Source organism: Amaranthus tricolor, chromosome 15, assembly GCF_026212465.1.
Source record: "Amaranthus tricolor cultivar Red isolate AtriRed21 chromosome 15, ASM2621246v1, whole genome shotgun sequence".
Taxonomy (NCBI): Eukaryota; Viridiplantae; Streptophyta; class Magnoliopsida; order Caryophyllales; family Amaranthaceae; genus Amaranthus; species Amaranthus tricolor.
The window spans coordinates 22,733,538-22,805,626 of NC_080061.1; positions in this window are offsets into that span (position 1 = coordinate 22,733,538).

Sequence of the window (72,089 nt, forward strand, 5' to 3'; positions counted from 1 at the left end):
CCGGATGATTTTTCTTGCACCTCCTACAGAAATACTTCCTCTCATTGCCGTCTCGGTCCAATAATGGCTTAGCAGGCTTCGCGTCGTTCCTAATCCCTAAATTCGAATTAGGCCTGCCTCCCTGAAAATTTCCAAAATTGCTTGCTTTCTTCTGATAAAAGCCCGACATATTCTCCAATGCCTGGCCAGAAACTTCTTTCCTCTTCTCAGGGACATTGCCCTTCTCTTTTTCCTTTTCTTTCCTTAAAATATTCCCTATTTGTGACGCTCGCTTATACATCTGCTCCAGTGTGTTATATCGGTCACTCTCAATATGTTTTTGAATATCGAAAGATAAACCTAGCTCAAAACGTTGCATCTTTTTCTCCTCAGTGGGTACGTCATCAGGACAATACTTGAGGTACTCCATAAATTTGTGATAATATTCGTCAACAGTCATACTACCCATTTCTAAACGTGCAAACTCGTTCGATTTATCTTTCCTTACATGCAGCGGATAAAATTTCTCTCGCATGGCCCTTTTGAACAACTCCCAACCAAAATCCCCTCAACTTGCTCTAATAACCCCGGTCTACTGTTTGCCCACCAGTACTCGGCTTCTCCAACCAAATAAAAGGCAGCTTGATTGACTTTTAATTCTTCTGGGCACTCTACTACATCGAAAAGGTTGTCAAATTCTCTTAACCAAAGTTCCAGTTCTGACGGTTCCCCCTTACCATCGAAGGTCGAGGGTTTGCTCTGGCTAATCCTTTTTCTCATTTCCGAGGCTAACTCCGACAAAGAATTCTCTCGGGGTGCACTTACATTTGTTAACGCTTTCACCAGATTTCTTATCGTACGGTTAGCATCACTTCTAGACAGTCTCTTCCTAAAAATTGGAGGCATCTTCTGCAAGCGAAAGAAAGGTACAAATCAAAAGAATGTCCTAAGATTCGTAACCTTTGGAGAAAGAACAAGGTTTTGCTGGTTAAACCTAACAGTCGTTTACTTGTTTGTTTATATCCCTAAATATATATATAAGTATTATTATTATCATTATTAACGTTATTTTTACTATTATTATTATTATTATTATTATTATTATTATTATTATATATATATATATATATATATATATATATATATATATATATATATATATATATATGTATATATTTTCGAGTTGAAATGCTTACGAAAGGAAATTACGTATACAAGGCATAAACTTACAACACCAAAAGAAACAGCAAGCACACTTCAATATTTTATAGATATCTTTTGATACATCAAAAATTGCCTCATGCAAGAGTTTACATTATTACTTTATTATTTATTTGATTAAAAAGATACAACTTAAAAATAACTCAAGGAAAGATGCGAAAACAAAAAGAACATCTAGCGCCAAGCATCCCAAGCGTCAGCACCCTCATCGTAACTTGCTATATCGACGTCCTCATCATCCCCGTCTTCTCTAGAATCAGAGCTGGAATTCGAATACGACTCTTCTGATTCACTACCACTATCTCTGGAGCTGCTTAATTGTAAATCCTCTACCTCCTCTTCAGGATCTTCCTCATCAGACCACCTCCTATCAAACCCAACCTCAAAGCCATACAAGTCGTATTGCGATCCCCAATTCTCTCTCTCATCATCGCTGGAAATTTCTATATAAGTAGGCGGTTCACGACTAGGCTCCCACATCTCAATATCACTCTCTGCCTGAGCCTCGGTTTCCACCAGTGAGGAATCAGGAAGGACCCGCTCCGTTAAAGGTTCCAAGGTCACATCGGTGCCGCCCGATATTGGAGGCTCGCCCTTCCTCTCCGGTTCTACACTCTTTCTAGATTCAGACAAACGGTGTAACCTATTTAGGTCCAAATCTAAATCGTAACATACTCTATCGGCTTTTTCCTTAACCATAAGCATCCTCTCCCTATAATCTAGGATACTTTCACCACTCCTTATTTTCCATATGTCAGCATTGGAGATTTCCCTCCAGACAGTTTCTGGGTCAAACATCGGTACCTCTCTCGATTCACTAGGGGTGTGTGAGTTCATAGGTGTCTTTCCCGTATTCATATTCCTGAACATATACACATAACGAAAAGGAATCAAGTAAGAAAATTGATAACTGAGGACACCTAGAACACTATATAACCCTAATGGTCCAAAGCCAGCTACATCACAACAAACACATTCAACGTTTTTTTTTTTTTTTTTTTTTTTTTTTTTTTTTTTTTTTATCAAATTCGACCATTCCCCATCTCTCATTCCTAAGGTCTGATATTCCTTTAGCTCCTAGGGAACGTTGGCGCTGATACCAATTGTAACGGCCCGGTTTAAGTGACCCGGAAAATCATATGAAAACATGATTCCGGTTCACAAACGGACACAAAAGAAAATTGTACGAGATAAAAAGAAAACGTCAAAAACTTTGGTTACATAAACTGAGTTATTTCGACTCATTACAAAGTATGTCTAGATTTGATGGTTACGGGTTCTAAGCTAAATCCTCACTCCAACCCCCCTTCTGCAGTCAACCTGCTGCACGTCGTATGATAACACGTAGCAGGTTCCAAAGAACAACCAATACACGTCAGAGACTTCATACATATATTAAACAGGTTGAATACAAGCATTGTGTTTACCCTAGCATGCAAAGGCTCTAATACATATTCTTTATTCAATATTTCCAATCTTGTAACGTTGCCCGTCCTGTTCGGGTCGTACAAGTATAATTTCAAATTTGTTTTGGTGGAATACACTTGGGAGAGCTAATCCCAAAGCAACCACCTACCTAGGACGTTGCCCGTCCTGTTCGGGTCGCCAAAGGCTAAAGTATGCATACCCCCATGGTGACCGTAATGATCCACAACTGCCATGGGAAAATTAATTTATAATATTCCAAACCATTTGTTAACCCTTTTGGGTAACATAACCAAATGTCAACCCTTCTGGGTGACAAACACATAAATTCTCAATTTACACTTAATTATTTCATATTATTTGAGGTGTCTAATCTTTATATGATTACAAATGCCTCGATTAGGAATAAAACAACATTACTTGCACAACCATATAAACAGTATGGTCTAAGCGTGTACCTTTGAACGCTGCAAACACACGTTGTTCAAGCACAATTAGAATTTCGCCCTCTTATGAAACGAGGTCCTAAATAACACACACACACAAAACGATCACGTATTAGACCGTGTTTAAACATTTAATCCACTCAATACCATTAAAATATCACTAAGACTTAATAATTTCAAATGTTTTCATCAAACTCCCAATAGTTCCAAATTTTTACATTCTGACCAGAAACTTTTATGGCCATTTCGGACAGTTTAGAAAATTCAAATTACAAATCCGACTTCACCGCTGCGTCCGGAACGCATCAATTACCTTGGGTACCAAATTTCATAATTTCTAGCATCCAATTACTATTTTTAATTATTTTAAGTGTTTTAACGAGTTTTAAAACGCATCGGTTAAATAAAACAACAACGAAACACACCCAACACTCGGATCGGGGCGCCACTATCGAGGCAGCAGCTGCTGTCCAAAATTCCTTTTACTTTAAATATTTTTATTTTATATTTTTTTTTTCTATTTAAATTATTTAATCCTTTTTAAATCTCATTACCAAGATACACATAACCCAAACCGTATTTACATTCTACTAAAATAAAACAAACAAAACCAATTCTCCTATCATACAACCACTTGATATTTCCACACATCTAACAATACACAAAATCCCATCAACAATCTAAACCATCATCAAAAACATAAAGCTAGCAACTTAAGACATACTCATCCACAAGATCCTTCAAGAGCACTTAAAATTTCATAAACCATGATAATAAAATTAAATACTTGATTCTCTTATCAAATTAAAATTTTGTAGAGAATCATATATCATCATTTTTGAATCAAAACATATATATAAGGACAATCCTTTAAACAAATCAAATTTTGTTAAAGGATTTATAAACTCTTGGATACCTACATTACTTAATTCATACACTTAAAATTTCTTCTAACAAACTAAAATCTTGCTAGAGAAATATAAATCGTAAAATAAATCCATTTTAACCTTTGAATAGACTTTATTCTTATAACAAATTTAAACTTTGTTAAAGAATGCAAATCAAGGAAAATTTTATATAATAGAAATAGGATTTAATCCTTTTAACAAACCAATTTTATCAAATGATTATTAAAGAAAACTTATATAAAATACTCAATCCTCCTATTAAGTCATAGGATATCATCATAAAAAGAAAGAAGATAAGTAATCCCATACTAAAATTTCTTATAAATAAAAATAGTAATTAACAACTTAACTTACCCTTTGATTAGAAGATTGGATTGAGCAAAGAAAATGTTTTTTTTTTCTTCTTGAGTGCCGAAACCAAGAACACAAAGGAAAAAAATTTCTGAATGTTTTTCTCACTAAGAAGATTAAAAAAATGTGATTAGGAATGTGAGGAATTCAAATTGAAGCTTAAGGATTAATAGGGAAATTAAGGACCAACTTAATTATTCCTAATTACACCATTATGAGAGGAGTTACAAGACTCTTCCCATACTCACCCAAATCGGCAGCCCTTCACCTCCCTTCCATAATTTTTTTTTTTTAATTGAGTAATTATTATACTTTTGTTAAAACAGCAAGAAATGTCACACGATAACATCGTACGCGATAAAACTTGTTACCGTTAAAATTAAACGTACTTTATTTCTTGTAATTAACTGTGTAAAATAATATAATTTAATATTACTTATTTATTTTATTTTATTATATTTTATTTATTTTTAAACCCGACAAATTACGGGGTGTTACAGTGGTGGTGTAGACTGTATAGGTGATGGTGGTGGTGATGGAATTTGATGTGATGGTGGTGTGGCTGGCTTGGGAGAGGGAGGTGCATATTTTGTAGGTTCAAGGATGTTGTGAGAGGTGATATCATCATCCATAACAACCGTACGTTTAGAAGCCAACCTCCTACTTTTTCTCTGTATTAAACCTAGCAGCTTCTTCATAGTCATCTAAACCTCCTCATCACTAGAGTCACTACTTAGAGTGTAATCATCATTATCCTCTATAGCATCTCCTTTCACTTTTGATTCCCCCTTACTAGCTGCTTCTCCCTGTTCCCTTGTTTCTGCTGTTTCAGTGGTTGTAGTGGGAACAGACTCCTGCTCCTTTTCTTCCTCAACTAGTTGATCCTTTACTTCCTCAACCTTCTCCTCTTCTTATTCAACATCATTAACCTCTTCCATAGCATGTACCAATATTCCTTCATCATTCAATTTTAGGTGCAGATTGTGTAAGCATTTGGCACCTATTTTCATATTAGGACCCATAGGGAACTGCAAACCATCTAGAGGTACACCAAATCTTCTGAAAATCCATGTCATTAGCCCTCCATATCCAACAAAACTCCCCTTTTCAATGTAGTCCGACAGATGAGAAATCATTAATGAAGGAAAGTTTATTTTAATATGATTGGCCATGCAATAAATCAAAGTGGCATCACGTAGACTAACTTCACTTCGTTTGGATTTTCGTGGTAAGATGAATCTACGAGCAATATTATACAACAATTTATGCAAAGGAGACAGGATGTTGTGGCTTATTTTCCCTTTCTTTTGATCAATTCGTAAGAATTTCAGAACAGTTCTTTCATTAATCCCAGAAAATACTATCTTCGAGGCAACATGATAGGTGTCAAATCCAACAACAGGAACATTGAACCATTCCCCCAACATAACACTATTAAATTCTATTTTTATATCCTTAATAGTGCTAGAACACACCCCACAATCAAGAGATAAATTTAAAATAAATTCACGCATTAGGTTAGGAAATATTGGGTTGCAACTGAAATCGGACATCACTACTTCCCAGTTTTGATTTTGTAAAATGGCATGAAGTTGTGGAAAAGGTGTAGTATCATACCAGTACTTGTCTAAATCGAACCCTACAGACATTTCCTTTGAAACTTCTTCAGCAGTATCGGGATCAGTAATCTTCGAACGTTTGGTTGGTCTAGATGATGAACCACCTTTTGGTGTGGAGATCTGGCGTTTTGTTCCTGCATGTGTTGTGGATGGTATTGGGGTTTCATTTTTGGTTTCAGTAGATGAGGATGGTGGAGCATCAATCTGTGGTGAAGGATGAACCACCCTAAGAGGTTGCGGTTGAGAAAATTTATAGGATTTCGGTGTTTTCCTGTTCATTTTCTTGCTGGAGTTTGAGGTTTTTGGTGTTTTCATTGTGATTTTGAAGGTGTATTGAGAGAGGGAAGATGATGAGTGATGTTTGCTGAGGGAAACAAGTAATGCGTGAAAGGTGTGAGGTGAGGAAGGGGGTTAATATATGGGTGAAGGGACGGTTAACTAAAGGTTCAACTCTTTAATTCATTAATCATTTCAATTGAAATCAAATGGTTATTGAAGAGTTGGGGGACAAATTCATGGAATGAGATAAATCCAATTCCCATTATTTAATTTTGAGTTGACCATACATTAGAAAAATATGAAAAATATAAAACTTGAAAAATGATATTATTATATTATCTAAAAAAAATAATGAACACATGCTACTTTGGTTTGATCAATTCAAAACATGCAATCAAGAAGACATTTATAGTACGAACTTTATCAACTGTATACCTGATTCCTTCAATAATTGATTCACAATCAAGATGTTGTGGTTGATTTCACCCTTTTCAATTTCATGATGCTTCATGGGGAATTCTTGTTATCAACTTTAGTGGAGCTTGATCATACTGAGTTCCAATCTCATCTTTTCATATTGTTCCCTTGGAAGCATTTTAGTCATGATATCTGCAAGTTGCTCATTAGTGTTAACAAGCTTGACTATTATATTTTTGTTTTCTACATTGTCCTTAAGAAAATGATGTCTTATATGTATGTGTTTAACCCTAGAATGATGCACTAGATCTTTGGATATGTATATGGCATTGGTATTATCACAAAAAATAGGAACACATTCAAATTTAATACCAAAATCTCTTAGCTGTTGTTTTATCTAAAGCATTTGGGAACAGCAAGCTGTTGCTGCTACATATTCAGCTTCAGCAGTGGATAATGCAACGGTGTTTTGTTTCTTGGAGCACCATGACACTAAACAAGAGCCAAGAAATTGTATCATACTTGAAGTACTTTTTTTGTTCACAAGATCTCCAGCATAATCTGCATCACTAAAACCTTTCAAGTCATAGACATCACTTTTAGGGTAAAATAGGGACAAGTCATCTGTTCCCTTTAAATATCTCAAGATTCTTTTTACTGCAGTAAAATGTGACTCTTTGGGGTTAGACTGAAATCTAGCGCATAAACCAACACTAAATGAAATATCAGGTCTGCTTGCTGTTAGATATAATAATGAACCGATCATGCCTCGATATATTGTTTGATCTCCATTAATCCCATTTAAGTCTTCATCTAATCTAACATTTGTAACCATGGGTGTATGGTTGGTCTTACCGTTGTTTAGTCCATACTTCTTAAGAAGTTCTTTTATGTATTTTTGTTGATGAATAAAAATACCATTTTTAGTTTGTTTAATTTGTAAACCGAGGAAGAAATTTAATTCTCCCATCATGCTCATTTCAAATTCTGTTCCCATAAGGTTGGCATATTTTTTACATAACAAATCAATGGTAGCACCAAAAATAATATCATCAACATAAATTTGAACAACCAAAATATCGAAACCGTTGTTCTTAAAGAATAAGGTTTTGTCGATTTTTCCTCTAACAAAGTTATTATGAATCAAAAACTTTGACAGTCTTTCATACCATTGCCTAGGAGCTTGCTTCAAGCCATATAGAGCTTTATCAAGCTTGTAGACATGATCAGGACAAAAGGTATTTTCAAAACCTGGGGGTTGTTCAACAAAAACTTCTTCATCAAGAAAGCCATTTAAAAAAAGCACATTTCACATCCATTTGATATAATTTAAAGTTCATGAATGCAGCAAAAGAAATTAAAATTCTAATAGTCTTTAACCTTGCTACTGGAGCAAAAATCTCGGTGTAATCAATACCTTCTTGTTGGTTGTACCCTTTGACCACGAGCCTTGCTTTGTTTCTTACAATTATTCCGTGCTCATCTAGTTTGTTCCGAAATGCCCATTCGTGCTCTAAGTGCCATACTTTGTTTCTTTCAAATTCATTCAATTCATCTTGCATGGCTACTATCCATTCGGGATCCTTTAGAGCTTCCTCGTGGTTTTTGGGTTCAAGTGATGATAGGAACGCAAAGTGTGCACAAAAGTTTCTAATTTGGGATCTGGTTTGTGTTCCCTTATTCATATCACTTACAATCAAATCAAGAGGATGGTAACTTTGATATTTCCAAGACTTAGGCACAAATTCTCTTGTGTGAATAGTAGCATGTTCTGGTTCAACAACTTGATTGCCATTCTGTTCAGCTTCTGGATCATCTTGCTCGTCTGTGGGTACGGCTGGATTGGGAACAGTCTGTTGGTCCTGATGTTCTGGCAGTTCCTGAACTTGATCAGTTCTTTTTGTATCTTCTTGTATTGGCTGTTCACCTGTTGTTCCTTGATCTAGCATTTTCATTTCTTCATCATCGTCTTCTAGATGAGCAAGACCTATTTTGACATTGTTGATATCCTATCCACTTGTTGAAAAGTTAGTTTCATCAAAAATGATGTGAACTGACTCTTCTACACACATTGTTCTTTTATTATAAACTCTGTAAGCTTTACTATGTGATGAGTAGCCAAGAAATACTGCTTCATCACTTCTTTCATCAAACTTGCCTATATTTCGTTTTCCATTAACATGAACAAAGCATTTGCATCCAAATATACGAAAATAGGAAATGTTTGGTTTAACACCTTTAAGCAATTCATAGGGTGTCTTTGAAGTGATTGGTCTTATTAATACACGATTCATAATATAACAAGCAGTATTAACAGCCTCGGCCCAAAAGTTTTCAAAGTAGACCACTAGCAATCAACATGGTTCTGGCCATTTCTTCTAAAGTTCTATTTTTCCTTTCTACCACTCCATTTTGTTGTAGTGTTCTTGGTGCGGAAAAATTGTGATTCATTCCATGTTCATTGCAATATATTATAAAGTTTGAATTTTCAAATTCTTTTTCATGATCAGACCTTATGTGAATTATTTGATTATTGGTAGATTTTTGTATTTTGTTTGCGCAAGAAACAAACTCATCAAAAGCTTCATCTTTGCTTACTAAAAATAAAATCCAAGTGAATCTACTATAATCATCAACAATGACAATCACATATTTTTTGCCGCTACAGCTCTGTATTCTCATAGGTCCACATAGATTCATATGAATTAATTTTAGCGGTCTAGAGGTAGTCACCATATTCTTTGATTTAAAAGATGACCTTACATGGTTTCCTTTGGCACAAGGATCACAAATTTCATCTTTAAGGAATTTTATAGCTGGTAGTCCTCTAACTAGGTCTTTTGATCTTAATGTATTAATCAATGTATAACTAGCATGACCTAGACGCTTATGCCAAAGTAGTGGGTGTTCTTCTATAACACTTAAACATGTTAGACTGGTTTTGGTAACAGTGTCCAGGTCCACTACATAAGTGTTCCCTTTTCTGATTCCCTCGAGCACAGTGTCTCCTGTGTCGTTCCTAGAAATTATGCATCCTTCAGAAGTAAACTTAACAGAGTTATCTTTATCACAAAATTGAGAAATACTTAGAAGATTGTGTTTTAAATTCTCGACTAAAAATACATTGTCAATGGCATGGGAACTTGACCTTCCAACCTTTCCTTTGGCGATTATCTCACCCTTCATATGGTCAATGAAGGTTACCTTTCCCCCATCATATGCTTCAAGTGAGAGAAATCTAGATTTGTCACCCGTCATATGCTTGGAACACCCACTATCGAGATACCGTGAGTTGTTCCCCCTTACTTGAACCTGCAAAGCAAATTAATGGTTAGGTTCAGGAACTCAGTCATCCTTGGGTTCCTTGTCGATAATACATGAATCATATTTCTTAATCCATATGCGTTCGACATAGGTTTTATTTGCTTTGGTATGTTGTTCCCTTTTTACACATTGATATTTCAGGTGTCCATTTTTCCCACAAAAGGAACAAATTTACTACTGGGAAGATCTACATAGACCTTTTTCATTCTATTATTCTTAACATAACCTAGGCCTTCTTTACTCTTTGTTTTAGCATCTAGAATCCATTTGGGAACTTCATGGATTTTCCCTTTTCCTTTTAACTTCTGTTTATCTTTCAGATATTCGTTCTCTTTTTCACAGGATTCTAATTTTAATTTCATCTCTTGAAATTCTGTGCTAAACACGTGAGTGAATATTTCATTTACATCCCTTCTTAATCCTAGCAATTTGTATTAATTTATTTCAATATTAAGAATAATAAATTCCTGCTTCATTTTCTCCAATGTTTCTCTCAACATTATATTCTGATCTAGCAAATTAAAAAATCTACTTTGCACATCGATCCTAAATGAATTTAGGTAGGAAACATGATCTTTACTTGAGTTAAGGTCTTTCTTAATTTGGAGATTCTTAGTATTTTGTTCATGTAATTTCTCCTGTGTCTCCAAGAGCAACTTAATTAATTTATTCTTGCTGAATTTAAATAGGTCTTTAGGAAATGAGTTAGAAGATATTACCTCCTTTTCCTTAGACTCTTCATCCTTGATGTGATGAGATGCCATGAGACACAGATTTGCAGTTTGTTCTTCTACTGGAGCTTCTGTTTCAGCTTCACTTTCGATATCACCCCAGGCTGCGATCATAGCTTTATGAAAGTCTGTTTTGAAGTTTCCTTTCTTGGGCTGTCTTCTAACTTCTCTTGCCTTTCCCTTGCCCTTTTCATTCTTCCATTGAGGGCAATCCTTGATGAAGTGGTCGGTGTTTCCACATTTGTGGCATTCAAAATTTGTGTTCGTGTTAGCAGTTCCTCTTTCTTTGTTATGTCTTTAATTTCCATATATGCTGATCCTGAAGAACTTTTTGAAGTTTCTTGCCAACATAGCAGTCTCCTCTTCATCAGTTTCTGATTCTTCATGATCATTTGCTGCTAGAGCCAGGCCTTTATTTCGGGAACTATCTGCTGTTCCCAAATGCAATTCGTGAGTCATGAGGGAACCAGCTAGCTCTTCCAAATTAAAATTGGTGAAATCTTTTGATTCCTGGATGGCTGTGACCATGGCTCTCTAGCGTTCATCTTGAGGAAGACTTCTAAGTATTTTCCTGACTTGTTCATCAACGGGAATGATCTTACCAAGTGACACAAGTTCGTTTGTTATATTTGTGAACCTGGTGAACATCTCTTGGATGTTTTCTCTAGGTTCCATGACGAACCTTTCATATCTGGACATCAGCAGGTCAATCTTGGAGCGCTTCACTTCACTAGTACCTTCATGGGTAACTTCCAGCAGGTCCAAAATCTGCTTTGCAGTTTTACAACCCATGATACGATTATGTTCATTTGGTCCAAGACCACAGTGAAGTAATTTGATAGCTAGAGCGTTCATCTCCATCTTTTGAAAATCTTCTTTTTCGTATTCAGTGATTGGTTTTGGAATTGATTCGTCATTGGAGTTTATGGTTGTCACCTCAAAGTCTCCAATTTCAATAACTCTCCATACTTGATAATTTTCGGCCTTTATGAAGATTTCTTATCTTATTTTTCCAGTAGGTATAGAATTTCCCATCAAACATGGGTGGCCTTTGCGTGGAGTACCCTTCTTCCATGCGTTCGTTCATTTTCATCATCTCTCCAGGGAACAGGATACTGCTCTCAGGGTTTCCTGATCAAATGAGGAACAAGGCTTTGATACCAATTGTAGAAATACAAAGAGTTGGTCGAATGCAACAAGAGCGGGGGTGAATTGTTGTGTTTTAAGCTTAAGATTTTTTACTCTAATTTTGCGGAATTATAACAATAAAATATAACTTAAACTTAAAGTGAAAAAGATAAAAGGAGACAAAGATTTTACGTGGAAACCTTCTTGGCCTAATAAGAAGGAAAAACCACGACCCCCCGGGATTTCAAAATTCTTACTATGTTTTAGGCAATCAATTACAATCACATAAAACAATTTGCTTCACTTGAAGCTTCTCTATTCTAGGCCTATTTCTCTTTCTCTTCTCTTTCTCCTTCTCTTTCTGTCCTAATTTTCACGCTTCACTTGAAGCTTCTCTAATCCCCTAGACTTTCCTTAAGTCTAGTTACAACAAAACACTCAATTACCCTTACAAGGCCAAATTCTCAAGAGGATAAAAATTAAATAGTTGCTTTAAGAAAAATATAATAATTTAATTGGCATGAAATAGATGAAAATATTTTTCTTAATTGATCTCCCTTATTGGACACTCTTGGATACCAAACCAGTTTAGGCGTAGTTCCTCCTATTTATAATGAAAATAGCCGTAACTTTCTTTTGCAAAATAACATCCACTAACTTACTTGTTCCTAAAGCAAAAGATAGTGGAGAAAAAGAAATAGAGCCGGTTACCATTTGCTAAAAATAGGAGACGGTTCCTTCAAGCTAAAAATAGCATAGGAGTTCAATGAAGATCCTAAATAAAAGGAGACGTTTTCTCAATAGAGAATAAGTCTTAGGTTATTTTTAGATGAATAAAAATAGTTTTGCCAACAACTTATTAATTAATTAAGCAACTAATGTAACTCTTAACCGTTACATCAACTTAAAAATAGAAAATAAATTATTTGCAGTTTTCCATCCGTTGTCTTCTCCAGACTTGCAACGTAGGAACAATGTACTGTCTCCATCTACAACTTATGTCAGATTGTCAACTTCGGGAACAGTAGACCGCCTGTCTACTTTTAACATTCTAAGCAATTATCTAACTCTTTGGATATTTACGACACATACAACTTCCACGAACAAAGTCATAGGCTTCATCAACGATTTCAACAAAATCGGATATTTACCTACAAAACAATCTCTAAAACATGTTTGTTTATTTAAAAATGAAGTCATCATCAAAACCTAAGAGGCCAATAATGTACTTGAAATTACGTGCTAGGTTACGTTTTTAATGCTTTGATATTTTTTTGGCACTCTCTCGCATAAAGTGGTTCAAACATGGTCTATTTCGCACGAAACCTAGCACACAACACTATTTGGTATAACTTATTGTGTTGAAATTGTAAGAATCGAAAACAATAATCATATGCTTGAAATTACGTGCTAAGTTGCTTTTTAAAAGTTTTTTTTAGCTTTTTCAGCACTTTCTCGCCTAAAGTTGTTCAAACTTCGTTTGTTTTGCACCAAACATGGCACCCCACACTATTTATTTTATATTATTGTGTTGAAATGGTTAGACCGGAAAACAATAGTCATGTACTTGAAATTATGTGCTAGTTACTTTTTTAATGCTTTTATATTTTTTTGGCACTTTCTCGCATGAAGTGGTTCAAACTTGGTCTGTTTTGCACGAAACCTAGCACACAACACTATTTGGTATAACTTATTGTGTTGAAATTGTAAGAATTGAAAACAATAGTCATATGCTTGAAATTACGTGCTGAGTTGCTTTTTTTATGTTTTTCTTATCTTTTTTAACACTATCTCGCTTAAAGTTGTTCAAACTTCGTTTGTTTTGCACCAAACATGGCACCCCACACTAATTAGTTTATATTATTGTGTTGAAATGGTTTGACTCGAAAACAATAGTCATGTACTTGAAATTACGTGCTAAGTTGAGTTTTTAATGTTTTTCATATTTTTTTGGCACTATCTCGCATAAAGTGGTTCAAAGTTGGTTTGTTTCGTACGTATCTTGGCACACCACTCTATTTGGTATAAATTATTGTGTTGAAATGGTTAGAATCGAAAACTATTGTCATATGCTTGAAATTACATGATAAGTGTCTTTTTAAAAGTTTTTTTTAGCTTTTGTAGCACTTTTTTGCATAAAGTTGTTTAAACTTTCTTTGTTTTGCACGAAAAATGTCACCCAACACTATTTAGTTTCTATTATTGTTTTGAAATGGTTAAACTCGAAAATAGTAGTCATGTACTTGAAAATACTTGCTAAGTTGTGTTTTTAATGTTTTTTATATTTTTTTGGCACTTTCTCGCATAAAGTGGTTCAAACTTGGTTTGTTTCGCATGAAACCTAGCACATTAAACCATTTGGTATAAATTATTGTGTTTAAATGGTTTGAATCGAGAACTATTGTCATATGCTTGAAATTACGTGCTAAGTTGATTTTTGAATTTTTTTTTTAGCTTTTTTAGCACTTTCTTGCATAAAGTTGTTCAAACTTGCTTTCTTTTGCACGAAACATGGCACCCATCACTATTCAGTTTATATTATTGTGTTGACAATGTTATACTGAAAAACAATAGTAATGTACTTGAAAATACTTGCTAAGTTTTGTTTTTAATGTTTTTTATATTTTTTGGGCAATTTCTCGTATAAAGTGGTTCAAACTTGGATAGTTTCGCACGAAACCTAAAACATAAAACTATTTGGTATAAATTATTGTGTTGAAATGTTTTGAATCGAAAACATTAGTTATATGCTTGAAATTACGTGCTAAGTTGTTTCTTTAATGTTTTTTTTAGCCTTTGTAGCACTTTCTTGCATAAAGTTGTTCAAACTTGGTTTGTTTTGAACAAAACATGGCACCAAACACTATTAGGTTTATATTATTGTGTTGAAATGGTTAGACTCGAAAACAATAGTCATGTACTTGAAATTACGTGCTAAGTTGCGTTTTTAATGTTTTTTATATTTATTTGGCACTTTTCTCGCATAAAGTGGTTAAAACCTTGTTTGTTTCAGACGAAACCAATCGCACAACTCTATTTGGTATAAATTATTGTGTTGAAATGGTTAGAATCAAAACAATAGTCATATGATTGAAATTACTTGCTAAGTTTGTTTTTCAAGTTATTTTAGCTTTTTTAGTACTTTTTTGCATAAAGTTTTTCAAACTCTCATTGTTTTGCACGAAACATGGCACCCATCACTATTCAGTTTATATTATTGTGTTGACATGGTTATACTCGAAAACAATAGTCATGTACTTGAAAATACTTGCTAAGTTATGTTTTCAATGTTTTTTATATTTTTTTGGCACTTTCTCGTATAAAGTGGTTCAAACTTTTTTGGTTTCACACGAAACCAAACGCACAACACTATTTCGTATAAATTATTGTGTTGAAATTGTTAGTGTTGGACCTCTTGAGTTTTGATGATGACTACACTTAAGCAAATATGTGTTTAGAGATTGTGTGTAGGTCGATATCCGATTGAAATGGTGATCGTTGATAGTACCTGTGGCTTAGTTCATGGGAATGCACGTGTCAAAAGGATTCAAGGGATGTTAGAAGAAGTATATCGCTTGGGATGTAAAATGGAAACAGCAGGTCTACTGTTCCTAAGTTGGATGTTCTAGCAAAACTGGATTCTGGAAATAGTGCACTGTTCCCAAACCAAAGTCAGCCTACGTCAACTAATAAATTCTGATTTTTATATTTTAGTTAATGTATTTAAATTAATTTGTTGTATTTAGTTATTATAGTTAATTGGCAAAAAGTTTTTCTAAAAATTCTTTACGTGTGGTTTTCTAAAAATAATCCTTTATTTTAGGATCTATTTTTAGTAAATATTGGATTTGCTAAAAATACAAATAGCGGTTGTTGAATGGGTCTTAGCTATTATTTTTAACCGGTCTTTACTTTTGATAATAGGTTATCGTGCCTAGTTTTATTAAGTATAACCGTTTCTAAAAACAGCAAAATCGTTCCAGCAGTTAGTACTGGAACAGGAACTATTGCTGGAGAAACTGCTCCTTAAGGGAACAGCGGTTATTATTAGGAAACAGCGGTTATTATTGCTTTAACCGTATGATTGATTTTTTCAAGGCTTGTGGAAATAACCGTTTGGTAGTTTAATCCACATCATTCCCATGATCTTTTGACAGGGAATAGTGGATTGGAATATTTTTCTATTTGCAGAGATTTTATTTTTTATAAATAGCTAAAGAACTCGGTTGTTCCCAAGCGCATGCATTAAAAACGTATAAACTTTGTTATTTTTCATGCGATTATTTTTGGAAATTCTACAAGAAATATTTTGCTTTTAAAATTGCCAATTAATTCATAATATTTTCTTGTGCAACTCATTGATTTATTTTAGAGAATTTCATTCCTTTTGTAAGGGTTTTTGAGAGAACTTGTAATTAGACTCGGGTGAGTCTAAGGGGGGAATTAGATAGCTTTGAGTGAAGTTATTGAGGAGTTTAGCTTTTAGTGAAGCTAAGTTTGTTGCTTTGAGTAAAGCATTTTGAGAGAGAAGAGGTTGCCTAGATGATTCGCTTCGAGTGAAGTAAGGTGTTTATTGTAATTGTAACTAATTGTCTTAAACATAGTGGAGTTTTTAGAAATCCCAAGGGGTCGTGGTTTTTCATTCTGTTTAAGCCCAGAAGGTTTCCACGTAAAAATCGTGTATTTCTCTTTTATTATTTTGCTCTAAGTTTAAGCTTTATTATTTTATACAATTCCGCAAAAACAGGGCACAAACGCTTAAACTTGTAACAACAACAATTCACCCCCCCCCCCCCCCCCTCTTGTTGCTGTTCCCGTTCCTAATTGAATCAACAATTGGTATCAGAGCCCTGTTCCCAGTAGATCAGGAAACTCTGAGGGTAGAATCCTGGTGTTCCCAAAAATGTCAATTATGAACGAGCGAATGGAAGAAGGGTATTCAACTCAAAGACCGCCAATGTTCGATGGAAAATTCTATACATACTGGAAAAATAGGATGGAAATCTTCATCAAGGCAGAAAACTATCATGTTTGGAGAGTCATTGAAATTGGAGATTTTGAGGTAACAATTACTAACTCCAACAATGAAGTAGTTCCCAAACCAATAACCGAATATGAAAAAGAAGATTTTCAAAAAAATGGAATTAAACGCTCTTGCAATAAAATTGCTTCACTGTGGTTTTGGACCAAATGAACACAATCTATAATGGGGTGCAAATCTACCATGCAGATTTGGGACCGGCTAGCTGTTACCCATGAGGGAACAAGTGAAGTCAAACGTTCCAAAATTGATTTGTTAATGTCTAAATACGAAAGATTTGTTATAGAACCAAGGGAAAGCATCCAAGAGATGTTCACTAGGTTCACCAACATAACAAACGAACTTGTCTCTCTTGGAAGAATAATTCCCACCGTTGAACAAGGAAGATCCTTAGGAGCCTTCCTCAAGATGAGCGCTGGAGGGCCAAGGTAACTGCTATACAAGAGTCCAAAGTTTTTACAAAGTTCAATATAGAGGAGCTGGCTGGTTCCCTAATGACGCACGAATTACATTTGGGAACAGCTGACAGTTCCAGGAACAAGGGACTGGCCCTGGCAGTTGGGGAACAGGACGAGTCAGAATGCGATGAAGAAGAGGCTGCCTTACTGGTACGAAAATTCAAGAAGTTCTTCAGGAACAGCAGGTATACAAATCAAAGAAACAACAAAGAAAGAACAACAAAAATCAATCTTGAATGCCACAAATGTGGAAGTACCGATCACTTCATCAAGGAATGCCCAATGTGGAAGAATGATAAGGGCAAGGGAAAGACAAGATATTCAAGAAGACCGTTGAACAAAGAAAACTTTAACAAGACCGACTTTCACAAGGCCATGATTGCTGCATGGGGAGAAAATGAAAGTGAAAATGAAACTATTGTTCCCGAAGAAGAGGAGACAGCTAACCTATGTCTCATGGCTACGCACGAAGCCAAGGAATAGCAGGTAAATACTTCTAATTCATTTTCTATCTATCCATCCAATTTAAGTAAAAATAAATTAATTGAGTTGCTAAAGGAGACACAAGCCAATATTGAAAATTGTAATGTTAAGTGTCTCCAATTAGAAAAGGAGCACAAGGTAAGCAAAGACCATGTCTCCTATATAAACACCTTTAGATATGATGTCCAAAACAGATTTTTTGGTTTGTTGGATCAAAACATAATTCTAAAGGAAAATATGGAGAGAATCAAAAAAAGAAAATGTTATTCTTAATATTGAGTTGTCGCAATACAAATTATTAGGCTTGAATAAAGAATTGAATGTTGCATCTACTAAAGATTTGTGCAATAAGTTTCAAAATTTAAAATTGAATCTAGAATCCAACCGTAACAATGATGATAAGCTTGAATTAAATTCAAGAGAAAAAGGGAAAATCAAAATTACTCCCAAATGGATTTAAGATGCCAAAAGTAAAAATCAAAAGGGCTAAAATACTTAAAGAATAATAAAAAAAAAAGCTTACGTTGATCTTCCTAGTGACAGATTCTGTTCCTTCTGTGGAGGAACTGGTCATCTAAAAGACCAGTGCACCAAAAAGGAACAGTACACTGTCTCCAACAGAAACTATGTTGATAACATTCAGAATAACAAAAATGATTCTTGCAAAATCGACAAGTAACCCAAGAAAGTCTGGGTTCCTGTAACTAACCATTAATTTTTTTTTTAAGGTCCAAGTGAGGGGGAAGAGCTCATGGTATCTCGACAGTGGGTGTTCCAAGCACATGACGGGTGATAAATCTAAATTTCTCTCACCTGAAGCCTATGATGGGGGAACAGTAACCTTCGGTGACAATATGAAGGGTGAGATAATCGCCAAAGGAAAAGTTGGAAGGTCATGTTCCCATGCTATCGATAATGTATTTTTAGTCGAGAATTTGAAACATAACTTACTTAGCATTTCTCAATTTGGCGATAAAGGTAACTCTGTGAATTTTACTTCTGAAAAGTGCATTATTTCTAGGAATGACACAGGAGACATCGTTCTTGAGGGAATCAGAAAAGGGAACACTTATGTAGTGAACCTGGACGCTGTTCCCAAAGCCAGTCTAATGTGTCTACGCGTTGTAGAAGACGACCCACTTCTTTGGCATAAGCGTCTAGGTCATGCTAGTTATACATTGATTAATACATTAAGATCAAAAGACCTAGCTAGAGGACTACCAGCTATAAAATTCTTTAAGGATGAAATTTGTGATACTTGTGCCAAAGGAAAACAAGTGAGGTTATCTTTTAAATCAAAGAACATTGTGACCACCACTAAACCACTTGAATTATTACATATGGATCTATGTGGATCTATGAGAACACAAAGCCGGAGTGGCAAAAGATATGTGTTTGTTATTGTTGATGATTACAGTAGATTCACTTGGATTTTATTTTTAGTTAGTAAAGATGAAGCTTTTGATGAGTTTGTTTCTTTCGCTAACAAAATACAAAAATCTACCAATAATCAAATTATTCACATAAGGTCAGATCATGGAAGAGAATTCAAAAATTCAAGTTTCATGAATTATTGCAATGAACATGGTTTAAGTCATAATTTTTCGGCATCACGAACACCACAACAAAATGGTGTAGTAGAAAGGAAAAATAGAACTTTAGAGGAAATGGCTAGAACCATGTTAATTGCTAGTGGTCTACCTAGAAATTTTTGGGCCGAAGCTGTTAATACTGCATGTTATATTTTGAATCGTGTATTAATAAGACCAATCACTTCAAATACACCCTATGAATTGCTTAAAGGTGTTAAACCAAATATTTCCTATTTTCGTGTGTTTGGATGCAAATGTTTTGTTCATGTGAATGGAAAACGAAATATAGGGAAGTTTGATGAAAGAAGTGTTGAAGCAGTATTTCTTGGCTACTCATCACATAGTAAGGCTTACAGAGTTTATAATAAAAGAACAATGAGCGTGGAAGAATCCGTTCACATAATTTCGATGAAACTAACTTTTTGTCAAGTGAACAGGATACAAATAATTTTAAGATAGGTCTTGCAAATCTAGAGAATGATGAAGAAGAAATGAAAATGCAAGATCAAGGAACAGCAGGTGAACAGCTGATCCCAGAAGAGGCAGAAAGGAATGTTCTTGATCAGGAACAGCCAGGTCTTCAGAATCAACAGACTGTTCCCAATCCTGCTGTTCCCACAGAAGAGCAAGCTAATTCAGTAGCTGAATAGATTGACGATCAAGCTGATGAACCAGAACATACTACTGTTCCCACAAGAGAATTTGTGCCCAAACCTTGGAAATATCAAAGTTATCATCCTCTTGATTTGATTATAACTGATTTGAATAAAGGAACACAAACTAGATCTCAAATGAGAAACTTTTGTGCACACTTTGCGTTCCTATCATCACTCGAGCCCAAGAATCATGAAGAAGCTCTAAAGGATTCCGAATGGATCGTGGCCATGCAAGACGAATTAAATGAATTTGAAAGAAATAAAGTTTGGCACTTGGAACCCAAACCGAAACACAAAAAGGTAATTGGTTTGAAATGGGTATTTCGGAATAAACTAGATAAGCATGGAATAATTGTTAGAAACAAAGCAAGGCTCGTGGCCAAAGGATACAATCAACAAGAAGGTATTGATTATACCGAGACATTTGCTCCGGTAGCAAGGTTAGAGGCTATAAGAATCTTAATTTGTTTTGCTGCATTCATGAACTTTAAATTATATCAAATGGATGTGAAATGTGCTTTCTTAAATGGTTTTCTCGATGAAGAAGTTTTTGTTGAACAACCCCCAGGCTTTGAAAATACCTCTTGTCTCGATCATGTCTACAAGCTTAATATAGCTCTTTATGGCTTAAAACAAGTTCCTAGGCAATGGTATGAAAGACTGTCAAAGTTTTTGATTCAAAATGACTTTGTAAGAGGCAAAATTGACAAAACCTTATTCTTTAAGAATAGAGTTTCGGATATTTTAGTTGTTCAAATATATGTTGATGATATTATCTTTGGAGCCACCAATGAACTGTTGTGTAAAGAATTTGCTAACCTAATGAGCACTGAATTTGAAATGAGCATGATGGGGGAATTAAACTTTTTCCTTGGGTTACAAATTAAACAAATAGCTAATGGTATCTTTATTCACCAACAAAAATATATAAAAGAACTTCTCAAGAAATATGGCTTCAATAATGCTAAAACCAACAACACACCTATGGCTACAAATGTTAGATTAGATGAAGACCCAAATGGAACAAATATTGATCAAACTATGTATAGAGGCATGATTGGCTCTTTATTATATCTAACTGCTAGTAGACCCAATATTGCTTTCAGTGTTGGTTTATGTGCTAGATTTCAATCCAATCCTAAAGAATCACATCTCACTGTAGTAAAACGTATTTTAAGATATCTGAAGGGAACTGACGACTTATCCTTATTTTATCCTAAAAGTCATGTTTATGATTTGAAAGGTTTTAGTGATGCAGATTATGCAGGTGATCTAGTTAATAGAAAAAGTACATCAGGTATGGTACAATTTCTTGGCTCATGTTTAGTTTCATGGAGTTCCAAGAAACACAACACTGTTGCATTATCTATTGCCGAAGCTGAATACGTAGCAGCAGCAGCTTGCTGTTCCCAAATTCTTTGGATAAAGCAGCAGCTAAGAGATTTTGGTATTAAGTTTGAATGTGTTCCTATTTATTGTGATAATACCAGTGCCATATGCATATCTAAAGATCTAGTGCATCATTCAAGAGTAAAACACATACACATTAGGCATCATTTTCTTAAGGATAATGTTGAAAATAAAAATATTATATTAAAGCATGTAAACACCAACGAGCAAATAGCAGATATCATGACTAAACCGCTTCCAAGGGAACAACATGAAAAAATGAGATTGTAACTTGGCATGATCAAGCTGTATTGAAGTGAGTGACATATGTGATCCTTAAAGTCAGAATGAAAATTGAAAAGGTCGATCAACCACAAAATCTTGATTTAAAAATCGATTATTGAGAGGATCAGGTACGCACCATTTAAAAGTATATACTTGAATGCTCATAAGATTCCTTGGTTGGTTTGATCAGATTATAGTAGCATAAAATTTCCATTTATTTTTCATCTTCATAAAAATTTCATAATATTTAATATATATATTTACCCAGCAATTTCCATTAAAATAGCGGGAGTTAAATCATCATAGTTCGTCAACAAAATTCATTAAAGTAACCGTCACCTCATACTTATTAAAGCCACTCTATCACGTCAAATCCATCATTTCATCTTCAATTTTACTCTCAAAACCGTCTTCAACTCACTGCATTTCAAAACCGCCTTCAATTGCATTTCATCATTCCATTCTTGCTTTCTCCTTTTCTTAATTCTTCAAATCACCATGAAAACTAAGAATCGAACACCAAAAATGAAGCAACCCAAACCTCTACAAATCATCCATCCAACACCTCTCATTACCGAAAATGAGTCCTCATCAAGAAAGCAACAGGAAACCCCGGTTGCCTCTGGAGTGCATGAAACCAAAAAGAGAAAGAGGGACTCTACAGTAAAGAAATCATCTTGGAAAAGGGCAAAAGTTGTTGTTCCAGTTAGTGCTGATGAGATATCCAAAGAAATGATTGTTGGTTTCGGGCTAGACAAACAATGGTATGAATCTAATTTATTTCCTCAATTTCACGCCATTTTGCAAAATCAATTTTGGGAATCTTTAATGGCAGAACACTGTTGCAACCCAATGTACCCCAACTTGATGCGCGAGTTTGTTTCAAATTTTTCTTTTGACCATGGCGTTTGTATTAGTGTTGTTAAGGGGATTAAAATTGAATTTAATAGTTTGATTTTAGGAGGATGGTTAGGTGTTCCCTCCACTGGATTTGATATATACGTTGTTGGGTCAAAAATAAATTTTTCTGGGATAAATGAGAAGGTAGTTTGGAAGTTTTTAGGGATAAAAGAAAAAAGAGGAAAGGTTAGTCACAATGTGCTGTCACCTATGCACAAGTTGTTATACAATATAGCAAGACGATTTATTTTGCCTCGCACATCTAAAAGAAGTGAGGTTAGTTTAAGGGATGCTACGTTAATATATTGTATGGCTAATAACATCAAGATTAATTTTCCCTCTTTGAAGATTTGTCACTTGAATGATTGTAATTTTAAGAGTAATGTGTTAGGATATGGTGGATTGTTAACTTGGGTATTTATGAAGTTGGGTGTTCCTCTTGATGGTCCAAATTATCCAATGGGTCCAAACAACAAAGTAGGTGTTAAGTGTTTGAATAACTTGCATCTAAGATTAAATGAAAATAGGACTCATGAGAATGTTTTTGAACAATCTAAAAAGTTGAAAATGAAGAATGTTTTTAATGTTTTTTATATTTTTTTGGCACTATCTCGCATAAAGTGGTTGAAAGTTGCTTTGTTTCGCACGAAACTTGGCACACAACACTATTTGGTATAAATTATTGTGTTGAAATGGTTAGAATCGAAAACTATTATCATATGCTTGAAATTACATGCTAAGTTGCTTTTTTAAAGTTATTTTTAGCTTTTTTAGCACTTTCTCGCATAAAGTTGTTCAAACATTCTTTGTTTTGCACGAAAAATGTCACCCAACACTATTTAGTTTCTATTATTTTGTGGAAATGGTTAGACTGTAAAATAGTAGTCATGTACTTTAAATTACGTGCTAGGTTACGCTTTTAATGCTTTTATATTTTTTTGTTACTTTCTCGCATGAAGTGGTTCAAACGTGATCTGTTTCGCACGAAACCTAGCACACAACACTATTTGGTATAACTTATTGTGTTGAAATTGTAAGAATCGAAAACAATAGTCATATAACTTATTGTGTTCAAACTTCGTTTGTTTTGCACCAAATATGGCACCCAACACTATTTAGTTTATATTATTGTGTTGAAATTTTTAGACCGAAAACAATAGTCATGTACTTGAAATTACGTGCTAAGTTGCGTTTTTAATGTTTTTTATATTTTTTTGGCACTTTCTCGCATAAAGTAGTTGAAACTTGGTTTGTTTCGCACGAAACCTAGCACACAACAGTGTTTGGTGTAACTTATTATTCTGAAATGATAAGAATCGAAAACAATAGTCATATGATTGAAATTACGTGCTAAGTTGCTTTTTCAAAGTTTTTAATCTTTTTTAGAACTTTTCAAAAGCCACATAACAGTATTTCGTACATATTATTGTTTTGAAATGGTTAGAATCAAAATCAATATTCATATGCTTGAAATTACGTACTAGGTTGCTTTTTAAAGGTTTTGTTTTAGCTTTTTTTGCACTTTCTCGCATAAAGTTGGTTAAACTTGGTTTGTTTTGCACAAAACATGGCACTCAACACTATTTAGTTCATATTATTGTTTTGAAATGGTTAGACTCGAAAACAATAGTCATGTACTTGAAATTACGTGCTAAGTTGTGTTTTTAATGTTTTTTATATTTTTTTGGCACTATCTCGCATAAAGTGGTTCAAAATTGGTTTGTTTCGCACGAAACTTGGCACACAACACTATTTGGTATAAATTATTGTGTTGAAATGGTTAAAATCGAAAACTATTATCATATACTTTAAATTACATGCTAAGTGTCTTTTTTTATGTTTTTTTTAGCTTTTTTAGCACTTTCTCGCATAATCTTGTTCAAACTTTCTTTGTTATGCACGAAAAATGTCACCCAACACTATTTAGTTTCTATTATTGTTTTGAAATGGTTAAACTCGAAAAGAGTAGTCATGTATTTGAAATTACGCGCTAAGTTACGTTTTTAATGTTTTTTTATATTTTTTTGGCACTTTCTCGCATAAAGTGGTTGAAACTTGGTTTGTTTCGCACGAAACCTAGCACACAACAGTTTTTAGTATAACTTATTATGATGAAATGATATGAATCGAAAACAATAGTCATATGCTTGAAATTACGTGCTAAGTTGCTTTTTCATAGTTTTTAATCTTTTTTAGAACTTTTCAAACATGGTTTCTTTGGCAACAAAAAAGGCACACAAAAGTATTTGGTACATATTATTGTTTTGAAATGGTTAGAATCGAAATCAATATTCATATGCTTGAAATTACGTGCTAGGTTGCTTTTTAAAAGTTTTGTTTTAGCTTTTTTAGCACTTTCACGCATAAAGTTGTTCAAACTTGGTTGGTTTTGCACAAAACATGGCACTCAACACTATTTAGTTTATATTATTGTGTTGAAATGTTTAGACTCGAAAACAATAGTCATGTGTTTGAAATTACGTGCTAAGTTGCGTTTTTAATGTTTTTTATATTTTTCTGGCACTATCTCGCATAAAGTGCTTCAAAGTTGGTTTGTTTCGCACGAAACTTTGCACACAACACTATTTGGTATAAATTATTGTGTTGAAATGGTTAGAATCGAAAACTATTATCATATGCTTGAAATTACATGCTATGTTGCTTTTTTAAAGTTTTTTTAGCTTTTTTAGCACTTTCTCGCATAAAGTTGTTCAAACTTTCTTGGTTTAGCAAGAAAAATGTCACCCAACACTATTTAGTTTCTATTATTTTGTGGAAATGGTTAGACTTGAAAAAAGTAGTCATGTACTTGAAATTACGTGCTAGGTTACGTTTTTAATGCATCTATATTATTTTGGCACTTTCTCGCATAAAGTGGTTCAAGCTTGGTCTATTTCGCATGAAACCTAGCACACAACACTACTTGAAATTACATGCTAAGTGTCTTTTTTAAAGTTTTTTTTTAGCTTTTTTAGCACTTTCTCGTTAAAATTTGTTCAAACTTTCTTTGTTTTTCACGAAAAATGTAACCCAACACTATTTAGTTTCTATTATTGTTTTGAAATAGTAAAACTCGAAAAATGTACTTGAAATTACGTACTAAGTTACGTTTTTAATGTTTTTTACATTTTTTTGGCACTTTCTCGCATAAGGTGGTTGAAAGTTGGTTTGTTTCGCACGAAACCTAGCACACAACACTTTTTGGTATAACTTATTGTGTTGAAATGATAAGAATCGAAAACAATAGTCATATGCTTGAAATTACGTGCTAAGGTTCTTTTCTAAAGTCTTTAAATCTTTTTTAGAACTTTTCAAACATGGTTTCTTTGGCGACAAAAAAGGCACACAACAGTATTTGGTACATCTTATTGTTTTGAAATGGTTAGAATCGAAAACAATAGTCATATGCTTGAAATTACATGCTAGGTTGCTATTTTAATGTTTTTTTAGCTTTTTAAGCACTTTATCGCATAAAGTTGTTCAAACTTGGTTTGTTTTGCACAAAACATGGCACCCAACACTATTTAGTTTATCTTATTGTGTTGAAATGGTTAGACTCGAAAATAATAGTCATGTACTTGAAATAACGTGCTAAGTTGCGTTTTTAATTTTTTTGTATTTTTTTTGGGCACTATCTCGCATAAAGTGGTTCAAAGTAGATTTGTTTCGCACGAAACTTGGCACAAAACACTATTTTGTATAAATTATTGTGTTGAAATGGTTAGAATGGAAAACTATTGCCATATGCTTGAAATTACATCTTATGTTGGTTTTTTAAAGTTTTTTTTAGCTTTTTTAGCAGTTTCTCGCATAAAGTTGTTCAAACTTTCTTTGTTTTGCATGATAAATGTCACCCAACACTATTTAGTTTCTATTATTTTGTGGAAATGGTTAGACTTGAAAACAGTAGTCGTGTACTTGAAATTACGTCCTAGGTTACGTTTTTAATGCTTTTCTATTTTTTTGGCACTTTCTCGCATAAAGTGGTTCAAACGTGGTCTGTTTCGCACGAAACCTAGCACACAACACTATTTGGTATAACTTATTGTGTTGAAATTGTAAGAATCGAAAACAATAGTCATATAACTTATTGTGTTCAAACTTCGTTTGTTTTGCACCAAATATGGCACCCAACACTATTTAGTTTATATTATTGTGTTGAAATTGTTAGACTCGAAAACAATAGTTATGTACTTGAAATTAAGTGCTAAGTTGCGTTTTTAATGTTTTTTATATTTTTTTGGCACTATCTCGCATAAAGTGGTTCAAAGTTCGTTTGTTTCGCACGAAACTTGGCACACAACACTATTTGGTATAAATTATTGTTTTGAAATGGTTAGAATCGAAAACTATTATCATATGCTTGAAATTACATGCTAAGTTGCTTTTTTAAAGTTTTGTTTAGCTTTTTTCGCACTTTCTCGCATAAAGTTGTTCAAACTTTCTTTGTTTTGCACGAAAAATGTCACCCAACACTATTTAGTTTCTATTATTTTGTGGAATTGGTTAGACTTGAAAATAGTAGTCTTGTACTTGAAATTTCGTGCTAGGTTACCTTTTTAATGCATTTATATTTTTTTGGCACTTTCTCGAATAAAGTGGTTCAAACATGATCTATTTCGCATGAAACCTAGCACAAAACACTATTTGGTATAACTTATTGTGTTGAAATTGTAAGAATCGAAAACAATAGTCATATAATTTATTGTGTTCAAACTTCGTTTGTTTTGCAATAAACATGAGACCCAACACTATTTAGTTTATATTATTGTGTTGAAATTGTTAGACTCGAAAACAATAGTCATGTACTTGAAATTATGTGCTAAGTTGCGCTTTTAATGTTTTTTTATAATTATTTAGCACTATCTCGGATAAAGTGGTTCAAAGTTGGTTTGTTCGCACGAAACTTGGCACACAACACTATTTGGTATAAATTATTGTGTTGAAATGGTTAAAATCGAAAACTATTATCATATACTTTAAATTACATGCTAAGTGTCTTTTTTTAAGTTTTTTTTAGCTTTTTTAGCACTTTCTCGCATAATGTTGTTCAAACTTTCTTTGTTATGCACGAAAAATGTCACCCAACACTATTTAGTTTCTATTATTATTTTGAAATGGTTAAACTCGAAAAGAGTAGTCATGTACTTGAAATTACGTGCTAAGTTACGTTTTTAATGTTTTTTTATATTTTTTGGCACTTTCTCGCATAAAGTGGTTGAAACTTGGTTTGTTTCGCACGAAACCTAGCACACAACAGTTTTTGGTATAACTTATTATGATGAAATGATAAGAATCGAAAACAATAATCATATGCTTGAAATTACGTGCTAAGTTGCTTTTTAATAGTTTTTTTTATCTTTTTTAGAACTTTTCAAACATGGTTTCTTTGGCAACAAAAAAGGCACACAACAGTATTTGGTACATATTATTGTTTTGAAATGGTTAGAATCGAAATCAATATTCATATGCTTGAAATTACGTGCTAGGTTGCTTTTAAAAAGTTTTGTTTTAGCTTTTTTAGCAATTTCTCGCATAAAGTTGCTCAAACTTGGTTGGTTTTGCACAAAACATGGCACTCAACACTATTTAGTTTATATTATTGTGTTGAAATGGTTAGACTCGAAAACAATAGTCATGTACTTGAAATTACGTACTAAGTTGCGTTTTTTATGTTTTTTATATTTTTCTGGCACTATCTCGCATAAAGTGGTTCAAAGTTGGTTTGTTTCGTACGAAACTTGGCACACAACACTATTTGGTATAAATTATTGTGTTGAAATGGTTAGAATCGAAAAATATTATCATATGCTTGATATTACATGCTAAGTTGCTTTTTTAAAGTTTTTTTAGCTTTTTTAGCACTTTCTCGCATAAAGTTGTTCAAACTTTCTTTGTTTTGGACGAAAAATGTCACCTAACACTATTTAGTTTCTATTATTTTTTGGAAATGGTTAGACTTGAAAAAAGTAGTCATGTACTTGAAATTACGTGCTAGGTTACGTTTTTAATGCATTTCTATTATTTTTGCACTTTCTCGCATAAAGTGGTTCAAACTTGGTCTATTTCGCATGAAACCTAGCACACAACACTACTTGAAATTACATGCTAAGTGTCTTTTTTAAAGTTTTTTTTTAGCTTTTTTAGCACTTTCTCGTTAAAAGTTGTTCAAACTTTCTTTGTTTTGCACGAAAAATGTAACCCAACACTATTTAGTTTCTATTATTGTTTTGAAATGGTAAAACTCGAAAAGAGTAGTCATGTACTTCAAATTACGTACTAAGTTACGTTTTTAATGTTTTTTATATTTTTTTGGCACTTTCTCGCAGAAGGTGGTTGAAAGTTGGTTTGTTTCGCACGAAACCTAGCACACAACACTTTTTGGTATAACTTATTGTGTTGAAATGATAAGAATCGAAAACAATAGTCATAAGCTTGAAATTACGTGCTAAGGTTCTTTTTTAAAGTCTTTAAATCTTTTTTAGAACTTTTCAAACATGGTTTATTTGGCGAAAAAAAAGGCACACAACAGTATTCGGTACATCTTATTGTTTTGAAATGGTTAGAATCGAAAACAATAGTCATATGCTTGAAATTACATGCTAGGTTGCTATTTTAATGTTTTTTTAGCTTTTTAAGCACTTTATCGCATAAAGTTGTTCAAACTTGGTTTGTTGTGCACAAAACATGGCACCCAACATTATTTAGTTTATGTTATTGTGTTGAAATGGTTAGACTCGAAAATAATAGTCATGTACTTGAAATAACGTGCTAAGTTGCGTTTTTAATGTTTTTTGTATTTTTTTTGGCACTATCTTGCATAAAGTTGTTCAAAGTAGATTTGTTTCGCACGAAACTTGGCACAAAACACTATTTTGTATTAATTGTTGTGTTGAAATGGTTAGAATGGAAAACTATTGCCATAAGCTTGAAATTACATCTTATGTTGCTTTTTTAAAGTTTTTTTTAGCTTTTTTAGCAGTTTCTCGCATAAAGTAGTTTAAACTTTCTTTGTTTTGCATGATAAATGTCACCCAACACTATTTAGTTTCTATTATTTTGTGGAAATGGTTAGACTTGAAAACAGTAGTCGTGTACTTGAAATTATGTGCTAGGTTACGTTTTTAATGCTTTGATATTTTTTTGGCACTTTCTCGCATAAAGTGGTTCAAACATGGTCTGTTTCGCACGAAACCTAGCACACAACACTATTTGGTATAAATTATTGCGTTGAAATGGTTAGAATCGAAAACTATTATCATATGCTTGAAATTACATGCTAAGTTGCTTTTTTAATGTTTTGTTTAGCTTTTTTAGCACTTTCTCGCATAAAGTTGTTCAAACTTTCTTTGTTTTGCACGAAAAATGTCACCCAACACTATTTATTTTCTATTATTTTGTGGAATTGGTTAGACTTGAAAACAGTAGTCATGTACTTAAAATTACGTGCTAGGTTAAGTTTATAATGCATTTATATTTTTTTGGTACTTTCTCGAATAAAGTGGTTCAAACATGATCTATTTCGCACGAAACCTAGCACAAAACACTATTTGGTATAACTTATTGTGTTGAAATTGTAAGAATCGAAAACAATAGTCATATAATTTATTGTGTTCAAACTTCGTTTGTTTTGCACCAAACATGACAACCAACACTATTTAGTTTATATTATTGTGTTGAAATTGTTAGACTCGAAAACAATAGTCATGTACTTGAAATTACGTGCTAAGTTGCGTTTTAAATGTTTTTTATAATTTTTTTGCACTATCTCGCATAAAGTGGTTCAAAATTGGTTTGTTTCGCACGAAACTTGGCACACAACACTATTTGGTATAAATTATTGTGTTGAAATGGTTAAAATCGAAAACTATTATCATATACTTTAAATTACATGCTAAGTGTCTTTTTTTATGTTTTTTTTAGCTTTTTTAGCACTTTCTCGCATAATGTTGTTCAAACTTTCTTTGTTATGCACGAAAAATGTCACCCAACACTATTTAGTTTCTATTATTATTTTGAAATGGTTAAACTCGAAAAGAGTAGTCATGTACTTGAAATTACGTGCTAAGTTACGTTTTTAATGTTTTTTTATTTTTTTTTGGCACTTTCTCGCATAAAGTGGTTGAAACTTGGTTTGTTTTGCACGAAACCTAGCACACAACAGTTTTTGGTATAACTTATTATGATGAAATGATAAGAATCGAAAACAATAATCATATGCTTGAAATTACGTGCTAAGTTGCTTTTTCATAGTTTTTTATCTTTTTTAGAACTTTTCAAACATGGTTTCTTTGGCAACAAAAAAGGCACACAACAGTATTTGGTACATATTATTGTTTTGAAATGGTTAGAATCGAAATCAATATTCATATGCTTGAAATTACGTGCTAGGTTGCTTTTAAAAAGTTTTGTTTTAGCTTTTTTAGCACTTTCTCGCATAAAGTTGTTCAAACTTGGTTGGTTTTGCACAAAACATGGCACTCAACACTATTTAGTTTATATTATTGTGTTGAAATGGTTAGACTCGAAAACAATATTCATGTACTTGAAATTACGTACTAAGTTGCGTTTTTTATGTTTTTTATATTTTTCTGGCACTATCTCGCATAAAGTGGTTCAAAGTTGGTTTGTTTCGTACGAAACTTGGCACACAACACTATTTGGTATAAATTATTGTATTGAAATGGTTAGAATCGAAAAATATTATCATATGCTTGATATTACATGCTAAGTTGCTTTTTTAAAGTTTTTTTTAGCTTTTTTAGCACTTTCTCGCATAAAGTTGTTCAAACTTTCTTTGTTTTGCACGAAAAATGTCACCTAACACTATTTAGTTTCTATTATTTTTTTGAAATGGTTAGACTTGAAAAAAGTAGTCATATACTTGAAATTACGTGCTAGGTTACGTTTTTAATGCATTTATATTATTTTTGCACTTTCTCGCATAAAGTGGTTCAAACTTGGTCTATTTCGCATGAATCCTAGCACACAACACTACTTGAAATTACATGCTAAGTGTCTTTTTTAAAGTTTTTTTTTAGCTTTTTTAGCACTTTCTCGCTAAAAGTTGTTCAAACTTTTTTTGTTTTGCACGAAAAATGTAACCCAACACTATTTAGTTTCTATTATTGTTTTGAAATGGTAAAACTCGAAAAGAGTAGTCATGTACTTCAAATTACGTACTAAGTTACGTTTTTAATGTTTTTTATATTTTTTTGGCACTTTCTCGTAGAAGGTGGTTGAAAGTTGGTTTGTTTCGCACGAAACCTAGCACACAACACTTTTTGGTATAACTTATTGTGTTGAAATGATAAGAATCGAAAACAATAGTCATATGCTTGAAATTACGTGCTAAGGTTCTTTTTTAAAGTCTTTAAATCTTTTTTAGAACTTTTCAAACATGGTTTATTTGGCGACAAAAAAGGCACACAACAGTATTCGGTACATCTTATTGTTTTGAAATAGTTAGAATCGAAAACAATAGTCATATGCTTGAAATTACATGCTAGGTTGCTATTTTAATGTTTTTTTAGCTTTTTAAGCACTTTATCGCATAAAGTTGTTCAAACTTTGTTTGTTTTGCACAAAACATGGCACCCAACATTATTTAGTTTATGTTATTGTGTTGAAATGGTTAGACTCGAAAATAATAGTCATGTACTTGAAATAACGTGCTAAGTTGCGTTTTTAATGTTTTTTGTATTTTTTTTGGCACTATCTTGCATAAAGTTGTTCAAAGTAGATTTGTTTCGCACGAAACTTGGCACAAAACACTATTTTGTATTAATTATTGTGTTGAAATGGTTAGAATGGAAAACTATTGCCATAAGCTTGAAATTACATCTTATGTTGGTTTTTTAAAGTTTTTTTTAGCTTTTTTAGCAGTTTCTCGCATAAAGTAGTTCAAACTTTCTTTGTTTTGCATGATAAATGTCACCCAACAATATTTAGTTTCTATTATTTTGTGGAAATTGTTAGACTTGAAAACTGTAGTCGTGTACTTGAAATTATGTGCTAGGTTACGTTTTTAATGCTTTGATATTTTTTTGGCACTTTCTCGCATAAAGTGGTTCAAACATGGTCTGTTTCGCACGAAACCTAGCACACAACACTATTTGGTATAAATTATTGTGTTGAAATGGTTAGAATCGAAAACTATTATCATATGCTTGAAATTACATGCTAAGTTGCTTTTTTAATGTTTTGTTTAGCTTTTTTAGCACTTTCTCGCATAAAGTTGTTCAAACTTTCTTTGTTTTGCACGAAAAATGTCACCCAACACTATTTATTTTCTATTATTTTGTGGAATTGGTTAGACTTGAAAACAGTAGTCATGTACTTGAAATTACGTGCTAGGTTAAGTTTATAATGCATTTTTATTTTTTTGGTACTTTCTCGAATAAAGTGGTTCAAACATGATCTATTTCGCACGAAACCTAGCACAAAACACTATTTGGTATAACTTATTGTGTTGAAATTGTAAGAATCGAAAACAATAGTCATATAATTTATTGTGTTCAAACTTCGTTTGTTTTGCACCAAACATGACAACCAACATTATTTAGTTTATATTATTGTGTTGAAATTGTTAGACTCGAAAACAATAGTCATGTACTTGAAATTACGTGCTAAGTTGCGTTTTAAATGTTTTTTTATATTTTTTTTGCGCTATCTCGCATAAAGTGGTTCAAAATTGGTTTGTTTCGCACGAAACTTGGCACACAACACTATTTGGTATAAATTATTGTGTTGAAATGGTTAAAATCGAAAACTATTATCATATACTTTAAATTACATGCTAAGTGTCTTTTTTTATGTTTTTTTTAGCTTTTTTAGCACTTTCTCGCATAATGTTGTTCAAACTTTCTTTGTTATGCACGAAAAATGTCACCCAACACTATTTAGTTTCTATTATTATTTTGAAATGGTTAAACTCGAAAAGAGTAGTCATGTACTTGAAATTACGTGCTAAGTTACGTTTTTAATGTTTTTTTATATTTTTTTGGCACTTTCTCGCATAAAGTGGTTGAAACTTGGTTTGTTTCGCACGAAACCTAGCACACAACAGTTTTTGGTATAACTTATTATGATGAAATGATAAGAATCGAAAACAATAATCATATGCTTGAAATTACGTGCTAAGTTGCTTTTTCATAGTTTTTTATCTTTTTTAGAACTTTTCAAACATGGTTTCTTTGGCAACAAAAAAGGCACACAACAGTATTTGGTACATATTATTGTTTTGAAATGGTTAGAATCGAAATCAATATTCATATGCTTGAAATTACGTGCTAGGTTGCTTTTAAAAAGTTTTGTTTTAGCTTTTTTAACACTTTCTCGCATAAAGTTGTTCAAACTTGGTTGGTTTTGCACAAAACATGGCACTCAACACTATTTAGTTTATATTATTGTGTTGAAATGGTTAGACTCGAAAACAATATTCATGTACTTGAAATTACGTACTAAGTTGCGTTTTTTATGTTTTTAATATTTTTCTGGCACTATCTCGCATAAAGTGGTTCAAAGTTGGTTTGTTTCGTACGAAACTAGGCACACAACACTATTTGGTATAAATTATTGTATTGAAATGGTTAGAATCGAAAAATATTATCATATGCTTGATATTACATGCTAAGTTGCTTTTTTAAAGTTTTTTTTAGCTTTTTTAGCACTTTCTCGCATAAAGTTGTTCAAACTTTCTTTGTTTTGCACGAAAAATGTCACCTAACACTATTTAGTTTCTATTATTTTTTGGAAATGGTTAGACTTGAAAAAAGTAGTCATATACTTGAAATTACGTGCTAGGTTACGTTTTTAATGCATTTATATTATTTTTGCACTTTCTCGCATAAAGTGGTTCAAACTTGGTCTATTTCGCATGAATCCTAGCACACAACACTACTTGAAATTACATGCTAAGTGTCTTTTTTAAAGTTTTTTTTTAACTTTTTTAGCACTTTCTCGCTAAAAGTTGTTCAAACTTTCTTTGTTTTGCACGAAAAATGTAACCCAACACTATTTAGTTTCTATTATTGTTTTGAAATGGTAAAACTCGAAAAGAGTAGTCATGTACTTCAAATTACGTACTAAGTTACGTTTTTAATGTTTTTTATATTTTTTTGGCACTTTCTCGCAGAAGGTGGTTGAAAGTTGGTTTGTTTCGCACGAAACCTAGCACACAACACTTTTTGGTATAACTTATTGTGTTGAAATGATAAGAATCGAAAACAATAGTCATATGCTTGAAATTACGTGCTAAGATTCTTTTTTAAAGTCTTTAAATCTTTTTTAGAACTTTTCAAACATGGTTTATTTGGCGACAAAAAAGGCACACAACAGTATTCGGTACATCTTATTGTTTTGAAATGGTTAGAATCGAAAACAATAGTCATATGCTTGAAATTACATGCTAGGTTGCTATTTTAATGTTTTTTTAGCTTTTTAAGCACTTTATCGCATAAAGTTGTTCAAACTTTGTTTGTTTTGCACAAAACATGGCACCCAACATTATTTAGTTTATGTTATTGTGTTGAAATGGTTAGACTCGAAAATAATAGTCATGTACTTGAAATAACGTGCTAAGTTGCGTTTTTAATGTTTTTTGTATTTTTTTTGGTACTATCTTGCATAAAGTTGTTCAAAGTAGATTTGTTTTGCACGAAACTTGGCACAAAACACTATTTTGTATTAATTATTGTGTTGAAATGGTTAGAATGGAAAACTATTGCCATAAGCTTGAAATTACATCTTATGTTGCTTTTTTAAAGTTTTTTTTAGCTTTTTTAGCAGTTTCTCGCATAAAGTAGTTCAAACTTTCTTTGTTTTGCATGATAAATGTCACCCAACAATATTTAGTTTCTATTATTTTGTGGAAATTGTTAGACTTGAAAACTGTAGTCGTGTACTTGAAATTATGTGCTAGGTTACGTTTTTAATGCTTTGATATTTTTTTGGCACTTTCTCGCATAAAGTGGTTCAAACATGGTCTGTTTCGCACGAAACCTAGCACACAACACTATTTGGTATAAATTATTGTGTTGAAATGGTTAGAATCGAAAACTATTATCATATGCTTGAAATTACATGCTAAGTTGCTTTTTTAATGTTTTGTTTAGCTTTTTTAGCACTTTCTCGCATAAAGTTGTTCAAACTTTCTTTGTTTTGCACGAAAAATGTCACCCAACACTATTTATTTTCTATTATTTTGTGGAATTGGTTAGACTTGAAAACAGTAGTCATGTACTTGAAATTACGTGCTAGGTTAAGTTTATAATGCATTTTTATTTTTTTGGTACTTTCTCGAATAAAGTGGTTCAAACATGGTCTATTTCGCACGAAACCTAGCACAAAACACTATTTGGTATAACTTATTGTGTTGAAATTGTAAGAATCGAAAACAATAGTCATATAATTTATTGTGTTCAAACTTCGTTTGTTTTGCACCAAACATGACAACCAACACTATTTAGTTTATATTATTGTGTTGAAATTGTTAGACTCGAAAACAATAGTCATGTACTTGAAATTACGTGCTAAGTTGCGTTTTAAATGTTTTTTTATATTTTTTTTGCACTATCTCGCATAAAGTGGTTCAAAATTGGTTTGTTTCGCACGAAACTTGGCACACAACACTATTTGGTATAAATTATTGTGTTGAAATGGTTAAAATCGAAAACTATTATCATATACTTTAAATTACATGCTAAGTGTCTTTTTTTATGTTTTTTTTAGCTTTTTTAGCACTTTCTCGCATAATGTTGTTCAAACTTTCTTTGTTATGCACGAAAAATGTCACCCAACACTATTTAGTTTCTATTATTATTTTGAAATGGTTAAACTCGAAAAGAGTAGTCATGTACTTGAAATTACGTGCTAAGTTACGTTTTTAATGTTTTTTTATATTTTTTTGGCACTTTCTCGCATAAAGTGGTTGAAACTTGGTTTGTTTCGCACGAAACCTAGCACACAACAGTTTTTGGTATAACTTATTATGATGAAATGATAAGAATCGAAAACAATAATCATATGCTTGAAATTACGTGCTAAGTTGCTTTTTCATAGTTTTTTATCTTTTTTAGAACTTTTCAAACATGGTTTCTTTGGCAACAAAAAAGGCACACAACAGTATTTGGTACATATTATTGTTTTGAAATGGTTAGAATCGAAATCAATATTCATATGCTTGAAATTACGTGCTAGGTTGCTTTTAAAAAGTTTTGTTTTAGCTTTTTTAGCACTTTCTCGCATAAAGTTGTTCAAACTTGGTTGGTTTTGCACAAAACATGGCACTCAACACTATTTAGTTTATATTATTGTGTTGAAATGGTTAGACTCGAAAACAATATTCATGTACTTGAAATTACGTACTAAGTTGCGTTTTTTATGTTTATTATATTTTTCTGGCACTATCTCGCATAAAGTGGTTCAAAGTTGGTTTGTTTCGTACGAAACTTGGCACACAACACTATTTGGTATAAATTATTGTATTGAAATGGTTAGAATCGAAAAATATTATCATATGCTTGATATTACATGCTAAGTTGCTTTTTTAAAGTTTTTTTTAGCTTTTTTAGCACTTTCTCGCATAAAGTTGTTCAAACTTTCTTTGTTTTGCACGAAAAATGTCACCTAACACTATTTAGTTTCTATTATTTTTTGGAAATGGTTAGACTTGAAAAAAGTAGTCATATACTTGAAATTACGTGCTAGGTTACGTTTTTAATGCATTTATATTATTTTTGCACTTTCTCGCATAAAGTGGTTCAAACTTGGTCTATTTCGCATGAATCCTAGCACACAACACTACTTGAAATTACATGCTAAGTGTCTTTTTTAAAGTTTTTTTTTAGCTTTTTTAGCACTTTCTCGCTAAAAGTTGTTCAAACTTTCTTTGTTTTGCACGAAAAATGTAACCCAACACTATTTAGTTTCTATTATTGTTTTGAAATGGTAAAACTCGAAAAGAGTAGTCATGTACTTCAAATTACGTACTAAGTTACGTTTTTAATGTTTTTTATAGTTTTTTGGCACTTTCTCGCAGAAGGTGGTTGAAAGTTGGTTTGTTTCGCACGAAACCTAGCACACAACACTTTTTGGTATAACTTATTGTGTTGAAATGATAAGAATCGAAAACAATAGTCATATGCTTGAAATTACGTGCTAAGGTTCTTTTTAAAAGTCTTTAAATCTTTTTTAGCACTTTTCAAACATGGTTTATTTGGCGACAAAAAAGGCACACAACAGTATTCGGTACATCTTATTGTTTTGAAATGGTTAGAATCGAAAACAATAGTCATATGCTTGAAATTACATGCTAGGTTGCTATTTTAATGTTTTTTTAGCTTTTTAAGCACTTTATCGCATAAAGTTGTTCAAACTTGGTTTGTTTTGCACAAAACATGGCACCCAACATTATTTAGTTTATGTTATTGTGTTGAAATGGTTAGACTCGAAAATAATAGTCATGTACTTGAAATAACGTGCTAAGTTGCGTTTTTAATGTTTTTTGTATTTTTTTTGGCACTATCTTGCATAAAGTTGTTCAAAGTAGATTTGTTTCGCACGAAACTTGGCACAAAACACTATTTTGTATTAATTATTGTGTTGAAATGGTTAGAATGGAAAACTATTGCCATAAGCTTGAAATTACATCTTATGTTGCTTTTTTAAAGTTTTTTTTAGCTTTTTTAGCAGTTTCTCGCATAAAGTAGTTCAAACTTTCTTTGTTTTGCATGATAAATGTCACCCAACACTATTTAGTTTCTATTATTTTGTGGAAATTGTTAGACTTGAAAACTGTAGTCGTGTACTTGAAATTATGTGCTAGGTTACGTTTTTAATGCTTTGATATTTTTTTGGCACTTTCTCGCATAAAGTGGTTCAAACATGGTCTGTTTCGCACGAAACCTAGCACACAACACTATTTGGTATAAATTATTGTGTTGAAATGGTTAGAATCGAAAACTATTATCATATGCTTGAAATTACATGCTAAGTTGCTTTTTTAATGTTTTGTTTAGCTTTTTTAGCACTTTCTCGCATAAAGTTGTTCAAACTTTCTTTGTTTTGCACGAAAAATGTCACCCAACACTATTTATTTTCTATTATTTTGTGGAATTGGTTAGACTTGAAAACAGTAGTCATGTACTTGAAATTACGTGCTAGGTTAAGTTTATAATGCATTTTTATTTTTTTGGTACTTTCTCGAATAAAGTGGTTCAAACATGGTCTATTTCGCACGAAACCTAGCACAAAACACTATTTGGTATAACTTATTGTGTTGAAATTGTAAGAATCGAAAACAATAGTCATATAATTTATTGTGTTCAAACTTCGTTTGTTTTGCACCAAACATGACAACCAACACTATTTAGTTTATATTATTGTGTTGAAATTGTTAGACTCGAAAACAATAGTCATGTACTTGAAATTACGTGCTAAGTTGCGTTTTAAATGTTTTTTTATATTTTTTTTGCACTATCTCGCATAAAGTGGTTCAAAATTGGTTTGTTTCGCACGAAACTTGGCACACAACACTATTTGGTATAAATTATTGTGTTGAAATGGTTAAAATCGAAAACTATTATCATATACTTTAAATTACATGCTAAGTGTCTTTTTTTATGTTTTTTTTAGCTTTTTTAGCACTTTCTCGCATAATGTTGTTCAAACTTTCTTTGTTATGCACGAAAAATGTCACCCAACACTATTTAGTTTCTATTATTATTTTGAAATGGTTAAACTCGAAAAGAGTAGTCATGTACTTGAAATTACGTGCTAAGTTACGTTTTTAATGTTTTTTTATATTTTTTTGGCACTTTCTCGCATAAAGTGGTTGAAACTTGGTTTGTTTCGCACGAAACCTAGCACACAACAGTTTTTGGTATAACTTATTATGATGAAATGATAAGAATCGAAAACAATAATCATATGCTTGAAATTACGTGCTAAGTTGCTTTTTCATAGTTTTTTATCTTTTTTAGAACTTTTCAAACATGGTTTCTTTGGCAACAAAAAAGGCACACAACAGTATTTGGTACATATTATTGTTTTGAAATGGTTAGAATCGAAATCAATATTCATATGCTTGAAATTACGTGCTAGGTTGCTTTTAAAAAGTTTTGTTTTAGCTTTTTTAGCACTTTCTCGCATAAAGTTGTTCAAACTTGGTTGGTTTTGCACAAAACATGGCACTCAACACTATTTAGTTTATATTATTGTGTTGAAATGGTTAGACTCGAAAACAATATTCATGTACTTGAAATTACGTACTAAGTTGCGTTTTTTATGTTTATTATATTTTTCTGGCACTATCTCGCATAAAGTGGTTCAAAGTTGGTTTGTTTCGTACGAAACTTGGCACACAACACTATTTGGTATAAATTATTGTATTGAAATGGTTAGAATCGAAAAATATTATCATATGCTTGATATTACATGCTAAGTTGCTTTTTTAAAGTTTTTTTTAGCTTTTTTAGCACTTTCTCGCATAAAGTTGTTCAAACTTTCTTTGTTTTGCACGAAAAATGTCACCTAACACTATTTAGTTTCTATTATTTTTTGGAAATGGTTAGACTTGAAAAAAGTAGTCATATACTTGAAATTACGTGCTAGGTTACGTTTTTAATGCATTTATATTATTTTTGCACTTTCTCGCATAAAGTGGTTCAAACTTGGTCTATTTCGCATGAATCCTAGCACACAACACTACTTGAAATTACATGCTAAGTGTCTTTTTTAAAGTTTTTTTTTAGCTTTTTTAGCACTTTCTCGCTAAAAGTTGTTCAAACTTTCTTTGTTTTGCACGAAAAATGTAACCCAACACTATTTAGTTTCTATTATTGTTTTGAAATGGTAAAACTCGAAAAGAGTAGTCATGTACTTCAAATTACGTACTAAGTTACGTTTTTAATGTTTTTTATAGTTTTTTGGCACTTTCTCGCAGAAGGTGGTTGAAAGTTGGTTTGTTTCGCACGAAACCTAGCACACAACACTTTTTGGTATAACTTATTGTGTTGAAATGATAAGAATCGAAAACAATAGTCATATGCTTGAAATTACGTGCTAAGGTTCTTTTTAAAAGTCTTTAAATCTTTTTTAGCACTTTTCAAACATGGTTTATTTGGCGACAAAAAAGGCACACAACAGTATTCGGTACATCTTATTGTTTTGAAATGGTTAGAATCGAAAACAATAGTCATATGCTTGAAATTACATGCTAGGTTGCTATTTTAATGTTTTTTTAGCTTTTTAAGCACTTTATCGCATAAAGTTGTTCAAACTTGGTTTGTTTTGCACAAAACATGGCACCCAACATTATTTAGTTTATGTTATTGTGTTGAAATGGTTAGACTCGAAAATAATAGTCATGTACTTGAAATAACGTGCTAAGTTGCGTTTTTAATGTTTTTTGTATTTTTTTTGGCACTATCTTGCATAAAGTTGTTCAAAGTAGATTTGTTTCGCACGAAACTTGGCACAAAACACTATTTTGTATTAATTATTGTGTTGAAATGGTTAGAATGGAAAACTATTGCCATAAGCTTGAAATTACATCTTATGTTGCTTTTTTAAAGTTTTTTTTAGCTTTTTTAGCAGTTTCTCGCATAAAGTAGTTCAAACTTTCTTTGTTTTGCATGATAAATGTCACCCAACACTATTTAGTTTCTATTATTTTGTGGAAATTGTTAGACTTGAAAACTGTAGTCGTGTACTTGAAATTATGTGCTAGGTTACGTTTTTAATGCTTTGATATTTTTTTGGCACTTTCTCGCATAAAGTGGTTCAAACATGGTCTGTTTCGCACGAAACCTAGCACACAACACTATTTGGTATAAATTATTGTGTTGAAATGGTTAGAATCGAAAACTATTATCATATGCTTGAAATTACATGCTAAGTTGCTTTTTTAATGTTTTGTTTAGCTTTTTTAGAACTTTCTCGCATAAAGTTGTTCAAACTTTCTTTGTTTTGCACGAAAAATGTCACCCAACACTATTTATTTTCTATTATTTTGTGGAATTGGTTAGACTTGAAAACAGTAGTCATGTACTTGAAATTACGTGCTAGGTTAAGTTTATAATGCATTTATATTTTTTTGGTACTTTCTCGAATAAAGTGGTTCAAACATGATCTATTTCGCACGAAACCTAGCACAAAACACTATTTGGTATAACTTATTGTGTTGAAATTGTAAGAATCGAAAACAATAGTCATATAATTTATTGTGTTCAAACTTCGTTTGTTTTGCACCAAACATGACAACCAACATTATTTAGTTTATATTATTGTGTTGAAATTGTTAGACTCGAAAACAATAGTCATGTACTTGAAATTACGTGCTAAGTTGCGTTTTAAATGTTTTTTTATATTTTTTTTGCGCTATCTCGCATAAAGTGGTTCAAAATTGGTTTGTTTCGCACGAAACTTGGCACACAACACTATTTGGTATAAATTATTGTGTTGAAATGGTTAAAATCGAAAACTATTATCATATACTTTAAATTACATGCTAAGTGTCTTTTTTTATGTTTTTTTTAGCTTTTTTAGCACTTTCTCGCATAATGTTGTTCAAACTTTCTTTGTTATGCACGAAAAATGTCACCCAACACTATTTAGTTTCTATTATTATTTTGAAATGGTTAAACTCGAAAAGAGTAGTCATGTACTTGAAATTACGTGCTAAGTTACGTTTTTAATGTTTTTTTATATTTTTTTGGCACTTTCTCGCATAAAGTGGTTGAAACTTGGTTTGTTTCGCACGAAACCTAGCACACAACAGTTTTTGGTATAACTTATTATGATGAAATGATAAGAATCGAAAACAATAATCATATGCTTGAAATTACGTGCTAAGTTGCTTTTTCATAGTTTTTTATCTTTTTTAGAACTTTTCAAACATGGTTTCTTTGGCAACAAAAAAGGCACACAACAGTATTTGGTACATATTATTGTTTTGAAATGGTTAGAATCGAAATCAATATTCATATGCTTGAAATTACGTGCTAGGTTGCTTTTAAAAAGTTTTGTTTTAGCTTTTTTAACACTTTCTCGCATAAAGTTGTTCAAACTTGGTTGGTTTTGCACAAAACATGGCACTCAACACTATTTAGTTTATATTATTGTGTTGAAATGGTTAGACTCGAAAACAATATTCATGTACTTGAAATTACGTACTAAGTTGCGTTTTTTATGTTTTTAATATTTTTCTGGCACTATCTCGCATAAAGTGGTTCAAAGTTGGTTTGTTTCGTACGAAACTAGGCACACAACACTATTTGGTATAAATTATTGTATTGAAATGGTTAGAATCGAAAAATATTATCATATGCTTGATATTACATGCTAAGTTGCTTTTTTAAAGTTTTTTTTAGCTTTTTTAGCACTTTCTCGCATAAAGTTGTTCAAACTTTCTTTGTTTTGCACGAAAAATGTCACCTAACACTATTTAGTTTCTATTATTTTTTGGAAATGGTTAGACTTGAAAAAAGTAGTCATATACTTGAAATTACGTGCTAGGTTACGTTTTTAATGCATTTATATTATTTTTGCACTTTCTCGCATAAAGTGGTTCAAACTTGGTCTATTTCGCATGAATCCTAGCACACAACACTACTTGAAATTACATGCTAAGTGTCTTTTTTAAAGTTTTTTTTTAACTTTTTTAGCACTTTCTCGCTAAAAGTTGTTCAAACTTTCTTTGTTTTGCACGAAAAATGTAACCCAACACTATTTAGTTTCTATTATTGTTTTGAAATGGTAAAACTCGAAAAGAGTAGTCATGTACTTCAAATTACGTACTAAGTTACGTTTTTAATGTTTTTTATATTTTTTTGGCACTTTCTCGCAGAAGGTGGTTGAAAGTTGGTTTGTTTCGCACGAAACCTAGCACACAACACTTTTTGGTATAACTTATTGTGTTGAAATGATAAGAATCGAAAACAATAGTCATATGCTTGAAATTACGTGCTAAGATTCTTTTTTAAAGTCTTTAAATCTTTTTTAGAACTTTTCAAACATGGTTTATTTGGCGACAAAAAAGGCACACAACAGTATTCGGTACATCTTATTGTTTTGAAATGGTTAGAATCGAAAACAATAGTCATATGCTTGAAATTACATGCTAGGTTGCTATTTTAATGTTTTTTTAGCTTTTTAAGCACTTTATCGCATAAAGTTGTTCAAACTTTGTTTGTTTTGCACAAAACATGGCACCCAACATTATTTAGTTTATGTTATTGTGTTGAAATGGTTAGACTCGAAAATAATAGTCATGTACTTGAAATAACGTGCTAAGTTGCGTTTTTAATGTTTTTTGTATTTTTTTTGGTACTATCTTGCATAAAGTTGTTCAAAGTAGATTTGTTTTGCACGAAACTTGGCACAAAACACTATTTTGTATTAATTATTGTGTTGAAATGGTTAGAATGGAAAACTATTGCCATAAGCTTGAAATTACATCTTATGTTGCTTTTTTAAAGTTTTTTTTAGCTTTTTTAGCAGTTTCTCGCATAAAGTAGTTCAAACTTTCTTTGTTTTGCATGATAAATGTCACCCAACAATATTTAGTTTCTATTATTTTGTGGAAATTGTTAGACTTGAAAACTGTAGTCGTGTACTTGAAATTATGTGCTAGGTTACGTTTTTAATGCTTTGATATTTTTTTGGCACTTTCTCGCATAAAGTGGTTCAAACATGGTCTGTTTCGCACGAAACCTAGCACACAACACTATTTGGTATAAATTATTGTGTTGAAATGGTTAGAATCGAAAACTATTATCATATGCTTGAAATTACATGCTAAGTTGCTTTTTTAATGTTTTGTTTAGCTTTTTTAGCACTTTCTCGCATAAAGTTGTTCAAACTTTCTTTGTTTTGCACGAAAAATGTCACCCAACACTATTTATTTTCTATTATTTTGTGGAATTGGTTAGACTTGAAAACAGTAGTCATGTACTTGAAATTACGTGCTAGGTTAAGTTTATAATGCATTTTTATTTTTTTGGTACTTTCTCGAATAAAGTGGTTCAAACATGGTCTATTTCGCACGAAACCTAGCACAAAACACTATTTGGTATAACTTATTGTGTTGAAATTGTAAGAATCGAAAACAATAGTCATATAATTTATTGTGTTCAAACTTCGTTTGTTTTGCACCAAACATGACAACCAACACTATTTAGTTTATATTATTGTGTTGAAATTGTTAGACTCGAAAACAATAGTCATGTACTTGAAATTACGTGCTAAGTTGCGTTTTAAATGTTTTTTTATATTTTTTTTGCACTATCTCGCATAAAGTGGTTCAAAATTGGTTTGTTTCGCACGAAACTTGGCACACAACACTATTTGGTATAAATTATTGTGTTGAAATGGTTAAAATCGAAAACTATTATCATATACTTTAAATTACATGCTAAGTGTCTTTTTTTATGTTTTTTTTAGCTTTTTTAGCACTTTCTCGCATAATGTTGTTCAAACTTTCTTTGTTATGCACGAAAAATGTCACCCAACACTATTTAGTTTCTATTATTATTTTGAAATGGTTAAACTCGAAAAGAGTAGTCATGTACTTGAAATTACGTGCTAAGTTACGTTTTTAATGTTTTTTTATATTTTTTTGGCACTTTCTCGCATAAAGTGGTTGAAACTTGGTTTGTTTCGCACGAAACCTAGCACACAACAGTTTTTGGTATAACTTATTATGATGAAATGATAAGAATCGAAAACAATAATCATATGCTTGAAATTACGTGCTAAGTTGCTTTTTCATAGTTTTTTATCTTTTTTAGAACTTTTCAAACATGGTTTCTTTGGCAACAAAAAAGGCACACAACAGTATTTGGTACATATTATTGTTTTGAAATGGTTAGAATCGAAATCAATATTCATATGCTTGAAATTACGTGCTAGGTTGCTTTTAAAAAGTTTTGTTTTAGCTTTTTTAGCACTTTCTCGCATAAAGTTGTTCAAACTTGGTTGGTTTTGCACAAAACATGGCACTCAACACTATTTAGTTTATATTATTGTGTTGAAATGGTTAGACTCGAAAACAATATTCATGTACTTGAAATTACGTACTAAGTTGCGTTTTTTATGTTTATTATATTTTTCTGGCACTATCTCGCATAAAGTGGTTCAAAGTTGGTTTGTTTCGTACGAAACTTGGCACACAACACTATTTGGTATAAATTATTGTATTGAAATGGTTAGAATCGAAAAATATTATCATATGCTTGATATTACATGCTAAGTTGCTTTTTTAAAGTTTTTTTTTAGCTTTTTTAGCACTTTCTCGCATAAAGTTGTTCAAACTTTCTTTGTTTTGCACGAAAAATGTCACCTAACACTATTTAGTTTCTATTATTTTTTGGAAATGGTTAGACTTGAAAAAAGTAGTCATATACTTGAAATTACGTGCTAGGTTACGTTTTTAATGCATTTATATTATTTTTGCACTTTCTCGCATAAAGTGGTTCAAACTTGGTCTATTTCGCATGAATCCTAGCACACAACACTACTTGAAATTACATGCTAAGTGTCTTTTTTAAAGTTTTTTTTTTAGCTTTTTTAGCACTTTCTCGCTAAAAGTTGTTCAAACTTTCTTTGTTTTGCACGAAAAATGTAACCCAACACTATTTAGTTTCTATTATTGTTTTGAAATGGTAAAACTCGAAAAGAGTAGTCATGTACTTCAAATTACGTACTAAGTTACGTTTTTAATGTTTTTTATAGTTTTTTGGCACTTTCTCGCAGAAGGTGGTTGAAAGTTGGTTTGTTTCGCACGAAACCTAGCACACAACACTTTTTGGTATAACTTATTGTGTTGAAATGATAAGAATCGAAAACAATAGTCATATGCTTGAAATTACGTGCTAAGGTTCTTTTTAAAAGTCTTTAAATCTTTTTTAGCACTTTTCAAACATGGTTTATTTGGCGACAAAAAAGGCACACAACAGTATTCGGTACATCTTATTGTTTTGAAATGGTTAGAATCGAAAACAATAGTCATATGCTTGAAATTACATGCTAGGTTGCTATTTTAATGTTTTTTTAGCTTTTTAAGCACTTTATCGCATAAAGTTGTTCAAACTTGGTTTGTTTTGCACAAAACATGGCACCCAACATTATTTAGTTTATGTTATTGTGTTGAAATGGTTAGACTCGAAAATAATAGTCATGTACTTGAAATAACGTGCTAAGTTGCGTTTTTAATGTTTTTTGTATTTTTTTTGGCACTATCTTGCATAAAGTTGTTCAAAGTAGATTTGTTTCGCACGAAACTTGGCACAAAACACTATTTTGTATTAATTATTGTGTTGAAATGGTTAGAATGGAAAACTATTGCCATAAGCTTGAAATTACATCTTATGTTGCTTTTTTAAAGTTTTTTTTTAGCTTTTTTAGCAGTTTCTCGCATAAAGTAGTTCAAACTTTCTTTGTTTTGCATGATAAATGTCACCCAACACTATTTAGTTTCTATTATTTTGTGGAAATTGTTAGACTTGAAAACTGTAGTCGTGTACTTGAAATTATGTGCTAGGTTACGTTTTTAATGCTTTGATATTTTTTTGGCACTTTCTCGCATAAAGTGGTTCAAACATGGTCTGTTTCGCACGAAACCTAGCACACAACACTATTTGGTATAAATTATTGTGTTGAAATGGTTAGAATCGAAAACTATTATCATATGCTTGAAATTACATGCTAAGTTGCTTTTTTAATGTTTTGTTTAGCTTTTTTAGCACTTTCTCGCATAAAGTTGTTCAAACTTTCTTTGTTTTGCACGAAAAATGTCACCCAACACTATTTATTTTCTATTATTTTGTGGAATTGGTTAGACTTGAAAACAGTAGTCATGTACTTGAAATTACGTGCTAGGTTAAGTTTATAATGCATTTTTATTTTTTTGGTACTTTCTCGAATAAAGTGGTTCAAACATGGTCTATTTCGCACGAAACCTAGCACAAAACACTATTTGGTATAACTTATTGTGTTGAAATTGTAAGAATCGAAAACAATAGTCATATAATTTATTGTGTTCAAACTTCGTTTGTTTTGCACCAAACATGACAACCAACACTATTTAGTTTATATTATTGTGTTGAAATTGTTAGACTCGAAAACAATAGTCATGTACTTGAAATTACGTGCTAAGTTGCGTTTTAAATGTTTTTTTATATTTTTTTTGCACTATCTCGCATAAAGTGGTTCAAAATTGGTTTGTTTCGCACGAAACTTGGCACACAACACTATTTGGTATAAATTATTGTGTTGAAATGGTTAAAATCGAAAACTATTATCATATACTTTAAATTACATGCTAAGTGTCTTTTTTTATGTTTTTTTTAGCTTTTTTAGCACTTTCTCGCATAATGTTGTTCAAACTTTCTTTGTTATGCACGAAAAATGTCACCCAACACTATTTAGTTTCTATTATTATTTTGAAATGGTTAAACTCGAAAAGAGTAGTCATGTACTTGAAATTACGTGCTAAGTTACGTTTTTAATGTTTTTTTATATTTTTTTGGCACTTTCTCGCATAAAGTGGTTGAAACTTGGTTTGTTTCGCACGAAACCTAGCACACAACAGTTTTTGGTATAACTTATTATGATGAAATGATAAGAATCGAAAACAATAATCATATGCTTGAAATTACGTGCTAAGTTGCTTTTTCATAGTTTTTTATCTTTTTTAGAACTTTTCAAACATGGTTTCTTTGGCAACAAAAAAGGCACACAACAGTATTTGGTACATATTATTGTTTTGAAATGGTTAGAATCGAAATCAATATTCATATGCTTGAAATTACGTGCTAGGTTGCTTTTAAAAAGTTTTGTTTTAGCTTTTTTAGCACTTTCTCGCATAAAGTTGTTCAAACTTGGTTGGTTTTGCACAAAACATGGCACTCAACACTATTTAGTTTATATTATTGTGTTGAAATGGTTAGACTCGAAAACAATATTCATGTACTTGAAATTACGTACTAAGTTGCGTTTTTTATGTTTATTATATTTTTCTGGCACTATCTCGCATAAAGTGGTTCAAAGTTGGTTTGTTTCGTACGAAACTTGGCACACAACACTATTTGGTATAAATTATTGTATTGAAATGGTTAGAATCGAAAAATATTATCATATGCTTGATATTACATGCTAAGTTGCTTTTTTAAAGTTTTTTTTAGCTTTTTTAGCACTTTCTCGCATAAAGTTGTTCAAACTTTCTTTGTTTTGCACGAAAAATGTCACCTAACACTATTTAGTTTCTATTATTTTTTGGAAATGGTTAGACTTGAAAAAAGTAGTCATATACTTGAAATTACGTGCTAGGTTACGTTTTTAATGCATTTATATTATTTTTGCACTTTCTCGCATAAAGTGGTTCAAACTTGGTCTATTTCGCATGAATCCTAGCACACAACACTACTTGAAATTACATGCTAAGTGTCTTTTTTAAAGTTTTTTTTTAGCTTTTTTAGCACTTTCTCGCTAAAAGTTGTTCAAACTTTCTTTGTTTTGCACGAAAAATGTAACCCAACACTATTTAGTTTCTATTATTGTTTTGAAATGGTAAAACTCGAAAAGAGTAGTCATGTACTTCAAATTACGTACTAAGTTACGTTTTTAATGTTTTTTATAGTTTTTTGGCACTTTCTCGCAGAAGGTGGTTGAAAGTTGGTTTGTTTCGCACGAAACCTAGCACACAACACTTTTTGGTATAACTTATTGTGTTGAAATGATAAGAATCGAAAACAATAGTCATATGCTTGAAATTACGTGCTAAGGTTCTTTTTAAAAGTCTTTAAATCTTTTTTAGCACTTTTCAAACATGGTTTATTTGGCGACAAAAAAGGCACACAACAGTATTCGGTACATCTTATTGTTTTGAAATGGTTAGAATCGAAAACAATAGTCATATGCTTGAAATTACATGCTAGGTTGCTATTTTAATGTTTTTTTAGCTTTTTAAGCACTTTATCGCATAAAGTTGTTCAAACTTGGTTTGTTTTGCACAAAACATGGCACCCAACATTATTTAGTTTATGTTATTGTGTTGAAATGGTTAGACTCGAAAATAATAGTCATGTACTTGAAATAACGTGCTAAGTTGCGTTTTTAATGTTTTTTGTATTTTTTTTGGCACTATCTTGCATAAAGTTGTTCAAAGTAGATTTGTTTCGCACGAAACTTGGCACAAAACACTATTTTGTATTAATTATTGTGTTGAAATGGTTAGAATGGAAAACTATTGCCATAAGCTTGAAATTACATCTTATGTTGCTTTTTTAAAGTTTTTTTTAGCTTTTTTAGCAGTTTCTCGCATAAAGTAGTTCAAACTTTCTTTGTTTTGCATGATAAATGTCACCCAACACTATTTAGTTTCTATTATTTTGTGGAAATTGTTAGACTTGAAAACTGTAGTCGTGTACTTGAAATTATGTGCTAGGTTACGTTTTTAATGCTTTGATATTTTTTTGGCACTTTCTCGCATAAAGTGGTTCAAACATGGTCTGTTTCGCACGAAACCTAGCACACAACACTATTTGGTATAAATTATTGTGTTGAAATGGTTAGAATCGAAAACTATTATCATATGCTTGAAATTACATGCTAAGTTGCTTTTTTAATGTTTTGTTTAGCTTTTTTAGAACTTTCTCGCATAAAGTTGTTCAAACTTTCTTTGTTTTGCACGAAAAATGTCACCCAACACTATTTATTTTCTATTATTTTGTGGAATTGGTTAGACTTGAAAACAGTAGTCATGTACTTGAAATTACGTGCTAGGTTAAGTTTATAATGCATTTATATTTTTTTGGTACTTTCTCGAATAAAGTGGTTCAAACATGATCTATTTCGCACGAAACCTAGCACAAAACACTATTTGGTATAACTTATTGTGTTGAAATTGTAAGAATCGAAAACAATAGTCATATAATTTATTGTGTTCAAACTTCGTTTGTTTTGCACCAAACATGACAACCAACACTATTTAGTTTATATTATTGTGTTGAAATTGTTAGACTCGAAAACAATAGTCATGTACTTGAAATTACGTGCTAAGTTGCATTTTAAATGTTTTTTATATTTTTTTTGCACTATCTCGCATAAAGTGGTTCAAAATTGGTTTGTTTCGCACGAAACTTGGCACACAACACTATTTGGTATAAATTATTGTGTTGAAATGGTTAAAATCGAAAACTATTATCATATACTTTAAATTACATGCTAAGTGTCTTTTTTTATGTTTTTTTTAGCTTTTTTAGCACTTTCTCGCATAATGTTGTTCAAACTTTCTTTGTTATGCACGAAAAATGTCACCCAACACTATTTAGTTTCTATTATTATTTTGAAATGGTTAAACTCGAAAAGAGTAGTCATGTACTTGAAATTACGTGCTAAGTTACGTTTTTAATGTTTTTTTATATTTTTTTGGCACTTTCTCGCATAAAGTGGTTGAAACTTGGTTTGTTTCGCACGAAACCTAGCACACAACAGTTTTTGGTATAACTTATTATGATGAAATGATAAGAATCGAAAACAATAATCATATGCTTGAAATTACGTGCTAAGTTGCTTTTTCATAGTTTTTTATCTTTTTTAGAACTTTTCAAACATGGTTTCTTTGGCAACAAAAAAGGCACACAACAGTATTTGGTACATATTATTGTTTTGAAATGGTTAGAATCGAAATCAATATTCATATGCTTGAAATTACGTGCTAGGTTGCTTTTAAAAAGTTTTGTTTTAGCTTTTTTAGCACTTTCTCGCATAAAGTTGTTCAAACTTGGTTGGTTTTGCACAAAACATGGCACTCAACACTATTTAGTTTATATTATTGTGTTGAAATGGTTAGACTCGAAAACAATATTCATGTACTTGAAATTACGTACTAAGTTGCGTTTTTTATGTTTATTATATTTTTCTGGCACTATCTCGCATAAAGTGGTTCAAAGTTGGTTTGTTTCGTACGAAACTTGGCACACAACACTATTTGGTATAAATTATTGTATTGAAATGGTTAGAATCGAAAAATATTATCATATGCTTGATATTACATGCTAAGTTGCTTTTTTAAAGTTTTTTTTAGCTTTTTTAGCACTTTCTCGCATAAAGTTGTTCAAACTTTCTTTGTTTTGCACGAAAAATGTCACCTAACACTATTTAGTTTCTATTATTTTTTGGAAATGGTTAGACTTGAAAAAAGTAGTCATATACTTGAAATTACGTGCTAGGTTACGTTTTTAATGCATTTATATTATTTTTGTACTTTCTCGCATAAAGTGGTTCAAACTTGGTCTATTTCGCATGAATCCTAGCACACAACACTACTTGAAATTACATGCTAAGTGTCTTTTTTAAAATTTTTTTTTTAGCTTTTTTAGCACTTTCTCGCTAAAAGTTGTTCAAACTTTCTTTGTTTTGCACGAAAAATGTAACCCAACACTATTTAGTTTCTATTATTGTTTTGAAATGGTAAAACTCGAAAAGAGTAGTCATGTACTTCAAATTACGTACTAAGTTACGTTTTTAATGTTTTTTATATTTTTTTGGCACTTTCTCGCAGAAGGTGGTTGAAAGTTGGTTTGTTTCGCACGAAACCTAGCACACAACACTTTTTGGTATAACTTATTGTGTTGAAATGATAAGAATCGAAAACAATAGTCATATGCTTGAAATTACGTGCTAATGTTCTTTTTTAAAGTCTTTAAATCTTTTTTAGAACTTTTCAAACATGGTTTATTTGGCGACAAAAAAGGCACACAACAGTATTCGGTACATCTTATTGTTTTGAAATGGTTAGAATCGAAAACAATAGTCATATGCTTGAAATTACATGCTAGGTTGCTATTTTAATGTTTTTTTAGCTTTTTAAGCACTTTATCGCATAAAGTTGTTCAAACTTGGTTTGTTTTGCACAAAACATGGCACCCAACATTATTTAGTTTATGTTATTGTGTTGAAATGGTTAGACTCGAAAATAATAGTCATGTACTTGAAATAACGTGCTAAGTTGCGTTTTTAATGTTTTTTGTATTTTTTTTGGCACTATCTTGCATAAAGTTGTTCAAAGTAGATTTGTTTCGCACGAAACTTGGCACAAAACACTATTTTGTATTAATTATTGTGTTGAAATGGTTAGAATGGAAAACTATTGCCATAAGCTTGAAATTACATCTTATGTTGCTTTTTTAAAGTTTTTTTTAGCTTTTTTAGCAGTTTCTCGCATAAAGTAGTTCAAACTTTCTTTGTTTTGCATGATAAATGTCACCCAACACTATTTAGTTTCTATTATTTTGTGGAAATTGTTAGACTTGAAAACTGTAGTCGTGTACTTGAAATTATGTGCTAGGTTACGTTTTTAATGCTTTGATATTTTTTTGGCACTTTCTCGCATAAAGTGGTTCAAACATGGTCTGTTTCGCACGAAACCTAGCACACAACACTATTTGGTATAAATTATTGTGTTGAAATGGTTAGAATCGAAAACTATTATCATATGCTTGAAATTACATGCTAAGTTGCTTTTTTAATGTTTTGTTTAGCTTTTTTAGAACTTTCTCGCATAAAGTTGTTCAAACTTTCTTTGTTTTGCACGAAAAATGTCACCCAACACTATTTATTTTCTATTATTTTGTGGAATTGGTTAGACTTGAAAACAGTAGTCATGTACTTGAAATTACGTGCTAGGTTAAGTTTATAATGCATTTATATTTTTTTGGTACTTTCTCGAATAAAGTGGTTCAAACATGATCTATTTCGCACGAAACCTAGCACAAAACACTATTTGGTATAACTTATTGTGTTGAAATTGTAAGAATCGAAAACAATAGTCATATAATTTATTGTGTGCAAACTTCGTTTGTTTTGCACCAAACATGACAACCAACACTATTTAGTTTATATTATTGTGTTGAAATTGTTAGACTCGAAAACAATAGTCATGTACTTGAAATTACGTGCTAAGTTGCATTTTAAATGTTTTTTATATTTTTTTTGCACTATCTCGCATAAAGTGGTTCAAAATTGGTTTGTTTCGCACGAAACTTGGCACACAACACTATTTGGTATAAATTATTGTGTTGAAATGGTTAAAATCAAAAACTATTATCATATACTTTAAATTACATGCTAAGTGTCTTTTTTTATGTTTTTTTTAGCTTTTTTAGCACTTTCTCGCATAATGTTGTTCAAACTTTCTTTGTTATGCACAAAAAATGTCACCCAACACTATTTAGTTTCTATTATTATTTTGAAATGGTTAAACTCGAAAAGAGTAGTCATGTACTTGAAATTACGTGCTAAGTTACGTTTTTAATGTTTTTTTATATTTTTTTGGCACTTTCTCGCATAAAGTGGTTGAAACTTGGTTTGTTTCGCACGAAACCTAGCACACAACAGTTTTTGGTATAACTTATTATGATGAAATGATAAGAATCGAAAACAATAATCATATGCTTGAAATTACGTGCTAAGTTGCTTTTTCATAGTTTTTTATCTTTTTTAGAACTTTTCAAACATGGTTTCTTTGGCAACAAAAAAGGCACACAACAGTATTTGGTACATATTATTGTTTAGAAATGGTTAGAATCGAAATCAATATTCATATGCTTGAAATTACGTGCTAGGTTGCTTTTAAAAAGTTTTGTTTTAGCTTTTTTAGCACTTTCTCGCATAAAGTTGTTCAAACTTAGTTGGTTTTGCACAAAACATGGCACTCAACACTATTTAGTTTATATTATTGTGTTGAAATGGTTGGACTCGAAAACAATATTCATGTACTTGAAATTACGTACTAAGTTGCGTTTTTTATGTTTTTTATATTTTTCTGGCACTCTCTCGCATAAAGTGGTTCAAAGTTGGTTTGTTTCGTACGAAACTTGGCACACAACACTATTTGGTATAAATTATTGTATTGAAATGGTTAGAATCGAAAAATATTATCATATGCTTGATATTACATGCTAAGTTGCTTTTTTAAAGTTTTTTTTAGCTTTTTTAGCACTTTCTCGCATAAAGTTGTTCAAACTTTCTTTGTTTTGCACGAAAAATGTCACCTAACACTATTTAGTTTCTATTATATTTTGGAAATGGTTAGACTTGAAAAAAGTAGTCATATACTTGAAATTACGTGCTAGGTTACGTTTTTAATGCATTTATATTCTTTTTGTACTTTCTCGCATAAAGTGGTTCAAACTTGGTCTATTTCGCATGAATCCTAGCACACAACACTACTTGAAATTACATGCTAAGTGTCTTTTTTAAAGTTTTTTTTTTAGCTTTTTTAGCACTTTCTCGCTAAAAGTTGTTCAAACTTTCTTTGTTTTGCACGAAAAATGTAACCCAACACTATTTAGTTTCTATTATTGTTTTGAAATGGTAAAACTCGAAAAGAGTAGTCATGTACTTCAAATTACGTACTAAGTTACGTTTTTAATGTTTTTTATATTTTTTTGGCACTTTCTCGCAGAAGGTGGTTGAAAGTTGGTTTGTTTCGCACGAAACCTAGCACATAACACTTTTTGGTATAACTTATTGTGTTGAAATGATAAGAATCGAAAACAATAGTCATATGCTTGAAATTACGTGCTAATGTTCTTTTTTAAAGTCTTTAAATCTTTTTTAGAACTTTTCAAACATGGTTTATTTGGCGACAAAAAAGGCACACAACAGTATTCGGTACATCTTATTGTTTTGAAATGGTTAGAATCGAAAACAATAGTCATATGCTTGAAATTACATGCTAGGTTGCTATTTTAATGTTTTTTTAGCTTTTTAAGCACTTTATCGCATAAAGTTGTTCAAACTTGGTTTGTTTTGCACAAAACATGGCACCCAACATTATTTAGTTTATGTTATTGTGTTGAAATGGTTAGACTCGAAAATAATAGTCATGTACTTGAAATAACGTGCTAAGTTGCGTTTTTAATGTTTTTTGTATTTTTTTGGCACTATCTTGCATAAAGTTGTTCAAAGTAGATTTGTTTCGCACGAAACTTGGCACAAAACACTATTTTGTATTAATTATTGTGTTGAAATGGTAGGAATGGAAAACTATTGCCATAAGCTTGAAATTACATCTTATGTTGCTTTTTTAAAGTTTTTTTTAGCTTTTTTAGCAGTTTCTCGCATAAAGTAGTTCAAACTTTCTTTGTTTTGCATGATAAATGTCACCCAACACTATTTAGTTTCTATTATTTTGTGGAAATTGTTAGACTTGAAAACTGTAGTCGTGTACTTGAAATTATGTGCTAGGTTACGTTTTTAATGCTTTGATATTTTTTTGGCACTTTCTCGCATAAAGTGGTTCAAACATGGTCTGTTTCGCACGAAACCTAGCACACAACACTATTTGGTATAAATTATTGTGTTGAAATGGTTAGAATCGAAAACTATTATCATATGCTTGAAATTACATGCTAAGTTGCTTTTTTAATGTTTTGTTTAGCTTTTTTAGAACTTTCTCGCATAAAGTTGTTCAAACTTTCTTTGTTTTGCACGAAAAATGTCACCCAACACTATTTATTTTCTATTATTTTGTGGAATTGGTTAGACTTGAAAACAGTAGTCATGTACTTGAAATTACGTGCTAGGTTAAGTTTATAATGCATTTATATTTTTTTGGTACTTTCTCGAATAAAGTGGTTCAAACATGATCTATTTCGCACGAAACCTAGCACAAAACACTATTTGGTATAACTTATTGTGTTGAAATTGTAAGAATCGAAAACAGTAGTCATATAATTTATTGTGTTCAAACTTCGTTTGTTTTGCACCAAACATGACAACCAACACTATTTAGTTTATATTATTTTGTTGAAATTGTTAGACTCGAAAACAATAGTCATGTACTTGAAATTACGTGCTAAGTTGCGTTTTAAATGTTTTTTATATTTTTTTTGTACTATCTCGCATAAAGTGGTTCAAAATTGGTTTGTTTCGCACGAAACTTGGCACACAACACTATTTGGTATAAATTATTGTGTTGAAATGGTTAAAATCGAAAACTATTATCATATACTTTAAATTACATGCTAAGTGTCTTTTTTTATGTTTTTTTTAGCTTTTTTAGCACTTTCTCGCATAATGTTGTTCAAACTTTCTTTGTTATGCACGAAAAATGTCACCCAACACTATTTAGTTTCTATTATTATTTTGAAATGGTTAAACTCGAAAAGAGTAGTCATGTACTTGAAATTACGTGCTAAGTTACGTTTTTAATGTTTTTTTATATTTTTTTGGCACTTTCTCGCATAAAGTGGTTGAAACTTGGTTTGTTTCGCACGAAACCTAGCACACAACAGTTTTTGGTATAACTTATTATGATGAAATGATAAGAATCGAAAACAATAATCATATGCTTGAAATTACGTGCTAAGTTGCTTTTTCATAGTTTTTTATCTTTTTTAGAACTTTTCAAACATGGTTTCTTTGGCAACAAAAAAGGCACACAACAGTATTTGGTACATATTATTGTTTTGAAATGGTTAGAATCGAAATCAATATTCATATGCTTGAAATTACGTGCTAGGTTGCTTTTAAAAAGTTTTGTTTTAGCTTTTTTAGCACTTTCTCGCATAAAGTTGTTCAAACTTGGTTGGTTTTGCACAAAACATGGCACTCAACACTATTTAGTTTATATTATTGTGTTGAAATGGTTAGACTCGAAAACAATATTCATGTACTTGAAATTACGTACTAAGTTGCGTTTTTTATGTTTTTAATATTTTTCTGGCACTATCTCGCATAAAGTGGTTCAAAGTTGGTTTGTTTCGTACGAAACTAGGCACACAACACTATTTGGTATAAATTATTGTATTGAAATGGTTAGAATCGAAAAATATTATCATATGCTTGATATTACATGCTAAGTTGCTTTTTTAAAGTTTTTTTTAGCTTTTTTAGCACTTTCTCGCATAAAGTTGTTCAAACTTTCTTTGTTTTGCACGAAAAATGTCACCTAACACTATTTAGTTTCTATTATTTTTTGGAAATGGTTAGACTTGAAAAAAGTAGTCATATACTTGAAATTACGTGCTAGGTTACGTTTTTAATGCATTTATATTATTTTTGCACTTTCTCGCATAAAGTGGTTCAAACTTGGTCTATTTCGCATGAATCCTAGCACACAACACTACTTGAAATTACATGCTAAGTGTCTTTTTTAAAGTTTTTTTTTAGCTTTTTTAGCACTTTCTCGCTAAAAGTTGTTCAAACTTTCTTTGTTTTGCACGAAAAATGTAACCCAACACTATTTAGTTTCTATTATTGTTTTGAAATGGTAAAACTCGAAAAGAGTAGTCATGTACTTCAAATTACGTACTAAGTTACGTTTTTAATGTTTTTTATATTTTTTTGGCACTTTCTCGCAGAAGGTGGTTGAAAGTTGGTTTGTTTCGCACGAAACCTAGCACACAACACTTTTTGGTATAACTTATTGTGTTGAAATGATAAGAATCGAAAACAATAGTCATATGCTTGAAATTACGTGCTAAGATTCTTTTTTAAAGTCTTTAAATCTTTTTTAGAACTTTTCAAACATGGTTTATTTGGCGACAAAAAAGGCACACAACAGTATTCGGTACATCTTATTGTTTTGAAATGGTTAGAATCGAAAACAATAGTCATATGCTTGAAATTACATGCTAGGTTGCTATTTTAATGTTTTTTTAGCTTTTTAAGCACTTTATCGCATAAAGTTGTTCAAACTTTGTTTGTTTTGCACAAAACATGGCACCCAACATTATTTAGTTTATGTTATTGTGTTGAAATGGTTAGACTCGAAAATAATAGTCATGTACTTGAAATAACGTGCTAAGTTGCGTTTTTAATGTTTTTTGTATTTTTTTTGGCACTATCTTGCATAAAGTTGTTCAAAGTAGATTTGTTTCGCACGAAACTTGGCACAAAACACTATTTTGTATTAATTATTGTGTTGAAATGGTTAGAATGGAAAACTATTGCCATAAGCTTGAAATTACATCTTATGTTGCTTTTTTAAAGTTTTTTTTAGCTTTTTTAGCAGTTTCTCGCATAAAGTAGTTCAAACTTTCTTTGTTTTGCATGATAAATGTCACCCAACACTATTTAGTTTCTATTATTTTGTGGAAATTGTTAGACTTGAAAACTGTAGTCGTGTACTTGAAATTATGTGCTAGGTTACGTTTTTAATGCTTTGATATTTTTTTGGCACTTTCTCGCATAAAGTGGTTCAAACATGGTCTGTTTCGCACGAAACCTAGCACACAACACTATTTGGTATAAATTATTGTGTTGAAATGGTTAGAATCGAAAACTATTATCATATGCTTGAAATTACATGCTAAGTTGCTTTTTTAATGTTTTGTTTAGCTTTTTTAAAACTTTCTCGCATAAAGTTGTTCAAACTTTCTTTGTTTTGCACGAAAAATGTCACCCAACACTATTTATTTTCTATTATTTTGTGGAATTGGTTAGACTTGAAAACAGTAGTCATGTACTTGAAATTACGTGCTAGGTTAAGTTTATAATGCATTTATATTTTTTTGGTACTTTCTCGAATAAAGTGGTTCAAACATGATCTATTTCGCACGAAACCTAGCACAAAACACTATTTGGTATAACTTATTGTGTTGAAATTGTAAGAATCGAAAACAATAGTCATATAATTTATTGTGTTCAAACTTCGTTTGTTTTGCACCAAACATGACAACCAACACTATTTAGTTTATATTATTGTGTTGAAATTGTTAGACTCGAAAACAATAGTCATGTACTTGAAATTACGTGCTAAGTTGCGTTTTAAATGTTTTTTATATTTTTTTTGCACTATCTCGCATAAAGTGGTTCAAAATTGTTTGTTTCGCACGAAACTTGGCACACAACACTATTTGGTATAAATTATTGTGTTGAAATGGTTAAAATCGAAAACTATTATCATATACTTTAAATTACATGCTAAGTGTCTTTTTTTATGTTTTTTTTAGCTTTTTTAGCACTTTCTCGCATAATGTTGTTCAAACTTTCTTTGTTATGCACGAAAAATGTCACCCAACACTATTTAGTTTCTATTATTATTTTGAAATGGTTAAACTCGAAAAGAGTAGTCATGTACTTGAAATTACGTGCTAAGTTACGTTTTTAATGTTTTTTTATATTTTTTTGGCACTTTCTCGCATAAAGTGGTTGAAACTTGGTTTGTTTCGCACGAAACCTAGCACAGAACAGTTTTTGGTATAACTTATTATGATGAAATGATAAGAATCGAAAACAATAATCATATGCTTGAAATTACGTGCTAAGTTGCTTTTTCATAGTTTTTTATCTTTTTTAGAACTTTTCAAACATGGTTTCTTTGGCAACAAAAAAGGCACACAACAGTATTTGGTACATATTATTGTTTTGAAATGGTTAGAATCGAAATCAATATTCATATGCTTGAAATTACGTGCTAGGTTGCTTTTAAAAAGTTTTGTTTTAGCTTTTTTAGCACTTTCTCGCATAAAGTTGTTCAAACTTGGTTGGTTTTGCACAAAACATGGCACTCAACACTATTTAGTTTATATTATTGTGTTGAAATGGTTAGACTCGAAAACAATATTCATGTACTTGAAATTACGTACTAAGTTGCGTTTTTTATGTTTTTTATATTTTTCTGGCACTATCTCGCATAAAGTGGTTCAAAGTTGGTTTGTTTCGTACGAAACTTGGCACACAACACTATTTGGTATAAATTATTGTATTGAAATGGTTAGAATCGAAAAATATTATCATATGCTTGATATTACATGCTAAGTTGCTTTTTTAAAGTTTTTTTTAGCTTTTTTAGCACTTTCTCGCATAAAGTTGTTCAAACTTTCTTTGTTTTGCACGAAAAATGTCACCTAACACTATTTAGTTTCTATTATTTTTTGGAAATGGTTAGACTTGAAAAAAGTAGTCATATACTTGAAATTACGTGCTAGGTTACGTTTTTAATGCATTTATATTATTTTTGCACTTTCTCGCATAAAGTGGTTCAAACTTGGTCTATTTCGCATGAATCCTAGCACACAACACTACTTGAAATTACATGCTAAGTGTCTTTTTTAAAGTTTTTTTTTAGCTTTTTTAGCACTTTCTCGCTAAAAGTTGTTCAAACTTTTTTTGTTTTGCACGAAAAATGTAACCCAACACTATTTAGTTTCTATTATTGTTTTGAAATGGTAAAACTCGAAAAGAGTAGTCATGTACTTCAAATTACGTACTAAGTTACGTTTTTAATGTTTTTTATATTTTTTTGGCACTTTCTCGTAGAAGGTGGTTGAAAGTTGGTTTGTTTCGCACGAAACCTAGCACACAACACTTTTTGGTATAACTTATTGTGTTGAAATGATAAGAATCGAAAACAATAGTCATATGCTTGAAATTACGTGCTAAGGTTCTTTTTTAAAGTCTTTAAATCTTTTTTAGAACTTTTCAAACATGGTTTATTTGGCGACAAAAAAGGCACACAACAGTATTCGGTACATCTTATTGTTTTGAAATGGTTAGAATCGAAAACAATAGTCATATGCTTGAAATTACATGCTAGGTTGCTATTTTAATGTTTTTTTAGCTTTTTAAGCACTTTATCGCATAAAGTTGTTCAAACTTTGTTTGTTTTGCACAAAACATGGCACCCAACATTATTTAGTTTATGTTATTGTGTTGAAATGGTTAGACTCGAAAATAATAGTCATGTACTTGAAATAACGTGCTAAGTTGCGTTTTTAATGTTTTTTGTATTTTTTTTGGCACTATCTTGCATAAAGTTGTTCAAAGTAGATTTGTTTCGCACGAAACTTGGCACAAAACACTATTTTGTATTAATTATTGTGTTGAAATGGTTAGAATGGAAAACTATTGCCATAAGCTTGAAATTACATCTTATGTTGCTTTTTTAAAGTTTTTTTTAGCTTTTTTAGCAGTTTCTCGCATAAAGTAGTTCAAACTTTCTTTGTTTTGCATGATAAATGTCACCCAACAATATTTAGTTTCTATTATTTTGTGGAAATTGTTAGACTTGAAAACTGTAGTCGTGTACTTGAAATTATGTGCTAGGTTACGTTTTTAATGCTTTGATATTTTTTTGGCACTTTCTCGCATAAAGTGGTTCAAACATGGTCTGTTTCGCACGAAACCTAGCACACAACACTATTTGGTATAAATTATTGTGTTGAAATGGTTAGAATCGAAAACTATTATCATATGCTTGAAATTACATGCTAAGTTGCTTTTTTAATGTTTTGTTTAGCTTTTTTAGCACTTTCTCGCATAAAGTTGTTCAAACTTTCTTTGTTTTGCACGAAAAATGTCACCCAACACTATTTATTTTCTATTATTTTGTGGAATTGGTTAGACTTGAAAACAGTAGTCATGTACTTGAAATTACGTGCTAGGTTAAGTTTATAATGCATTTTTATTTTTTTGGTACTTTCTCGAATAAAGTGGTTCAAACATGATCTATTTCGCACGAAACCTAGCACAAAACACTATTTGGTATAACTTATTGTGTTGAAATTGTAAGAATCGAAAACAATAGTCATATAATTTATTGTGTTCAAACTTCGTTTGTTTTGCACCAAACATGACAACCAACACTATTTAGTTTATATTATTGTGTTGAAATTGTTAGACTCGAAAAGAATAGTCATATACTTGAAATTACGTGCTAAGTTGCGTTTTAAATGTTTTTTTATATTTTTTTTGCGCTATCTCGCATAAAGTGGTTCAAAATTGGTTTGTTTCGCACGAAACTTGGCACACAACACTATTTGGTATAAATTATTGTGTTGAAATGGTTAAAATCGAAAACTATTATCATATACTTTAAATTACATGCTAAGTGTCTTTTTTTATGTTTTTTTTAGCTTTTTTAGCACTTTCTCGCATAATGTTGTTCAAACTTTCTTTGTTATGCACGAAAAATGTCACCCAACACTATTTAGTTTCTATTATTATTTTGAAATGGTTAAACTCGAAAAGAGTAGTCATGTACTTGAAATTACGTGCTAAGTTACGTTTTTAATGTTTTTTTATATTTTTTTGGCACTTTCTCGCATAAAGTGGTTGAAACTTGGTTTGTTTCGCACGAAACCTAGCACACAACAGTTTTTGGTATAACTTATTATGATGAAATGATAAGAATCGAAAACAATAATCATATGCTTGAAATTACGTGCTAAGTTGCTTTTTCATAGTTTTTTATCTTTTTTAGAACTTTTCAAACATGGTTTCTTTGGCAACAAAAAAGGCACACAACAGTATTTGGTACATATTATTGTTTTGAAATGGTTAGAATCGAAATCAATATTCATATGCTTGAAATTACGTGCTAGGTTGCTTTTAAAAAGTTTTGTTTTAGCTTTTTTAGCACTTTCTCGCATAAAGTTGTTCAAACTTGGTTGGTTTTGCACAAAACATGGCACTCAACACTATTTAGTTTATATTATTGTGTTGAAATGGTTAGACTCGAAAACAATATTCATGTACTTGAAATTACGTACTAAGTTGCGTTTTTTATGTTTTTAATATTTTTCTGGCACTATCTCGCATAAAGTGGTTCAAAGTTGGTTTGTTTCGTACGAAACTAGGCACACAACACTATTTGGTATAAATTATTGTATTGAAATGGTTAGAATCGAAAAATATTATCATATGCTTGATATTACATGCTAAGTTGCTTTTTTAAAGTTTTTTTTAGCTTTTTTAGCACTTTCTCGCATAAAGTTGTTCAAACTTTCTTTGTTTTGCACGAAAAATGTCACCTAACACTATTTAGTTTCTATTATTTTTTGGAAATGGTTAGACTTGAAAAAAGTAGTCATATACTTGAAATTACGTGCTAGGTTACGTTTTTAATGCATTTATATTATTTTTGCACTTTCTCGCATAAAGTGGTTCAAACTTGGTCTATTTCGCATGAATCCTAGCACACAACACTACTTGAAATTACATGCTAAGTGTCTTTTTTAAAGTTTTTTTTTAGCTTTTTTAGCACTTTCTCGCTAAAAGTTGTTCAAACTTTCTTTGTTTTGCACGAAAAATGTAACCCAACACTATTTAGTTTCTATTATTGTTTTGAAATGGTAAAACTCGAAAAGAGTAGTCATGTACTTCAAATTACGTACTAAGTTACGTTTTTAATGTTTTTTATATTTTTTTGGCACTTTCTCGCAGAAGGTGGTTGAAAGTTGGTTTGTTTCGCACGAAACCTAGCACACAACACTTTTTGGTATAACTTATTGTGTTGAAATGATAAGAATCGAAAACAATAGTCATATGCTTGAAATTACGTGCTAAGATTCTTTTTTAAAGTCTTTAAATCTTTTTTAGAACTTTTCAAACATGGTTTATTTGGCGACAAAAAAGGCACACAACAGTATTCGGTACATCTTATTGTTTTGAAATGGTTAGAATCGAAAACAATAGTCATATGCTTGAAATTACATGCTAGGTTGCTATTTTAATGTTTTTTTAGCTTTTTAAGCACTTTATCGCATAAAGTTGTTCAAACTTTGTTTGTTTTGCACAAAACATGGCACCCAACATTATTTAGTTTATGTTATTGTGTTGAAATGGTTAGACTCGAAAATAATAGTCATGTACTTGAAATAACGTGCTAAGTTGCGTTTTTAATGTTTTTTGTATTTTTTTTGGCACTATCTTGCATAAAGTTGTTCAAAGTAGATTTGTTTTGCACGAAACTTGGCACAAAACACTATTTTGTATTAATTATTGTGTTGAAATGGTTAGAATGGAAAACTATTGCCATAAGCTTGAAATTACATCTTATGTTGCTTTTTTAAAGTTTTTTTTAGCTTTTTTAGCAGTTTCTCGCATAAAGTAGTTCAAACTTTCTTTGTTTTGCATGATAAATGTCACCCAACAATATTTAGTTTCTATTATTTTGTGGAAATTGTTAGACTTGAAAACTGTAGTCGTGTACTTGAAATTATGTGCTAGGTTACGTTTTTAATGCTTTGATATTTTTTTGGCACTTTCTCGCATAAAGTGGTTCAAACATGGTCTGTTTCGCACGAAACCTAGCACACAACACTATTTGGTATAAATTATTGTGTTGAAATGGTTAGAATCGAAAACTATTATCATATGCTTGAAATTACATGCTAAGTTGCTTTTTTAATGTTTTGTTTAGCTTTTTTAGCACTTTCTCGCATAAAGTTGTTCAAACTTTCTTTGTTTTGCACGAAAAATGTCACCCAACACTATTTATTTTCTATTATTTTGTGGAATTGGTTAGACTTGAAAACAGTAGTCATGTACTTGAAATTACGTGCTAGGTTAAGTTTATAATGCATTTTTATTTTTTTGGTACTTTCTCGAATAAAGTGGTTCAAACATGGTCTATTTCGCACGAAACCTAGCACAAAACACTATTTGGTATAACTTATTGTGTTGAAATTGTAAGAATCGAAAACAATAGTCATATAATTTATTGTGTTCAAACTTCGTTTGTTTTGCACCAAACATGACAACCAACACTATTTAGTTTATATTATTGTGTTGAAATTGTTAGACTCGAAAACAATAGTCATGTACTTGAAATTACGTGCTAAGTTGCGTTTTAAATGTTTTTTTATATTTTTTTTGCACTATCTCGCATAAAGTGGTTCAAAATTGGTTTGTTTCGCACGAAACTTGGCACACAACACTATTTGGTATAAATTATTGTGTTGAAATGGTTAAAATCGAAAACTATTATCATATACTTTAAATTACATGCTAAGTGTCTTTTTTTATGTTTTTTTTAGCTTTTTTAGCACTTTCTCGCATAATGTTGTTCAAACTTTCTTTGTTATGCACGAAAAATGTCACCCAACACTATTTAGTTTCTATTATTATTTTGAAATGGTTAAACTCGAAAAGAGTAGTCATGTACTTGAAATTACGTGCTAAGTTACGTTTTTAATGTTTTTTTATATTTTTTTGGCACTTTCTCGCATAAAGTGGTTGAAACTTGGTTTGTTTCGCACGAAACCTAGCACACAACAGTTTTTGGTATAACTTATTATGATGAAATGATAAGAATCGAAAACAATAATCATATGCTTGAAATTACGTGCTAAGTTGCTTTTTCATAGTTTTTTATCTTTTTTAGAACTTTTCAAACATGGTTTCTTTGGCAACAAAAAAGGCACACAACAGTATTTGGTACATATTATTGTTTTGAAATGGTTAGAATCGAAATCAATATTCATATGCTTGAAATTACGTGCTAGGTTGCTTTTAAAAAGTTTTGTTTTAGCTTTTTTAGCACTTTCTCGCATAAAGTTGTTCAAACTTGGTTGGTTTTGCACAAAACATGGCACTCAACACTATTTAGTTTATATTATTGTGTTGAAATGGTTAGACTCGAAAACAATATTCATGTACTTGAAATTACGTACTAAGTTGCGTTTTTTATGTTTTTAATATTTTTCTGGCACTATCTCGCATAAAGTGGTTCAAAGTTGGTTTGTTTCGTACGAAACTAGGCACACAACACTATTTGGTATAAATTATTGTATTGAAATGGTTAGAATCGAAAAATATTATCATATGCTTGATATTACATGCTAAGTTGCTTTTTTAAAGTTTTTTTTAGCTTTTTTAGCACTTTCTCGCATAAAGTTGTTCAAACTTTCTTTGTTTTGCACGAAAAATGTCACCTAACACTATTTAGTTTCTATTATTTTTTGGAAATGGTTAGACTTGAAAAAAGTAGTCATATACTTGAAATTACGTGCTAGGTTACGTTTTTAATGCATTTATATTATTTTTGCACTTTCTCGCATAAAGTGGTTCAAACTTGGTCTATTTCGCATGAATCCTAGCACACAACACTACTTGAAATTACATGCTAAGTGTCTTTTTTAAAGTTTTTTTTTAGCTTTTTTAGCACTTTCTCGCTAAAAGTTGTTCAAACTTTCTTTGTTTTGCACGAAAAATGTAACCCAACACTATTTAGTTTCTATTATTGTTTTGAAATGGTAAAACTCGAAAAGAGTAGTCATGTACTTCAAATTACGTACTAAGTTACGTTTTTAATGTTTTTTATATTTTTTTGGCACTTTCTCGCAGAAGGTGGTTGAAAGTTGGTTTGTTTCGCACGAAACCTAGCACACAACACTTTTTGGTATAACTTATTGTGTTGAAATGATAAGAATCGAAAACAATAGTCATATGCTTGAAATTACGTGCTAAGATTCTTTTTTAAAGTCTTTAAATCTTTTTTAGAACTTTTCAAACATGGTTTATTTGGCGACAAAAAAGGCACACAACAGTATTCGGTACATCTTATTGTTTTGAAATGGTTAGAATCGAAAACAATAGTCATATGCTTGAAATTACATGCTAGGTTGCTATTTTAATGTTTTTTTAGCTTTTTAAGCACTTTATCGCATAAAGTTGTTCAAACTTTGTTTGTTTTGCACAAAACATGGCACCCAACATTATTTAGTTTATGTTATTGTGTTGAAATGGTTAGACTCGAAAATAATAGTCATGTACTTGAAATAACGTGCTAAGTTGCGTTTTTAATGTTTTTTGTATTTTTTTTGGCACTATCTTGCATAAAGTTGTTCAAAGTAGATTTGTTTCGCACGAAACTTGGCACAAAACACTATTTTGTATTAATTATTGTGTTGAAATGGTTAGAATGGAAAACTATTGCCATAAGCTTGAAATTACATCTTATGTTGCTTTTTTAAAGTTTTTTTTAGCTTTTTTAGCAGTTTCTCGCATAAAGTAGTTCAAACTTTCTTTGTTTTGCATGATAAATGTCACCCAACACTATTTAGTTTCTATTATTTTGTGGAAATGGTTATACTTGAAAACAGTAGTCGTGTACTTGAAATTATGTGCTAGGTTACGTTTTTAATGCTTTGATATTTTTTTGGCACTTTCTCGCATAAAGTGGTTCAAACATAGTCTGTTTCGCACGAAACCTAGCACACAACACTATTTGGTATAAATTATTGTGTTGAAATGGTTAGAATCGAAAACTATTATCATATGCTTGAAATTACATGCTAAGTTGCTTTTTTAATGTTTTGTTTAGCTTTTTTAGCACTTTCTCGCATAAAGTGTTCAAACTTTCTTTGTTTTGCACGAAAAATGTCACCCAACACTATTTATTTTCTATTATTTTGTGGAATTGGTTAGACTTGAAAACAGTAGTCATGTACTTGAAATTACGTGCTAGGTTAAGTTTATAATGCATTTATATTTTTTTGGTACTTTCTCGAATAAAGTGGTTCAAACATGATCTATTTCGCACGAAACCTAGCACAAAACACTATTTGGTATAACTTATTGTGTTGAAATTGTAAGAATCGAAAACAATAGTCAACTAATTTATTGTGTTCAAACTTCGTTTGTTTTGCACCAAACATGACAACCAACACTATTTAGTTTATATTACTGTGTTGAAATTGTTAGACTCGAAAACAATAGTCATGTACTTGAAATTACGTGCTAAGTTGCGTTTTAAATGTTTTTTATATTTATTTTGCACTATCTCGCATAAAGTGGTTCAAAATTGTTTTGTTTCGCACGAAACTTGGCACACAACACTATTTGGTATAAATTATTGTGTTGAAATGGTTAAAATCGAAAACTATTATCATATACTTTAAATTACATGCTAAGTGTCTTTTTTTATGTTTTTTTTAGGTTTTTTAGCACTTTCTCGCATAATGTTGATCAAACTTTCTTTGTTATGCACGAAAAATGTCACCCAACACTATTTAGTTTCTATTATTATTTTGAAATGGTTAAACTCGAAAAGAGTAGTCATGTACTTGAAATTACGTGCTAAGTTACGTTTTTAATGTTTTTTTATATTTTTTTGGCACTTTCTCGCATAAAGTGGTTGAAACTTGGTTTGTTTCGCACGAAACCTAGCACACAACAGTTTTTGGTATAACTTATTATGATGAAATGATAAGAATCGAAAACAATAATCATATGCTTGAAATTACGTGCTAAGTTGCTTTTTCATAGTTTTTTATCTTTTTTAGAACTTTTCAAACATGGTTTCTTTGGCAACAAAAAAGGCACACAACAGTATTTGGTACATATTATTGTTTTGAAATGGTTAGAATCGAAATCAATATTCATATGCTTGAAATTACGTGCTAGGTTGCTTTTAAAAACTTTTGTTTTAGCTTTTTTAGCACTTTCTCGCATAAAGTTGTTCAAACTTGGTTGGTTTTGCACAAAACATGGCACTCAACACTATTTAGTTTATATTATTGTGTTGAAATGGTTAGACTCGAAAACAATATTCATGTACTTGAAATTACGTACTAAGTTGCGTTTTTTATGTTTATTATATTTTTCTGGCACTATCTCGCATAAAGTGGTTCAAAGTTGGTTTGTTTCGTACGAAACTTGGCACACAACACTATTTGGTATAAATTATTGTATTGAAATGGTTAGAATCGAAAAATATTATCATATGCTTGATATTACATGCTAAGTTGCTTTTTTAAAGTTTTTTTTAGCTTTTTTAGCACTATCTCGCATAAAGTTGTTCAAACTTTCTTTGTTTTGCACGAAAAATGTCACCTAACACTATTTAGTTTCTATTATTTTTTGGAAATGGTTAGACTTGAAAAAAGTAGTCATATACTTGAAATTACGTGCTAGGTTACGTTTTTAATGCATTTATATTATTTTTGCACTTTCTCGCATAAAGTGGTTCAAACTTGGTCTATTTCGCATGAATCCTAGCACACAACACTACTTGAAATTACATGCTAAGTGTCTTTTTTAAAGTTTTTTTTTAGCTTTTTTAGCACTTTCTCGCTAAAAGTTGTTCAAACTTTCTTTGTTTTGCACGAAAAATGTAACCCAACACTATTTAGTTTCTATTATTGTTTTGAAATGGTAAAACTCGAAAAGAGTAGTCATGTACTTCAAATTACGTACTAAGTTACGTTTTTAATGTTTTTTATATTTTTTTGGCACTTTCTCGCAGAAGGTGGTTGAAAGTTGGTTTGTTTCGCACGAAACCTAGCACACAACACTTTTTGGTATAACTTATTGTGTTGAAATGATAAGAATCGAAAACAATAGTCATATGCTTGAAATTACGTGCTAAGGTTCTTTTTTAAAGTCTTTAAATCTTTTTTAGCACTTTTCAAACATGGTTTATTTGGCGACAAAAAAGGCACACAACAGTATTCGGTACATCTTATTGTTTTGAAATGGTTAGAATCGAAAACAATAGTCATATGCTTGAAATTACATGCTAGGTTGCTATTTTAATGTTTTTTTAGCTTTTTAAGCACTTTATCGCATAAAGTTGTTCAAACTTGGTTTGTTTTGCACAAAACATGGCACCCAACATTATTTAGTTTATGTTATTGTGTTGAAATGGTTAGACTCGAAAATAATAGTCATGTACTTGAAATAACGTGCTAAGTTGCGTTTTTAATGTTTTTTGTATTTTTTTTGGCACTATCTTGCATAAAGTTGTTCAAAGTAGATTTGTTTCGCACGAAACTTGGCACAAAACACTATTTTGTATTAATTATTGTGTTGAAATGGTTAGAATGGAAAACTATTGCCATAAGCTTGAAATTACATCTTATGTTGCTTTTTTAAAGTTTTTTTTAGCTTTTTTAGCAGTTTCTCGCATAAAGTAGTTCAAACTTTCTTTGTTTTGCATGATAAATGTCACCCAACACTATTTAGTTTCTATTATTTTGTGGAAATTGTTAGACTTGAAAACTGTAGTCGTGTACTTGAAATTATGTGCTAGGTTACGTTTTTAATGCTTTGATATTTTTGTGGCACTTTCTCGCATAAAGTGGTTCAAACATGGTCTGTTTCGCACGAAACCTAGCACACAACACTATTTGGTATAAATTATTGTGTTGAAATGGTTAGAATCGAAAACTATTATCATATGCTTGAAATTACATGCTAAGTTGCTTTTTTAATGTTTTGTTTAGCTTTTTTAGAACTTTCTCGCATAAAGTTGTTCAAACTTTCTTTGTTTTGCACGAAAAATGTCACCCAACACTATTTATTTTCTATTATTTTGTGGAATTGGTTAGACTTGAAAACAGTAGTCATGTACTTGAAATTACGTGCTAGGTTAAGTTTATAATGCATTTATATTTTTTTGGTACTTTCTCGAATAAAGTGGTTCAAACATGATCTATTTCGCACGAAACCTAGCACAAAACACTATTTGGTATAACTTATTGTGTTGAAATTGTAAGAATCGAAAACAATAGTCATATAATTTATTGTGTTCAAACTTCGTTTGTTTTGCACCAAACATGACAACCAACACTATTTAGTTTATATTATTGTGTTGAAATTGTTAGACTCGAAAACAATAGTCATGTACTTGAAATTACGTGCTAAGTTGCATTTTAAATGTTTTTTATATTTTTTTTGCACTATCTCGCATAAAGTGGTTCAAAATTGGTTTGTTTCGCACGAAACTTGGCACACAACACTATTTGGTATAAATTATTGTGTTGAAATGGTTAAAATCGAAAACTATTATCATATACTTTAAATTACATGCTAAGTGTCTTTTTTTTATGTTTTTTTTAGCTTTTTTAGCACTTTCTCGCATAATGTTGTTCAAACTTTCTTTGTTATGCACGAAAAATGTCACCCAACACTATTTAGTTTCTATTATTATTTTGAAATGGTTAAACTCGAAAAGAGTAGTCATGTACTTGAAATTACGTGCTAAGTTACGTTTTTAATGTTTTTTTATATTTTTTTAGCACTTTCTCGCATAAAGTGGTTGAAACTTGGTTTGTTTCGCACGAAACCTAGCACACAACAGTTTTTGGTATAACTTATTATGATGAAATGATAAGAATCGAAAACAATAATCATATGCTTGAAATTACGTGCTAAGTTGCTTTTTCATAGTTTTTTATCTTTTTTAGAACTTTTCAAACATGGTTTCTTTGGCAACAAAAAAGGCACACAACAGTATTTGGTACATATTATTGTTTAGAAATGGTTAGAATCGAAATCAATATTCATATGCTTGAAATTACGTGCTAGGTTGCTTTTAAAAAGTTTTGTTTTAGCTTTTTTAGCACTTTCTCGCATAAGGTTGTTCAAACTTAGTTGGTTTTGCACAAAACATGGCACTCAACACTATTTAGTTTATATTATTGTGTTGAAATGGTTGGACTCGAAAACAATATTCATGTACTTGAAATTACGTACTAAGTTGCGTTTTTTATGTTTTTTATATTTTTCTGGCACTATCTCGCATAAAGTGGTTCAAAGTTGGTTTGTTTCGTACGAAACTTGGCACACAACACTATTTGGTATAAATTATTGTATTGAAATGGTTAGAATCGAAAAATATTATCATATGCTTGATATTACATGCTAAGTTGCTTTTTTAAAGTTTTTTTTAGCTTTTTTAGCACTTTCTCGCATAAAGTTGTTCAAACTTTCTTTGTTTT